The sequence below is a fragment of the Eretmochelys imbricata genome, chromosome 7 (genome assembly GCF_965152235.1).
Source record: "Eretmochelys imbricata isolate rEreImb1 chromosome 7, rEreImb1.hap1, whole genome shotgun sequence".
Lineage (NCBI taxonomy): Eukaryota > Metazoa > Chordata > Testudines > Cheloniidae > Eretmochelys > Eretmochelys imbricata.
The window spans coordinates 31,662,117-31,732,520 of record NC_135578.1 but is presented as its reverse complement, the minus strand read 5'-3'; the positions used below and the strand labels follow the sequence as shown (position 1 = coordinate 31,732,520).

The 70,404-nt window shown below is 46.1% G+C and overlaps 3 protein-coding genes across 3 annotated transcripts; all 3 read right to left on the bottom strand.

Annotated features, from left to right (window-relative positions):
- Nucleotides 1-11,876: 11,876 nt before the first annotated feature.
- On the bottom strand, nt 11,877-30,817 carry LOC144267482 (solute carrier family 22 member 6-A-like). Its single transcript, XM_077821489.1, has 10 exons — nt 30,416-30,817; nt 27,584-27,687; nt 26,594-26,748; nt 22,335-22,503; nt 21,685-21,808; nt 17,634-17,749; nt 17,147-17,361; nt 16,136-16,244; nt 12,580-12,783; nt 11,877-11,980 (listed from the first exon to the last, which is right to left on the bottom strand). Exons 1-10 carry the CDS (start codon nt 30,815-30,817, stop codon nt 11,893-11,895), a joined length of 1,686 nt encoding a protein of 561 aa, XP_077677615.1. The 3' UTR covers nt 11,877-11,892.
- A 5,250-nt stretch (nt 30,818-36,067) lies between these two features.
- Nucleotides 36,068-47,962, bottom strand: LOC144267485 (solute carrier family 22 member 6-B-like). The gene is made up of 10 exons (XM_077821492.1): nt 47,561-47,962; nt 47,123-47,226; nt 46,579-46,733; nt 45,111-45,279; nt 43,866-43,989; nt 42,536-42,651; nt 41,913-42,127; nt 40,207-40,315; nt 39,630-39,833; nt 36,068-36,158 (listed from the first exon to the last, which is right to left on the bottom strand). Exons 1-10 carry the CDS (start codon nt 47,960-47,962, stop codon nt 36,068-36,070), a joined length of 1,689 nt encoding a protein of 562 aa, XP_077677618.1.
- A 6,227-nt stretch (nt 47,963-54,189) lies between these two features.
- On the bottom strand, nt 54,190-67,503 carry LOC144267477 (solute carrier family 22 member 6-A-like). Its single transcript, XM_077821483.1, has 10 exons — nt 67,102-67,503; nt 65,782-65,885; nt 65,128-65,282; nt 64,344-64,512; nt 63,788-63,911; nt 60,451-60,566; nt 58,060-58,274; nt 55,894-56,002; nt 54,898-55,101; nt 54,190-54,247 (listed from the first exon to the last, which is right to left on the bottom strand). The coding sequence occupies exons 1-10, from the start codon at nt 67,501-67,503 to the stop codon at nt 54,190-54,192; spliced, it is 1,656 nt and encodes a 551-aa protein (XP_077677609.1).
- Nucleotides 67,504-70,404: the final 2,901 nt, after the last annotated feature.

Sequence of the window (70,404 nt, the reverse complement as noted above, 5' to 3'; positions counted from 1 at the left end):
ACCAGTCAGCTGGGTGATGTTTTAAATGTAATGAGCTGGGGCATGTAAAGGCCAACTGCCCCAAGAACCCCAACAGACTGCAGTTCATTATACCAGAATCACACCAAAGGTTTCCAGGCCCAGATACCTCCCAGATACCCTCAGAGCGAAGGGAAACTGTGAGTGTAGGCGGGAAGAAGGTTATCGCGTGGAGGGACACTGGAGCACAGGTGTCAGCTATCCACCAATCCTTAGTGGACCCCAAATTCATCAACCCAGAGGCCCAAGTGACGATTCAACCCTTCATGTCTAACTCTTTAAACTTGCCTACAGCCAAATTGCCTGTCCAGTACAAGGGCTGGTCAGGAATGTGGACTTTTGCAGTCTGTGATGATTATCCCATTCCCATGCTGCTGGGGGAAGACTTGGCCAACCAGGTGAAGCTAGCCCAGAGGGTGGGAATGGTCACCCGCAACCAGGCTAAGCGAGCTGTCACACCTGTCCCTGTTCCTGGGCCTTCCACCAGGGCCCCGTCTGTGTTACCAGAGACCCAAACTGAGGTGGTAGAACCGGATCCCCTGTCAACGACTGCAACAGCCGTAGTGGATCCAGTCCCAGAGACCCAACCAGAACCAGTCCCAGAACCGGAATGGGCAGAGCAGCCAGCACTGAGTCCAGTGCTTGCAACCCCGTCTACAATTCCAACGCCAAAAGGCACCACCAAGCCTGTCCTGGCAGCAGCAGATAAACCGACACAAGAGGCTCAGCCGAAGCCTGAAATACCCCATAGTGCACCAGCAAAGAGCGGTTCACAGTCAACAGAACCAGCCCCATCACCTGCATCGCTTCCCGAGGGACCAAGCCCAGGTCCACAAACCCATGAGGAACTGATGTCTCCAGCATCAAGGGAACAGTTCCAGGCTGAGCAGGAAGCAGATGAAAGCCTCCAGGGAGCTTGGATGGCGGCATGGAGCAACCCACCGCCTCTCAGCTATTCTAATCGATCCTGGTTTGTTGTAGAGAGAGGACTTTTATACAAGGAAACTCTTTCTGGTGGGCACCAGGAAGACTGGTATCCTCAGAGACAGTTCGTAGTTCCAACTAAGTACCCGGTAAAGCTCTTGAGCTTAGCCCACGATCATCCTAGTGGCCATGCTGGGGAAGACCATTTGGGGAAGTCCTTCCACTGGGAGGGAACGGGCAAGGACATTCCTACTTACGTCCGGTGTTGTGAGGTGTGCAAAACAGTGGGAAAACCCCAAGACCAGGTCAAAGCCCCTCTCCAGCCTTCCCATCATTGGGGTTCCATTTCAGCGAGTAGCTGCGGATATTCTGGGTCCTTTCCTGAAAAAGACACCCAGAGGAAAGCAGTACATACTGACTTTCATGGATTTTGCCACCCGATGGCCGGAAGCAGTAGCTCTAAGCAACACCAGGGCTAAAAGTGTGTGCCAGACATTAACAGACATTTTTGCCAGAGTAGGTTGGCTCTCTGACATCTTTACGGATTCAGGAACTAATTTCTTGGCAGAGACCATGAAAAGCCTTTGGGAAGCTCATGGGGTGAACCACTTGGTGCAATCCCTTATCACCATCAAACAAATGGCCTGGTGGAGAAGTTTAATGGGACTTTGGGGGCCATGATATGTAAATTTGTAAATGAGCACTCCAATGATTGGGGCCTAGTGTTACAGCAGTTGCTCTTTGATTACAGGGCTGTACCACCTCCCAGTTTAGGGTTTTCACCATTTGAACTTGTGTGTGGCTGCGAGGTTAAGGGGCCATTACAGTTGGTGAAGCAGAAATAGGAGGGGCTTACACCTTCTCCAGGAACTAACATTCTGGACTTTGTAAACAACCTGCAAAACACCCTCTGAGACTTTTTAGCCCTAGCTAGTGAAAACCTAAAAGATGCTCAGGAAGAGCAAAAGGCCTGGTATGATAAACATGCCAGAGAGCGTTCCTTCAAAGTAGGGGACCAGGTCATGGTCTTGAAGGCGCTCCAGGTCCATAAGATGGAAGCGTCATGGGACGGGCCATTTACAGTTCAAGAGCACCTGGGAGCTGTTAACTACCTCATAGCATCCCCCACCTCAAACCTAAAGCCTAAAGTGTACCATGTTAATTCTCTAAAGCCCTTTTATTCCAGAGAATTAAAGATTTGTCAGTTTACAGCCCAGGGAGGAGATGACACTTAGTGCCCTGAAGGTGTCTACTACGAAGAAAAAAGTGACAGTGACGTGGAAGAGGTGAACCTCTCAATGATCCTTGGACGTATGCAGCGCCAGCAGATCAAGGAGCTGTGCACTGGCTTTGCGCTGATGTTCTCAGCCACCCGAGGATGGACCGAATGGGCATACCATCCATTGACACAGATAATGCTCACCCAATTAGAGCCCAACCGTACCAGGTGTCTCCTCAAGCCAAAACTACTATAGAATGGGAGATCCAGGGCATGATACAGAGGGAGGTAATCCACCCCTCTAACAGTGCGTGGGCATCTCCAGTGGTTCTGCTTCCCAAACCAGATGGGGAAATATGCTTTTGCGTGGACTACCGTAAGCTAGATGCTGTAACTTGCCCAGACAACTATCCAATGCCACACACAGATGAACTATTGGAGAAACTGGGATGTGCCCAGTTCATCTCTACCTTAGACTTAACCAAGGGGTACTGGCAAGTACTGCTAGATGAATCCACCAAGGAAAGGTCAGCCTTCACCACCCATGTCGGGCTGTAGGAATGTAATGTGCTCTCTTTCAGGCTGCAAAATGCACCCGCCACCTTCCAGAAACTTGTAGATAGTCTCCTTGTGGGATTGGGTGAATCTGCAGTCGCCTACTTTGACGATGTGGCCATATGTTCTGATTCTTGGGCAGAACACCTGGAGCATCTACAAAAAGTCTTCGAGCGCATAAGGGAGGCAGGACTAACTGTTAAGGCTAAAAAGTGTCAAATAGGCCTAAAGAGAGTGACTTACCTCGGACATCAGGTGGGTCAAGGAACTATCAACACCCTACAGGCCAAAGTGAATGCTATCCAAAAGTGGCCTGTTCCAAAGTCAAAGAAACAGGTCCAATCCTTAGCCTTGGCCGGATATTACAGGAGATTTGTACTGCACTACAGCCAAATCGCTGCCCCACTGACAGACCTAACCAAAAAGAAACAGCCAACTGCAGTTCAGTGGACTGAAGAGTGTCAGAAGGCCTTTAACCAGCTTAAAGCAACACTCATGTCTGACCCTGTGCTAAGGGCCCCAGACTTTGACAAACCTTTCCTAGTAACCACAGATGCGTCCGAGCATGGTGTGGGAGCAGTTTTACTGCAGGAAGGACTGGATCAAGAATTCCATCCTGTCATGTTTCTCAGCAAAAAACTGTCTGAGAGGGAAAGCCACTGGTCAATCACCAAAAAGGAATGTTATGCCATTGTGTATGCTCTGGAAAAGCTACGCCCATTCGTTTGGGGATGGAGTTTCCACCTGCAAACCGACCATGCTGCGCTGAAGTGGCTTCATACCGTCAAGAACAATAATAAAAAACTTCTTTGGTGGAGTTTAGCTCTACAAGATTTTGATTTTGAAATACAACACATTTCAGGAGCTTCTAACAAAGTGGCTGATGCACTCTCCCGTGAAAATTTCCCAGAATCAACTGGTTAAAATCGTCCTTGAAATGTGGGAAATATTGTTAGTTTTTATATAATCAGCAGTATCTCTAACGGTGCATGTGTCTTATTAACGCTGTTTTATCCTAGAGCTCCAGGAAGAAATCACAGCCAGTGTGGAGCAGGCTGTCCAGCACCATCTGTGATTTGGGGGGCATGTCATAACCGTACAGCTAAGGGTAGCATAAAATCCCTCCTTTACCTCTAAGGGGTTAAGAAGCTCAAATAACCTGGTTGGCACCTGACCAAAAGGACCAATAAGCGAAGAAGATACTTTCAAATCTGTGGGGGAAGGTTTTGTTTATGCTCTCTTTGTTGTGCTTGCTTGGGACAGAGAGAGGGACCAGGCAGGAAAAAAACCTCTCCTAAAACCCTACCTGAAATAAGCATCTAAGATTATAAAACTTGTAAGTAAAGCAAGGAAATGCGTTAGATTATCTTTTGTTTTAGCTTGTGAATTTTCCCTATGCTAAGAGGGAGGCTTATTCCTGTTTTTTGTAACTTTGAAGTTTTGCCTAGAGGGGAATCCTCTGTGTTAAATCTTATTACCCTGTAAAATTACCTTCCATCCTGACTTTACAGAGGTGCTTCTTTTACTTTTTTCTTTATAATAAAATTCTTTTTTTAAGAACCTAATTGGTTTTTAGTGTCCTAAAAACTCAAGGGTCTAGTCTGTGCTCACCTTGTTTACCTATTTGGTTGGTATATTATTCTCAAGTCTCCCCAAGAAAGGGGGTGAAGGGACTTGGGGGGATATTTTGGGGAAACAGGAACTCCAAGTGGTCCTTTTCCTGAATCTTTGTTAACTCACTTGGTGGTGGCAGCAATACCGTCCAAGGACAAGGAAGAATTTGTGCTTTGGGGAAGTTTTTAACCTAAGCTGGTAGAAATAAGCTTAGGGGGATCTTTCATGCGGGTCCCCACATCTGTACCCCAGAGTTCAGAGTGGGGAGGGAACCCTGACATAGTAATCCCAGCCTTGTTCAGAAAAGTACTTATATCCCATTGAACTCTCTGGGACTTTACTGCTTTGCTCAAGAGAGAGAAGGTAAAACAAGTGTTGTGCCCAATCAGGGCCCAGTTTAAATTTTGCTGGCCCCACACTCGCACAGGAAACCTAACCCGGGGGTTGCTGTGCATGTGGCCTTTGGCTTCTCTGGGCATCCAGTTTTGCAGGGTGGGGAGAAAACCCCATTTTATCCCCTTTGCCCAATGGGCAGCTGGCTGGAAAGACTGCAAATTGTCCTAATCCCTGAACAGGGAATGATTTAGCCCTATATTAGTACGTGCTGGGGACAATAAAAGCCAATAAAAATGAATGGAGGATTCTAGGGTCAGTAATAGGAAAGAGAGTCTCAACACTACATCTGGCTGGCTGTCCATCCCCATACCTGCTCGTCTGTCTCTCCGTCCACATACACACTCATTTATCTTTGTCTCCATACACATCCCTCTGTCTGTCTTTCTGTTCCCACAGACCCCCTTATCTGTCTATCCATCCCCCTATTTCTCCTTTGTCTATCTATCATGCTCTTAGATAGGTGCCCTCAAGCCCCAAATCCTTCCTTTGTTTTTTCTTTTCCCACCTCCCAATGCTGCGAATTTGATCCTTTCATAAACTGTTATGAAAAGTGGCAGCTTTCTCTCCTATCCCTCCACCCCCCTGCCCCAGCCGTCGTATCCTGCTGTTTCACAGCAGTGGATTATATACAGCTGTTTTCAGACCGTTTTCCATTAGTAATATTTGTAACACTGGATTTGTCTGGCTAAGTGCCTTAAAAGATTATTCGTCAAGAGCTTGCAATTTTAGGGCTTTCAAAGCAAACATTTCCATAAGTGAAAAAGATTTGCAAGCAACAGGTTAATACATCAAAAGGGACGACTTTACAGCACCTTAATATATCCCAGTCTCTTGGGATTTATCTGCTTGTCCTTTACAGGCAAATTATTTTCTATAGTCTTTCTTGACCTGGAAGTATTAGGAGTAGGTTTTTGAGTAGATAGTATTGTTTTTTTAAATATAATGTATTAATCTGTATATTAAAGACCCACCCCACCCAACTGAGAGCAGGTGGAGGGGGGGAGGCCCATTGTGTTGAGCACTGCACAAGCACAATAAAAGATGGTGTCATACTCGAAGAGTGAACTCTGAAGAGATAAGACAGACAAAGGAAGGATGTCAATAATAACGGACGTTCACTGTCGAGCATTGTAGATTTGACCTAACTGAACTTTAGAATAAAGCCTTTAAATATGTTTAGCATTTAAAAAGCATTAACGTACTTCGTTCTCCCCCGCCCTGTCTCATTGGGGTTAATTTATTAGCTCTTGTAAGATCTATTAGAATCATCTTCTGTTTTTTCTTTCATATGATTTAGGTTCATTATATGCTACAATTATTTTACCTCTCTCTGCCTTTGTGGCTGGTTTGCTATTGCTTTTTTCTTGTGCTAAGTAACTAGCCATAGGCTCTATTTTTCAGAAGTTGTTTCTGATAGAATGTGAAAGAGCCAGAGCCAAATTTTGCTCTTCCTTACCCCAACTAACTCCCAGGGCTTCAGTAACGTTATTCTAGGTGTTGAGAAAAATTTTGCCAGACCAGTCAAGAAATGGAGGCAGTGTAGTCTAGTGGATAGGGCACTGGACTGGGTATCAGAGGAGCTGGGTTTTAATCCTAGCTCTGTTGCTAAGCTGCTGCGTGACTTTAGGCAAGCCCCTTCTGCTCTCTCTGCCTCCGTTTCCCCTTCCACCCTTTGACTATCTTTCTTTATGAGATGGTAAGATCTTTAGGGCAGAGATGGACTCTTACTGTATGTTATCCCCTGTGTCTGGCACAGGGGGCCCCTGATATCGGTTGGGGTCTGTGTAGTGCCTAGCACAATTGGGGACCCTGATTTCAGTCAGGGTCTGTGCAGCGCCTGGCACAACTGGAGTCCGATCTTGGTTGGAGTCCATGCAGGATTTGGCAGAGTGGGGAATCTCAGCTGAGGACTCTATAAATTACAGTAATTATAAATAACAACATTTTATGAAACACAAGTTACACTCACTCATATATTTAAAAAACAAGCCGAGGGAAAGAGAAAAATGAGTGTGGGTGTAACTGATGACAGGTGGTTAATGTTACTGCCTGAGAGAAATGGGGAAAACAGACTCTTGCAATTAGCTGTAAAGTTTGCTCTTTAAACTCTACTTGGGCACTGGGTTCTATGTATTTGTCATCTGCAAACATTGGAAGAAAGATGTAAGCCACTTGCAATGAATTCACCTAGATCTACTCCTAGGTGAAGAGCTTTAAAATAGACTAAAGATTTTGGTTTATTTCTTCAACTGTAAAACTTTTAACAAGCTTTATAATGCCTTGTCACAGTACATGAATGTAATGCCTATGTAACTGGGAGGAGAACCCAGAAGTCCCGAGCCCCCGCTCTAATCTAGACTCCCCTCCCCTCTCAGAACTGGGAAAGGAACCCAGAAGTCCTGATTCCCAGTCTGTTGCTGTGACCACTAGAATATATTTCCTCACACCATCCAGAGTTGAAACCAGAAGTCCTGATACCTCACTCTGATCACCTGGACCATGCTCCCTTCCAAACCTAGGACAGAATTAAGGAGGCCTGACTCCTAGCTCGCCCCTCCCCCAGCTCTGACCACTACCCACCCAGAGTTGGGAATTGAATCCAGGAGTCCTGACTCCCAGCCCCCTCCTCTAACCATTAGATCTGACTCAACTCCCAGAACCAGGAGCTCCAACACCTATCTGTCTATTCAGATGACACTTCTCTGCACAGCAATAATAATTAATGATGTTATCATATACAGATCCAGGTGCTAGTAACATGCATTTTGTCTCACACATGCCGTTCCCTGCTCATTTACTGCTATGTGTTAGAAAGAGGCTTAGACTTTAAATGCGAGATGTCGCATAAATTTCTCATCCAGTCTTAAGCACATTTTTGCCTTGCGATCAAACCGCTGCCTGATGAATTGCGTTCTTATTCCCTGCATCTTTCACTGAAGAAAGCAAGGGCTAGGTCCTCAGCTCTGGTACAAATAGGCTTAACTCCATCAAAATTAATGGAGCGATGCTGATTTCCACCATCAGAGGATCTGACCCTAAAGTCAGAACGTAACCACAGCACTGACAGGGCAAGAATCAGCTGCTGAACCATCCCATGGCAGGCTGCTTTTCTCCAGATATTGCTTGTCCTGGAAAGTTATCCACAAAAATAAAATTGCCCCATCTTTTCTGCCTCCAAGACCTCCCACATGAGCTAATTTTTCTCCCGCACTCAAGCATCAGCACGCCCTGGTCCTCCATCTCTCTGAGTGGCTTCATTTGCAAGATTGCCTTTTACAGCCCTTTCCTCCTGCACTCAGTAAGTCAAAAGAGGAATGAAAATGTAGTATCTTCCCAATGATTTAAATGCAATAGAGGCTCACTTACGTGGGTTGCGTCCTAACTCGATTCAACTCTTCTGAGAAGCACCAGAACTGGGAACTTAGATCTACCTCTGTGTTTCTGGGCTCTTGTCCTGAGCACTTGCTTTGAACTGGCAAATCTCTCCCAGTGCTTGGTGATTATGGCGTAGTTTGCGAGGGTTAAATTCACGATCTCTTAATAAAGGCATCTCCACCACTCCCTCTGCTGGATATGATGCTCAGAGTTGCCGGCTGTCTTAGAATGTGCCTGGCTGTTTAGAGTTGACAGTTGGTTTATGTATGTAGTTGCCAGTATGAGTGTGATTAGTCATACAGCATAGACTGCATTGGCCTCACTAGTATCTTTGCAAGTGATTGTGGTTGAAGGGACCATGTGATGAACAGTTATCTGTTTGTGCAGCAGTGTAGGCTGGAGGGTAGAGCACAAGTCAGGAGGACCTGGGTTCTATTCCTGCATCTGCTGACTGACACTGATCTGCTGTGCGGCCTTGTGTAAGTCATTTGCCTCTGGTTCCCCTTTTGTCTTCTCTATTCAGACTGTAAACTGATTGGGGCAGGAAATGGCTGCACAGCACCCAGTACAATGGTCTCGTGTGGGGCCTCTCAATACTACTGTAGTACCACTACTAATTCACACACCATAATGCGGCCCTGCTCTAGTGCACGGCCCTCTACATCCTACCATAGTACTACTAATAATGCACACACTATAATGGGCCATGATCTCAGTTAGGGCTTTTGGATACTACCCTAATGCTAATAATAATGCACACACCATAATGAGGGCCTCATCTGGGCTGGGCTCTCTAAGCACTACAGTAATACTACTAATAATGCACACACCATAATCAGACCCCAATCTTGACTGAGGCCTATAGACGCTACCGTAATGCTCATAATAATGCACATTCACCATAATAGCCCCCGGATCTCAGTTAGGGCTTCTGGGCACTACTGTAGGGTTAATAATGCACACATCATGAGGCTCTGATCTAGGCGCTACTGTAACACAAATAACCTATAGACCAGATCTCAGAGCACTCTAGTTGTGGCCCAGGTAAATTATGTGTTTATTTTTTTCAAATACCTGGTTCATATACTTACAAGGGGTCTGTTCTAGAGGTAAAAAAATAGCATTAGTGTAATAATTTGTAGCACTTTTATAATAATCCCTTTTTTGTAAGGCTTTCAAAGCTCTGTTTTATAGGGGGAGAATTTTAGGCCCAGAGAAGGCAAGTGAAACACTAACCAAACTGGGAACAGAACTCCAGAGCTCCCAGGGCGTTACTAGACCACATTGGCCTCTGGCAGTAGAACACAGGAGTCTGATTCCTAGTTGCAGTCCCCTGCTTGATTATTTAGACCACATTCCTTCCCAGAGCAGGAAACAGAACCCAGGCGTCTTGATTCCCCGGCCCAGGCTTTCCTGCCATAAACACTAAGACCACACTCTCCCTCCTAGAGCTTGGGGTAGAACCCCAAAATCCAGACTTTCAGCCCCCCAGTCCAACTACTAGATCCTACTCCCTTTCCAAAGTTGGAAGAAGACCCCAGAAATCCTGACTCCCAGCTCTGCCTACTCTAACCATTAGGTGACAGTCCCTCCCTGAATAACTCTGCAATCCAAACAGAAAGGCCTTTGGAATGTTTATTTGAAGCACTGAAATTTGAAATAATATTCCAATGAAAATGCTTCATGAAATAACAGGGGATAGGTGAGTTTGGCCAGGTTAGGAATCCTCCTTCCTCTCAGTGTTGTTTTAATATAGAACTGCCTGGTGCTTAAAATGGAATGATCTCAGCTCATTTCATTCCATAGCACAGGGAACCATCTATATACAGAATGATATAGGATAAGACATGGTCATCCAGCCCAGAGAGCAGAGTGGATGAACTGTCCCCTGAGTGCTTTATAATTTATTGAACTTGGGCCCCAAATGCATCTTCTCTCTTTTTTCCCATTAAACCAAGAGCTATGGATCCAGGTTTGATACAATGCAGAACAACAGAGTTATTTTGCCAGGCCAGGCTCAATATCATACACTGATACTGTCCCAAGGAGTGGAGCAAATGGCCTTTGTTCTACCCACTTAGACTACACCAAAAGAAAAGGAGTACTTGTGGCACCTTAGAGACTAACAAATTTATTAAATTATTTATTAATTTAAGCTTTCGTGAGCTACAGCTCAAATTTATTTGAGCATAAGCTTCCGTGAGCTACAGCTCAAAATGAGCTGTAGCTCACGAAAGCTTATGCTCAAATAAATTTGTTAGTCTCTAAGGTGCCACAAGTACTCCTTTTCTTTTTGCGGATACAGACTAACACGGCTGCTACTCTGAAACCTTAGACTACACAGAGGCCAGAGCTAGAGTCAGGAATAGACCTAGAAGTCCTGATTCCTTGCCCCATCTGCTGTAACCACTAGACCCCCGTATCCCAGAGTTGACAATAGAATCCAGGAATCCTGACTCCTAGAACTCCCCTGTCTAATCCATTAGATCCCACTCCCTTCCCATAACCAGAAATAGTACCCAGGAGTCTTGATTCCCATTCTCAACTGTGCTCTAATCTATTTGCTTCTCAGAGCTGGGAATATGTCCTAGAAGTTCTGACTTCCACTCCCACACTCTGCTAATCATTCAACCTCACTGAGTCAGGACTAGACCTGTAGCTCCATTGGAGTCAATGGGGCCACATCCCCAGCTGATGTAAATCAGCCATAGCTCCACTGGAATCAATGGAGGATATCCTCAGTTGGTGTAAATCAGTGTCACTCCATTGGCAACAGTAGGGCCAGATTCCCAGCTGGTGTAAATTAGGCAAAGCTTCTTTGGAGTAAAGGGCCAGCTGCCCAGCTGGTATAAAGGGAAGTCATGGAGCTGGTATGAAGTCAGTGGAGCTATGCCCATTTACACCAGCCAAGGATATGGTCCAAACTTTCTGTCCCATCCGGGATGGGATCTGTATTGAAGATCATTTTAGGGCTAAAAGAATGAACCCTGCAGCAGATACAGAGCCATGATGGGAGTCCTCCATTGGAGAGGTGGGGATACAGTGGGTAGGAGATGAATGGGTCATCCCAGACCACCTCCTTAACAGGAGTCGGCATTTATTAGGCAGCATGAGTGTTCTGTTTACGCCCCATGGAAACAGACGTGATGGTAATTGAAGTTGTTTTAAACATTTCCTCTGACCCAAGGGCTCCGGTATTCAGGTATGTGGAAAACGGCCATGGGCCTCTCTACAATGGGAGCTGAATGAAACACATTCCATCCACAGCCATTAGATTTTATAGGGTGAGTTTTCCATAAAATACAGCTGTTTATGAGATTTGGGTTGGGAACCAATTTATTGTCCGATGGCAGGAGGTCGAGTGTTAACCAGCTGTGGTGGAAAGGGAGGGAGCCTTCTAACAGTGCTGACCTGTGTGTTTGTTGCGAGTGTGTGTGAACGGGAGTGTGTGAGAACTTCTGTCTGAGTGAATGAGTGTGTATGTGTGAGCATGTGTGTGAGGGTGTGAATGGGACTGGGTGTATGCATGAGTGTGAACATGCACGAGTCAGTGTGTGTGTATATATGAATTCGAGTATCCGACTGTGTACGCAGCTGGGTGTGTGTGACAGAGATACTTCAAAGATTGAGGAATCTGCCATTTATTTGTTGTGACTCCCCTGAAATTTCTCTCTGCTCTGTAGCACTGCATGGACCCAGGCCCTGTGAGTGTACTGCTGTGTACAGAAACATGGGTGACACTTTGAGCAGAGGACTACCTAACTCAAGGGGCCCCCTCTTGTATCACACCATCAGGCTTCCTGCAGCATTGCTGGCCCCATTGTCTGCAGAAGAATCTTCTCCTTTTGATCTTCATTCTTTAGGTCTCCAGCCCTTGTCCTTTAAAAAAAAAAAAAAAAAGAGAGAGAGAGAGACAAATAAATATTGAGCCAGATCCTCAGCTGTTGTGATTGCCCTAGGGCTATTGACTTCAATGGAGCTATGTCCGATTTTCACCAGCTGGGGATCTGGCCCATTGAGTCCAACTGAGCAACACCTATTTACACCACCTGGGTATCTGGCCCCGTTCACTTCAGTGACACTACAGCCAATTTACACCGGCTGGGGATATGGAAGTGTTGACTCCAGTTGAGCTCTGGCTTATTTACCCACCCTAACTGAGACCAAGACTCCATTGGGCCAGACAAGCAATAGGAGACAGTCCCTGCCCTAAAGATCTTATGATCTAAAAAGGCAGAATAGACAAAGAGTGGGAGGGGAAATAGAAGCACAGAGTGACGGGAGTGAAACCCAGTCTCCTGACTCCCAGTCCAGCGCTAGCCCATGCTGCTGCTACGGTGGGAGGTGTCAGTTCTTTTCTTGCTATAGTGTAGTTATATTGAATCCAAGGCAGTTTCTTCCCATTTATACGAGAGAGAAGGCTCAGACGAACTACTGTAGGAGAAGACGCAATCAAAATGAAGTGAAAGCAGACTAACCCTCTCTCCACTTCTTCTATGGTGTCGGGCAATGGCACATTGAGGGTCTCTGGCAGGAATATAGCAGCGATGCCTGAGATTATAGGAGCTGTCCCATATATAATTGGTGGGAGGTATGGGAAATATTCCCCTGTCACCCTTACCACCGGAGCTACTATGCCGCCCACGCGAGCCATGGTGCTTCCGAGCCCCATGCCGGTCTGTCTGCAAGTGTAGAAAACAACCTTTAAAAAAAATCATAAAATCATGATAATATTGGACTGATTCTGCAAAAGACCAGATTCAATCTGCCCATGGACTTTTTTCTCCCCTTGGTCTGCTCAGAAATGGCCTTTGATCAGAACCGTCTTTCCTTATTTCTACAGCCAGTTAGGAACTTCCCCTCAACAGGAAATGCAGTTTCTGCAAAAACGAATTTTTCTGTGGGAAAAAGGTCACATTTTTGCCAATTTTTTTTTAAATTTCTCTCAGGGTCGGGAGGGATCAAAACTAAATGTTTTGGGTTGACTCTAATCTTTGAGGCTTCCCCAAACTGAGGTCAGGACTCACTGTGACAGGAAGGCTGGTGCTGTACTATAGGATTATAGTCTGTAAATACCTAGGTGGGCAGAAGTTATCTCCTAGTAGAGATGCATCCTTTAAGGCAGAGGTGGGCAAACTACGGCCCGCGGGCCTCATCCAGCCCACGGGACCATCCTGCCTGGCCCCTGAGCTCCCGGCCGGGGAGGCTAGCCCCCGGCCCCTCCCCTGCAGGTACGCCGCGGCTCGGGCTTGCGCTCACCCACCTCCCAGGCTTGCCAATAAGCTTGTCCTGCCACTCTGAGCAGCGTGGTAAGAGGGTGGGGGGGGGTTGGATAAGGGGCAGGGAGTTCCGGGGGGCAGTCAGGGGACAGGGGGCAGTTGGATGGGGTGGAGGCGGTCAGGAGACAGGGAGCAGGAGAGGTTGGATAGGGGGTGGGGGGGGCAGTTAGGGACGGGGGTCCTGGGGAGGGGGCAGTCAGGGAACAAGGATGGGGGGGTTGGATGGGTCGGGGGTCCCGGGGAGCCTGTTAGGGGGCGGGGGTGTGGATAGGGGTTGGGGCAGTCAGAGGACAGGGAGCAGGGGGGTTTGATAGGGGGTGGGGTCTTGGGGGGTGATTAGGGGCCGGGGGTCCCGAGAGGGGTCGGTCAGGGGACAAGGAGCAGGGGGGGTTAGATGGGTCGGGGGTTCTGAGGGGGGCGGGAAGTGGGAGGGGGCCAGGCTGTTTGGGGAGGCACAGCCTTCCCTACCCGGCCCTCCATACTGTTCCGCAACCCCGATGTGGCCCTCGGGCCAAAAAGTTTGCCCACCCCTGCTTTGAGGCATCAGAAAAAGGGCAAATGAGAGTTGCAAGGGCTAGGAGTTGGAGCTAGACCAATTCAAACTGGAAACAAGGTGCACATTTTTAACAGGGAGAAAGTTTTGAAAATGGGACTTAGGTAATTCAGAAAATGTTATTTTAGGCCTAAGAATAGAACTGAGGGGAAATTTTCCACTGGAACAGTCTTCTGTAGGAAAATGCTGATTCAACAAAATTGAAATATTTCCTGGGAACATAATGATTTTGTCAAAATTTTCAATGAGAAATGATTTAAACATTTCATTTCAGTGAGGTCAAAGGGCTTTGTTGTTTTTCTTTTTGTTCTGGTGGAGCCTTGGGAGCCCAAGGATGGGAACAGGAGAAGACTTACATTGGGGGTGGGGGATGGCGAAGGTCGATGGTTCACCTATTTCCATCCCCCAGCCAATGGAAGGAAAGAAACCTCGTACCCCCCAGGTGCGTTCTTTACTTAATCAGATATACGGAAAGTGAGGGCTCGGAAATATTGAACGGACTTTATCAAAATGGTTCAATAGGGACCTACTGAAATGATAACTGATTTATCATTTGGACTATTATATTAATCAATAAGATGAAATTCAATAAAGACAAGTACAAAGTACTAGTGTCATGGGACATGCCTGCCTTGTAGCACCCCATGCTGCTTGAGTGTGGTGCTGCAAGCACTCCCTGCCTCAGTTTCCTCCTCCTCTGGCTTTCCTGTCTCTCCTGGGGGTTCACATGGCTCAGCCCTCTGGCTGGCTCACTCAGAGTTCAATTGTCCCTTGGGGTAACAAAAGTTCAAACACAATCAAAAGTTCTTTGTCCCCACTTCAGTTCCCCTTCAGCCCACCCATCAGGCTTAGTTCCCAATCCTTTCTGGGTTACCCTTCAGTCTCTGTCTTTGGCTGTGAGACACAGCCCTGACTGCTTCCCTGGAGCCTTTCACAATCTCCTTCAGACTCTTGCTCAGGGCCTTCCACGGAGTCCTTCCAACATCTGACCAGGACCAGCTAAAGCAGGGGTTAGCTAACCTGGCGCAGGTGTGGCTGAGCTCAATTACCCTTAAAGGGCCAGGCAATCTGTGACAACTGCATGTAAGAAGGGAAAAAAATCAAAAGCACAAATACAAAATGATGAATAGCTGGCTAGGTGGTCGTACTGCTGAGAAGGATCTGAGGGTTATAGTGGATCACACGTTGAATGTGCATCAACAGCAACATGATGTTGTGAAAAAGGCCAATGTAATTCTGGGATGTATTAACAGGACTGTTGTATGTAAGAAACAGGAGGCAATCATTCCACCCTACTCTGCACTGGTGATGCCTCAGCTGGAATCCTGTGTCTTGGAGGGAATCCAGAGGAGAGCAACAAAAACAATCAGCAGTTTAAAAAACCTGACCTATGAGGAAAGGTGGATAGAACTGGGCGTGTTTAGCCTAGAGAAGACTGGAGGCTGGGGACAGGGGAAAACACATAAGTCTTCAAATATGTAAATAGTTGTTGTAAAGAGGATGATCAATTGTTCTCCATGTCCACCAAGGTTAGGACGAGAAGGAATCAGTTTAGTTTGCAGCATGGGAGATTCAGGTTGGGTTTTAGGAGAAAACTTTCAAACTCTAAGGATAGGAACAGGTTACCAAGGGAGGTTGTGGAATCCTCATTCTTAATGCTTTTTTAAGAACAGTTAGACAAATACCTGTCAGGGGTGGTGTAGTTGTACTTAATCCTGCCTCAGCATGGGGGGATAGACTAGATGATCTCTTGAGGTCCCTTTCAGCTCTACATTTCTGTGATTTGATGGTTTATATAATATAATGTTATATAATAATTGAAATGATACATCAGTTACTGTTTTCATAAGTCCTTATTGAAATGTTTCATAGAATTTAAGGCCTGAAGGGACCAGTAGATCTTCTAGTCTGACCTCTGGTTTAACATGAGCTGTTAAATTTCACCCAGTTACCCCTGTGTTTAACCCAATAGCCTGGGTTTCAATAAGGTTGTTCAGATATTTCTGAAATGAAATTTTTTGGAATTTTCATCTTGCAAGAAATTTTGAAATGTTGAAACTTCCTTTGGAATGGAAATTCGGAACTCTGGTTCCAGCTGCGCCTGAGGAGCACTGTCGTTCCGAGCGCCGACCCCCTGACTTGAGTAAAGCATTGGGTAGATTTTCATCTAATGCAGAAATAGATGAGTGCTGCAATAGGTACCTGATGACTGTTGGGTACAGCTCCCCGGTGTAGAGGTACAAACAGTTAAAGGAAGAGGCTAAGCATCCTTTCCCAAGCACTGCCAGGGATGTACGTAAGGCCTTCAGCTCTTGTGGGGGGACATAAAAGGATGAGAGTTAGTGGTCAGTGCTGGTAGCAGTCCCGAGTGGGGTCAGTTGCTGGAACAGTCCTGGCTAAGGCTGGTCACTCAGTGCCTATATACAATATGTATCCGAGATACAGCCAGAGTAACACTATGATCTATAAAAGGAATGTCTACATTAGAGATGGTCAGAAATTTTCCATCAAAACTGTTTTTTTGATGGAACATTGGGGTTTTCAACTAAGTGAAGTTTTCACAGAGTGTGTCAGCCTCCCGCAGACCATGTCAATTTTTTGTGTGTCAAAAAATGAACACCTGAAAGTTGAAATAGTTTTGATGCTATGGTGGTGCCACGTGGGAGTTGCAGTTCAGTTGCCTCTTGTCCCCATTCTCCTTTGTGGGCCTGGCTCCCTCCCTGGACAACACCTCCCATGAAATTCCTGTTCTGCTCCCGAGGAGATCGCTCCCTCTGCCATTTCCAGTGGACGTGGGGCTATAGGTCGGGGTTGGGCTGTGGGGGTCGAGGCCGGGTCATGCAGCGGTGGGTTGTGGAGGGGAGGCATAGCTGGGAGGAGGCAAGGCCATCGGGTAAGTTTTGTCTGTGGGGGCAATGGACAAGGCCATGGAGAGGGCTTTGGCTGTGGGGGTGGGGTTCAGCCAAAGATGCAGGGCCACGGGGTGGATTGTGGGGATGGGGTCATGAGTCAGGAGAGGCCCCTGGGACGGGGTATTGGGTCAGGGGAGGTCCCTGGGGGTGTGGCCATAGGGGTAGACTTGGGCTATGAGGGCTGTGGCCCAGGGGAGATCATCTTGGGAGTAGGCTGTCCCATGTCATGGTATGACTAGAGTCCCAGGTCATCTTAATTCATCCCCGTACCTCCCCTGGCTGTTGCACCCTGAATGCCCACCTCGTGGCACAAATATGTTCGCCAGGATTGCCAGCCCTGCCAGGATGACGGAAGCTGCCTGGGTGAATCGCCGGCCGATGAAACTCATCCCGATGGCAGCGCCCAGCTTGGCCGGGATGTCAATGGAGCCAAAAGCCACCTGGATGAGATAAATGTTGAAGCCGAAGTGCTGCAGGTCCATGGCCAAGCCATAGAAGGCAAAGCTGGTGGCAAACCTGTGAATGGTCATTGGAGGGGGGATGTCAATATAAAGTGGGGCCAGATTTATCCCTGGTGTAACTAACTCTGATGGGAAAAGGGACAGGGGGATCTTGACTGGCCACATGTTTTTACCTTCAATAAATCATGGTGCGGTATTGGGGTCTGCACTGACTCTGAGGAGAGGGTGCCCTCTACTGAGCCCCCCCACCCCTCTCCCTGTAGCACAGCACCCCCTAGTGCTGCACTGGGGCCTCACAGTTAGAAAGAAAGAATAGAGCACACCTACCAGACACTAGATATGCAGCAGGATATCCTGCGTACATTGGGTGTGCGGACCAAACTATACAACGTGTAGGAAGATTGTGCCAAGGCCATTTCCTTCTTCATGTTGGATTTCAAGACCTAGGGAGAAGAGAGAGTAGGAAAAATAATTCTGGTGTATTATCCTGCTGCATCCTCCTCATTGTGCTCAGCACATCTGATACGCTCCATTGGAGAAAATGGGGCCAGATCCCCAGCTGGTATAAACCAGCTGTTGCACCACTGAAGTCAGTTGACAATGAAGCTGAGGATCTGGCCCATAGCAGGTAGCAGAAATATGTGGTGAGGGGAGGCAAAGATGTGCGATGCGAATGATTAAAGCTCTGGAGAGACTCCCATGAGGCTGAAAGGATTGGGAATGTTTAGCACAGCAAGAGGGGACCTGATAAAGGGCCACAAAATAATGGATAGGATAAAGAGTAGTCTGCCAGGTTTGAGATAGGATGAGAACCCAAAAGTACTGAATCCCAGTTCCTAGCTCTAACCAGTAGGCATCACTCCCCTCCCAAAGTTGGGAATGGAACCCAGGAATTCTGCTTCCCAGCCTCCTCCAGCTCTAACCACTAGGCCCTGCTCTTCTCCCAGAGCCTGGAATGGGACTCCATGCTAGCTACTATCAGAGACAGGATACTGGGTTACACAGATCACTGGTCTAATCCAGTCAGGCAATTCCTGTGACCATCACTCCCCAAGGCCCAGGAGCTGTTTTAAAATGTTTGCACCATTCCATTTAGAGGAAACAAAAGCAGACCAGGAATGTGGGTAAGCTCAGCACAGAAGAAAACATACAACCAATCCTGCATCCCCCTCTAGTGACCATCCGAGGGCTATCGCTCAGCTACAGGGCTGGCACAACACTGAAGGGATCCGAACATGGACTCAAGAGAAATGCAGAACACAGAGACTTTCCAGATTTTTTTAAATATGTTCATCCAGTTATATATGAACATAGATAGATACAGACAGAGGGGTATGTATGCAGATAGATCGGATCACTTCATCCACCACTGAAATGCTCTGGGTTGGAAAGCAGAAGCTGTTTAACAGCTCATAATAATGCGACTCAACCTTAGGACAGAAGATGAAGATAATTTGACTTCGGCAGGTTTTCCTGGGGTATTAGTCCTCTGATAGTTTGGACCGAAATGTTAAAGGTGAAATTCTCCCTTGTGCTCTAGCCTAGACACCACCGAAGTCCCTCTTTTTACCCTTACACAATAGTGAGGGCAGCTTTATCCCCGGGGTAACTAACCCCATTGGGAAAAGGGCCCTGGGACCTTAACTGACCACATATTTCCACCTCCAGTGAATCATGGGTGGGTCATTGGGGTCAGCACTGACTGTGAGGGGACAGCACCTCCTGCTGGGCCCCCCCATCCTACTCCCTGTAACACAGTGTTCCCTAGCATTGCACTGGGGCATCAGGGCTAGCATGGATTCCAAGGAGAGAGTGCCCCCTACTCAGTCCCCAACCTCGTAAGCCATTGTCTTAACGTAGTAGAACTGTTAGTATTGAAACACTCTGCAATCTGTTGTGACATACAAGTAGCATAGTTTGTACCCAAAGGCATTTGTGTCCCTGAGTTAACCATTGTCTTAGAATGCCACAGAATCATGCAGGGATTCTGTTTATCTTTGAGAAACAAGCAGTTGAGATCATGAAAGGGCAGGAATTATTAATCTTAGTTCAGTCCATTGGCATGAGGATCGGAATTCTTATTAGTGCTAAGACCTTACAGTCATATCTTTCTGCACAGCTTAATAGGTTTACTTTTGCAAATGAAACTGCTTCTTTCTGTAGGTCAGAATCATGGGACTTTACAGGGCGTATTAATGACAATGATTTTCAGGTTGGAAAAACAACAGCCACTTGTACTTTGGAATGAATTAGAAATCAGAATTCAGGCACAAAAGGCGAACAAATTTGTAATCTGATTTTGATCCCTGGACTAGGGCCAGAATTTAAGCATCATTGGAAGCATGCTAGATTTATATCATCCATATATTAAATTAATGTCAGCAAACATACCAGATCAGTAAGTGTGGTTATTCAGATGACATTGAGAGCTTGTATTTGAATGTGGCTAGAGGGGCTCAATGTCTAGCTAGATGATCTGGTGGTCTCTTGTTTTGGCCTTAAAATCTATGAATGATGATTTGAGGGCTGGAAAGAATGCCTTAGAGTGAACGACTGACGGAGCTCAATCTGTTTATTTTATCAGAAGGAAGATCAAGAGGTGACTTGATTACAGTGTATAAGTACCTTCCTGGGAAGAAAATATCAAGTATTAAAGGACTCTCAAGAAAGTGAAAGGCAGACCAAGAACCAATGGCTGGAAGCTGAAGCCAGACAAATTCAAATTAGAAATAAAGCACAAATTTTTAACAGGGAAGGTGACTAATCATTGAAACAAACTCTCAAGAGAAGTGGTGCATTCCCTATTTCTTGATGTCATTAAATCCAGATTGGCTGCCTTCCTTGAAGATGCTTTAGTCAAACACAAGTTACTGGGCTCAATACAGTAATAACTGGGTGAAATTCTATGGCCTGTGTTATGCAGGAGGTCAAACTAATGGTCTAATGACCTTAAAATCTATGCGTCCATGGACCAGCTCCTCAGCTGATATAAATTGACATAGATCCATTAACTATACTGATTTACACTAGCTGAGGATCTGGCTGCCAAAGCCTAAATGGATTGGATGACAAAGTTTGAGGGGTGTATTCTGCTCTCAGTTGCACCAGTGTAAATTTGGAATAACTCCTTTGACTCTGGATTTACAGCAGGTAAACAAAAACATCATCTGGGCCACAGTGTATTGCAGAATCTCCAACACTCCTCCCAAGGTGAAATTTGTTCCTGGGCAGCACAAAACCTATGTACCAGTAGTTACATTTAAGTCCTTAAAAACATAGTTTAGATGGGATTTAAGTGCTGCACAGATCTTGTGCTAACTCAGGGGTGAATTTCACTTTAATATAATCTGTGCATAGCCGTCAAATGTTGTGCAACTCCACACTGAAATTTTATACATGTTATTTAAATGCCAGGGTGACGTTTATCCCCATGGACTTCTGGAGCCCAGCCCCATGCACCTCCTCTTGGGACAAATTTCAAGACGGATAGTCTTGTTCACTCTCTCACTCTCACAAGATTTCACCTGAGCCAATGGCGTGCATGAGAAAGCTGCCAAAGAGCTGGGTTGGAAACAGTTTTCCCATCCCAGGAAAATTTTGGAGATCTCAAATTTTTCTGATCCCAAATCAATATGAGAAGACAGCCTCGAAAATTTGCACAAATTAACAGTATGAAAAAAATTTCAGTTTGAGTCAATTGAAACATTGTTTTGACATTTTCAAAATGTTTTATTTCAATTTTGACATTTTTTTCTATTTAAATTTTTAAACTATAATTAGCAAAAATTTTGAAACTGAAAATATTGATTTTTTCTTTTAAAAAATGTTTGAAATGGGAATTTTGAAACTTTTTTCCAAAAACTTTTCAAAATGAGAAATTTGTTGATTTTCCAACAAAAATAAGTTTAGTTGAAAAATTGCTGACCAGTTCTATTGCTAAATGCACGAGTATCATGCAATAATGCATGAATAGATCTGGACAGAAAATGTGGGAGTTTTTTCCGATGGAAAATTTCAAATTTTCAGTGAAAATTCAAATACTGAAACCAACTAGAAATGGAAATATTTCTGTTTGGGAATGCTGCCATGGTGCCTCATGGGAGTTGTAATTCAGGTGTCTCATCTCCCATTCTCCTCCACAGGCCAGGATCCCTGGTTAGACTATATATCCCACGATGCACCATCTTGGAGAGATGAGGTGGTGTATCCTGGGCACTTCTGACCCTAGTGCATCATGCAGTTCAGAGGGCCAGCTGAAAGCCTACACATCACTTAAGTGTTCCTTCTACACGTCCTCAGGGGTTCCATCCTTATTGCACATAAGATATGATTATCTGTGGTTTCCTTTGATGGTCAAGAATTCCATTCATCTCTTTACCTCGGTATTGAGCTTGTCTCCTTCTTCTTTTTTTCTATTTATCTGAGCAACTTTCTTAAGCACCTGCACGGCTCGGTCCGGTTTTCCTGATAGAACCAGCCAGCGAGCGGACTCTGCAAACCACCTGCAAAATGAGCAGCAATGCCAAGAAACAATGGAGTGCTTTCTTCTTTCCAGTTGGGTTCTCTTTGTAGGAATTTGTGGCTCATGGGAATTAGGGACACTCAAACCTGGGTAGAGCTAAGAGCTTGTAGGGCAGATTCTGAGGAGAAGTTATACATTGCAAACACAGAGGAACTCCACCAAGTTGTTGTTGTTTCCATTACAGTTGGACCTAAAGCTCCCAGATGAGTTTGAGCCTCTACAGTACTAGCCCTTGAACATATGCATTTTCTGCACTGACAGGTACAAATGACTGCCTTGGATCCAAAGACAGTCACAGACCTTGGTAATGGGGGCACTAGGCTGTGTAACAGATCACAGTTAAATCAGATGGGAATACAGACTGAAGTGGAGCTTATTTCAGCTCAGCCCAATGAGTATCGGACTGTCAGTGTATGCTTCCTGCAGCCCCATGCTTGAGCCCTGTGTCTAAGAGTGAGATCAGAATCTAGCCCTGTGAACCTATCAACAAGCAGCGATGCACTTACCAGGAATAGAGAAAAAAGATGAAGAAGGGCATTGATGCAGTGAATTGTAACCAGCGCCAGTCCGGGAGGGCATATGCCAAGCCTGCAAGAACAATCTGCCCGATGGTGGCGCAGTATCCCACCACTGTGCCGGCTATGGTCCGTACATTGGTTGGCACCCACTCAACAACTGGAAAGGAAGGCACCCACGCCAGAGGGGTTAATAGAGCTGGGCGAAATGTTTTGGACACATAGTTTATTTGCTGAAAAATGCAGGTTCAGGTTGACTATTTGCAAATTCAGTTTGAGTTCAGCAAATAGCTTTGCGCCCTGCCCCGCCCTGCCAAATATATTTTTTTCTGAAAAGGTCAAAATGTTTTAAAGCCTAACGGATTTATTTGGGCATAAGCTTTCGTGGGTAAAACCCCATTTCTTCAGATGCATGGAGTGAAAATTACAGATGCAAGCATTATATAATGACACATGAAGGGAAGGGAGTTACCTCACAAGTAGAGAACCAGTGTTGGCAGGGCCAATTCGATTAGGATGGAAGTAGTCCACTCCCAATAATAGATAAGGAGGTGTCAATTCCAGGAGAGGCAAAGCTGATTTTATACAAGCCAGCCACTCCCAGTCCCTATTCAAGCCTAAATTAATGGTGTTAAATTTGCAAATGAATTGTAGTTTTGCTGTTTCTCTTTGAAGTCTGTTTCTGAAGTTTTTTTGTTCAAGTATAGCTACTTTCAAATCTGTTATAGAATGTCCATGAAGATTGAAGTGTTCTCCCACTGGCTTTTGTATGTTAGCATTCCTGATGTCTGATTTGTGTCCATTTATTCTTTTACATAGGGACTGTCTGGTTTGGCCAATGTACATGGCAAAGGGGCATTGCTGGCACATGATGGCATATATCACATTAGTAGACGTGCAGGTGAATGAGCCTCTGATGGTGTGGCTGATGTGGTTGGGTCCTCTGATGGTGTCGCTAGAGTAGATATGGGGACAGAGTAGGCAACGAGGTTTGCTACAGGGATTGGTTCCTGCGTTAGTGTTTCTGTGGTGTGGTGTGTAGTTGCTGGTGAGTATTCAGGTTGGGGGGCTGTCTGTAAGCGAGGACTGGCCTGCCTCACAAGGTCTGGGAGAGGGAGGGATCATTTTCCAGGATAGGTTGTAGATCGTTGATAATGTGCTGGAGAGGTTTTAGCTGGGGGCTGTACGTGATGGCCCGTGGTGTTCTGTCATTTTCCTTGATGGGCCTGTCCTGTAGTAGGTAATTTCTGGGTACCCGTCTCACTCTGTCAGTCTGTTTCCTCACTTCCCCAGGTGGGTACTGTAGTTTTAAGAATGCCTGATAAAGATCTTGTAGGTGTTTGTCTCTCTCTGAGGGATTGTACTCCACGAAAGCTTGTGCTCAAATAAATCTGTTAGTCTTTAAGGTGCTACCAGACTCCTTGTTGTTTTTGTGTATACAGACTAACACAGCTACCCCCGATACTCAAAATGTTTTGTTTCAACTCTTTGTTTTAAAACAATGTTTTGTTTAGAAATTTAGCTAGATTTATTTTTAAAAAGCCACAACGTGTGTAATAAAAATCCAGAAATGCAGAAAATGAAAAACAAAAGAGCTCCCACCTCCCAAAAAGATTTGTTTTCGGTTGAACACAGCATTTCATTTGATCCAAAATGAATTTTTGTTTTTCATTTTGGTGAGAAAAACAGAAAAATTTCTATTTTGTATCACCCTGAAACAATGTAAACACATTTTTTTGGTTCAGCCACTGAACCAAACAATCAATTATTCCTACATCTCTAGTTAATATGCTGCACAAGTGAACAGGTTTTGGAGGCATGTGGGAATGTTTCTGTGGGCATGGATTAAGATCTCAGTGGTGCCACCTAATCGGTGAGGGGCTTTGCTGTCCTTCAGGGTTAAAATGATGCTGAGCTATGAATGTGAGGCAGGGGTGGCCAGTGGTTAAGGTACTAGACGGGTATTTAAGGCACTGGTGTTCCATTCCTGGATCTGCCACAGAATTTCTCCATGAACTTGGGCAAGACACTTTCTGTTTCCTCTATTCCTTATTTGTATTTTAGTAGTGCTTAGGTTATGTCTACACTACACAGCTTTAAGCGACATGGCTGTGTCACCACAGCCATGCTGCTAAAAGTTGCCCAGTGTAGCTGCTGTTTGTCAGCTCTCTTGCCGATAAAAAACTTCTATCCCCAAAGAGTGGCGTTTGTGTTGTCGTCAGGAGAGTGTTCCTGCCAACAATGTGCTGTTCACACTGATGCTTGTTGCGGCAAAACTTGTCTTTCCGGGGGGAAGAGGGGGTAACACCTCTGAAAGACAAAAGTTTTGTCGTTCAGTTGCCAGTGTAAACATAGCCTTAGGAATCATGCACCAGAACCCCATTGTGCTAGGCGCTGTATACATCCAGAACAAAGAGATGAGTTTAAAATATAAGACACGAGGCAACAGAAGGATGCAGAAAAACAGATGGGGGGAACACCAAGAAACAATGAGACTGGTCACCACAGTAGGCAGTGATCTCAGTTCACCACCCTTTGTCTCCCACTCCACCTTCTCACCCTTTGTGTATTTTAAAGCTCTTCAAGACAGGAACTGTTGCTCACTATGTGAATGGACTGGGCCCAGCACAATGGATGCCCTGATCTTGACTGGGGTCTGTGCAGCACCAGGCACAATGCAGGCCCCAATCTCAGTCAGGATCTGTCAGCACCCAGCACAATGGGGGCCCTGATCTTGGGGTCTGTTTAGTGCCTGGCAGAATGGAGGCCCCAGTTTCAGTCAGAACTTCGAGGTGCTACTGTAACAATTACTGTTTTAGCACCGTTAATATTAGAAAGGACTGTCTCAAACCCTCACCCACAATTCCAAAACAAACTTTTTTTTAACATGTCCTTAATTGCAAAGTATTATTATTGTAATCCAGTGATGCTACCATGCTGGGCTCCCTCTGAGACACCCTCCTGACTCAGGCTGCATATAAGCAGAAGTGATGCGTGCAAACACAGGGATAAATATTTGTATACCGGGGCCAGATCAAAACTAACAAGAGCAGGAAAACAGCATCCAAAAACGAAAAGCAGACATTGGAGGGAAGGGATGGCTGCAAAGCAATGCTGGGAGTCCTGTCTAACAATGGACCATTAGCCTGCGTAACTCACTGTCATAAGACTACCTTGAGGCTGAGACCTTAGCAGCGTTCAAAAGAGGAATCTGGGCATTTGTCTGGAAAACAAGGACACTGAGAATCCCAAATGAAAAAAAGTAGGTTACTTAGGAGCCATCTATTGTTCTGTGTTTGTGCAGCCTCTACTCTGCATGGCCACTGATAGCTCGGGCGCTAAACGAAAAGTGGGGGATTGTTAGATCATTCACACTGCATACCAGGGACCTGTGTCTTGTCTTCTGGCTGGGCTGGGCCATGAAAAGTGGGACAGCAGCTTCACAGCTCTCCCAGTTAATGAGGGCTGCCGGGGCTTGAGAGGTAGGTTGGCCTCTCAGGGGGACTCAAGTGAGCTGGGTTCAGTTCCTGGCTCTGGCATATGCTCCCTGTGTGATGGTGGGAAAATCAAACCCTGCTGAGCCTCAGTCCATAAAATGGGGACAATAATTCTTCCTTTGTCTATTATAAGCTCTTTGGGGCCAGGACAGTCTCACTGTGTGCACGTCACCTAGAGCTGTGTGCATGGGTCTCTATAGGCTGAGCTAAAGAACTCATTCGCTTGGAGGTTCTCTGGGTCAGTTCCCAGCCCCAAGTCACTAAGATGGTGGCTGTTTGTTAAGCAGGGCTCTGTGGCTGGAGCAGTTATATCCTCTGCACAGCAGACACCAAGAGGGAGGTAGACATCCAGTGCCTCACGCAATGGGGACCAGATCTCAGGGCTTCTAGATGCTTCTGTAATATTAATACTGCACACACTGTAATGAACCCCTGATTTTACTTAGTGCCTCTGGGTGCTACTGTAATACTACTAATAACCTGTCCAATGTAAAGTGGCCCTGATCTCCGTAAGGGCCTGCAGGTGCTACTGTAATATTACTAATATGCACACTATACTGGGTCATCAAGGTGCTACTGTAATACTGTTAATTATGCACACACCAGAATGGGGCTTCTAGGTGCTACTGTAATACCAGCAATAATGTGCATGCTGTGTTGGGGTCTCCTAGGAGCAACTGTAAGGCAGGTAGTTATAACAAGGGCTAATTTTCCCAGGTTAAAACCAAGGAGCAGTGGAAGAAGGTCCCTTACCCAGTGACATACAGTTGAGAATGATCCCAGAAAGGGCCATCCCGACAAGGAAGCGGAAGATGCAGTATGCGGTGAAATTGGGCGAGAAGGCGGTACAGGTGCCCGAGACAGCCATCTGCAGGTAAGACCAGCTCAGGAGAGCCTTCCGCCCGAATCTGTGGCAGAAGACGGCATGTTCATAGCTGTGCTAGATCTGGTGACTGATAGAATCCTGTATATGCAGAGCCACAGAGCCCTGAGGATAGGTGGGGACAGCACTGATGTGACCGCACCTGGCAATCTGCATTCAGTCCTGGGCACATGGACGTGGATGATCTATTTTATCTAATCTAATCTCTCAGTGTTCTGACATAGCCTGTAAGGTGTTCAGGGGAGAGCAAGCACAAATGACCAGGGCTCTGGAGGGACTGACCCACAAGGCAAGGCTGTAAATGAGTTAAATGCAGCTGAGCAATGACTACAAGGGGACGTGGATCAGCATCTCAAGTGTAAGGGAAAGGGTAAACCTCAAGCACTGAGAGGAGTTACTTTCCAAGGGCTACTGCAGCATTGAAATCAATGGGAGTCATGCCTTTGACTTCAATGGGCGCATGATCAGGCAAGGAGAGGGAATGCAGCTGGAAGGAAGAGGATGAACATAAGCAAAGGAAAATGTAGCAACTGCCAGGCCATGGGTCAGATCCTCAGCTGGTATAAATGGGCCTCATCCAATGGTTGTTGAATACAATAGAAAAATGCTTATTGGCACCAATGAATGGTGCTGATTTACACCAGCTATGCATCTGGACATACTAGGCTATTAGACTCTGGGATTATTCTACCCCAACCTCCACATCCCTCATCTCTGAAGTCAAAATTTAAACATTCAGTTCATTGCCTGAACTTTTGCCCCTAGCCCCAGCAGATACCATTCACCCCATGGCTGCTGCTTTCTGTGCCCCTGCAGCTGCTCTCAGAGCGGGGAGAAGGAAGAGCCTTGCAAAGACCCACCTGTCCGCTAAGCTTCCAAACAGAAGCGCTCCCACCAGCACCCCAGCCATGTAGATTGACTGAGCCATCTGTCCGAGTGTCCGCAGGTTACACACCAGATCCCACTGCAGGCGGAGGAGGAAAGGTGGTCAAGACATTGTCATAACAAGCTGCTCATACCCACGCAAGGAGAAAACAGCCAATGCTATGGATGGGGGGAGTATTTAATTTAGCAGACAAAGGTATAATGGAGAGCTGGGGTGGCTGATCACTAGGGGCTCAGGGGAATTATCCCCAGCAGTTATGTAATGACTGTATTAGGCAGTCGATGGACTTCAGGGTGCAGTACTGCTTGCTACCAGTGGGAGGTGGACTGTCTCAGGCTGCAGGACTGCAGGTGGCAAAGGGAGGAGGTATAGAGCCAGGGGCTATGAGAGCTGTTGCCTGTGCTCCGGCAGCCCCACCAATAGCTTTGAGCACCAGAAACCCTTGAAGCAGAGGAAAGGTGGCCTAGTGATAATGTGCTGGTCTGGGACTCAGGAGAGCTGGGTTCGGGTGTGGGCTCTCCTGCTGTGTGATCTTGAGTAAGTTGTTTCCCCTCCCACCCATTGTCTTTTAGATTGTTGGCTCTTCAGGGCAGGGACTGTTTCTCTCTGTGTGTCTGTGCATTGCCTGGCACAATGGGGGCTCCCATCTCAGTCAGGGTCTGTGCAGTACCTGGCACAAGGGGGCCCTGAACTCAGTCATGGTCTGTGAAGCGCCTGGCACAATAGGGGCCCTGATCTTAGTTGGGGTCTCTAGGCACTACAGATATTTTAATAAAAATAATGATTTTATTGGCACCAGGATTTGGCCATTTGCATTTGGTAAATAAGGTTACATTTCAAATAAAATTAATCCCTGCTTTGTATTTATATTTTTTTTTAAATTGCAAGTAAATATTTAACTAACCAACAATCTGAGAATTGTTAAGGGCAGGGAACTTTCTCTGTGTGCAGTCCTGCAGCTCAGCATTGGTTAAACAAGCAAACAGTACTTTGCTGTGTCAGTGGATTTGTTAAGGGGGTGGCTCACAACTTGTATGAGGTCACATGTGTGAGTGATATAACTACTGGTGGATATTTGAATAAATCACCATCTCAGTATTGGGTATTTACTATTTTGCAGCTGCATGGTGTGGCCTAGTGGTTAGTGCAGAGCACTGAGGGTCATAATTCCAAGATGTGGAATTATGTGTATTGGTTAAAGCAGGGACTGGGCATAAGGACTCCTGGGTTTTAGTCCCAGCTCTTGTGGAGGAGTGGGGTCTAGTAGGATAGAGCAGAGGGCTGGGAGTCAGGATTGCTGGGTTCTATCCATAGCTGTGGGAGGGGAATGGGGTCTAGTGGTTAAAACAGAGAATGGGCATCAGGTTTTCTGGGTTCTGCTCCTGGCGCTTGGAAGGAGAGTGTTCTAGGGCTTGGAGCACTAAGACTGGGATTCCTGGGTTCTATGACAGCTTGTGTGATTCTAGGGATTACAGGAGCAGGACTGTAAGCCTAGGACTCCTGGGTTCTGTAGCCAGCTCTATGGTTGACACAACTGTGACATTGGGCAAGTCACTTCACCTCCCTGTGCCTCAGTTTCCCCATCTGTAAAATTGAGATAATGGTACTACTACACACTTAGCTCATAGCAAGTTTGTAAAGCTCTTTGAATCATGGGAAGGGCTGAGTTTTATTATATCCAGCTACAGCCATCTCTTACCATCTGGCAAACAGTTACCAGAATCCCCTTTTACAATCTGAATGTTCCTTCCCAGGACAAATTGTCAGTAAATAATAGGAGCAGAGACAGCATGGAGACCTACAGTGTCTCATCATATATGACATCATTATTTTCTGTTCTAGCAGCAGGTAGAAGCTCCAGCAACATGCAAACGCAGTAAAAGATACCCCCCACCCTTAAGGGTTTACATTCCAAATAGACATAGGTGGGAGAAAGGAAGAATTATCCATGTTTTACTTATATGGGAATGTGAGGGACAGAGAGATGACGAGATTGCTGGGTGCAGACCTAGTCACCCCATCTCACAAAGGATATTGCAGAACTAAAAGGGCAACAAGAATGACCAAGAGCCTGAGAAACTCTCTTGTGGAGAGAGATTGAAAGGACTGGGATCATTTACCTTGCAAAGGAGATGAACTAGAGGGGACAGGATAAAAGTCTATAAAACAACAAGTGGGAGAGAGGCAGCAGATCAGGAGCATCTGTTCTTCCTGTCTCATAACAAGGGGATGTTCAATGCAATTAAAAGATGGGAGTTCAAAACCGATGAGAGGAAATACACTTTTTCACATGATGTGGGATTAGCCTGTGGAACTCACTGCCACATGAAGTCATTGAGGGGAAGAAGTTAACAAAATTGAAAGGGGGATATCAAAACCATCCAGAGTAATCATAACAGCAACAACAAGGCTTCTGGGAGGGATATTAAACCTGGTACTTTAGGCTTGAGCCAATCTCCAACTACTAAAGATCAGGATGAGGCCTATGTATGGGACAGGGTATCTCACATGGGTTACTGCAGGGTTCTTAAACCTGTCTCTGAAGCATCTGGTGCTGGCCATTGTCCAAGACTGGAGACTGGGCTGAATGGGCCTTGGGAATGATCCAGCTGGGCAAATCCCATAATTTGCATAAGGTCACAGAGTAGGAATGGTTCAGAGACAGGAACTGAACCCAAGTCACAGTTCACTGGCTGGACCACACTTCCTCCTGCTCCTGTGCAGTCAGATGTAAATATTGATCAATAACACCCAAGCAATGCAAGGTTTCTCTGAGCAACGGTGAGTGCTTTAGGCCCTTCCTTACCTCCATAATGATGGTGTTGGTGAAGATGCTCTTGTCGTAGGTCCACCCATCCGTGCATGGCTCTGTTTCCATCTCTGTCCCATTTGCAAGGGTGGCATTGGGATTTAGGAGCTGCCACTGGGCGGTGACGAACCGGCGACACTTCTCCGGCTCCCATTCCCCATCCATCGGGATGGAGACCCTCAAGAGATCTTTGGTGCTCAGTCTTTGAGTCATGTTTGTACCACCCGTACTGTTGGCAGCTACACGAATCTGGCAGTGGTGTCCTGGAACAGCAGCAGAAAAATTCTGCAGGAGGTTATGAGAGGCTGTCATTAAAACAGGGATAACAAGTAAAGCGACATGGATGATTTGAAAACGGCCCATGCCGCCAATGCTGTCTAGGAGTTCGGCAAAAGTCATGCCGAACAGATCCACCGTTAACTCGCTTCCTGAGGACTTAAATGAATTTCACAAACAGAGCTGCATTTGGAAAGAGTACCTCCTACAAAAGTTCCTGTTCTCTTAGAGATCTGTCAAAGCACGACAGCTACAGCCAGGCGCTTCCTACAGGAGAAAAGCAAAACTTGGACGGCTGCATGGGAAAGTTTAGTCTCATTGTCTCAGAAGAAAGTTCCCTTTAAATTTTTGCCTACAACTTTGAAACCGCTATCAATCTGGCATCCACCCAAAGAGTGGGGGTCTCAGCAGGGATACCAGTCTGTTGGAAGAAAATCTGAGCAACCTGTGGTGTGAACTTGGATCACCTCAGTTGGACTGTTTGATTCTGGGATGCTGGAAACTGTGCGTGTGTAGTGGTGGTAATGGGGGCAGGGGGATGGGGGGAGTAATATATATATATATTTAGCCTTAGGAAACTGATTGGGTTAAATGGGTGCGTGTGTGGGTTATGTAAACCGTAATCATCTTACTTGGGTTAAAATTCTACCCTCGGTTTGAAGGATTAGCTTGAAGGGAAAGGGAGACAAAATCTACTGATCCAGTAAATGTGGGACAAAGGGCCGTGTTAGGAAGGCATTAGGCCTCCAGTACACAAGGGCACCGAGCCTGCTTTGCACTGGTTGATTATTATTGGCATTACTATTAGAGGCTCCAACTAAGACTATTGTTCCATTATATCAGGCACTGCACAGCCCCCGACTGAGATCAGGGCCCCCATTGTGCTGCGGGCTGCACAGACCCCAATTTAGATCTAGGTCCCCGTGTGCTGGGTGCTGCAAAGACACTGATCTAGATAAGGGTGCAATGTGCTAGATGCTGTACAGATCCCGAATAAGTGCAGGGGCCTATTGTGCTGGGTGCTGAAAAGATGACTCATGGGACCAAATCCTGAGCTGCAGTAAATCAACTTGGTTCCACTGAAGACAATTGAGTTACGCCAGTTTACATCAGCTGAGGCTCTAACTCCATATGCACTTCATCGAAGCTGGCTGGTGATGGAGGAGTGCTGGGGTCCATGTGGAGGCAAATTGCTGGATAAAGACAGGGCAGAAACAGAGCATAAATCCATGGGAGAGAGGAGAGGACAAAGAGAATGGCTGGGGGGAAAGGTTAAGGAAGTGCCTGGAGCACTGGCTTAGGGAAAGCAGACCTGGCTTCTATCCCTGGTTCTGCTGCTGGGCAATTCACTTCTTTTCATTGTCTATTTAAACTGGGACAGGGTTCCCTCATTGTTTGTCTGCTCTTAGATTGGAAGCTCTTTGGAGCAGGAACCACCTCTTTGTTCTGTGTTTGTCTAATGCAATGGTTTTCAAACTTTTTTTCTGGCGACCCAGTTGAAGAAAATTGTTGATACTCGCGATCCAACAGAGTTGGGGATCAGGGGTTTGGGGTGTGGGAGGGGCTCAGGGCTGGGGCAGAGGGTTGGGGTGTGGGGGTGAAGGCTGTGGGTGGGGCTGGGAATGAGGGGTTCAGGGTGTGGGAGGGGGCTCTGGGCTGGGGTAGGGGGTTGGGGTGCAGGAGGGGGTCAGGGTTCTGGGCTGGGGCCAGGGATGAGGGGTTTGGGATGCAGGAAGGGGCTCCGGGTTTGGGGGGGCTCAGGGCTGGGGCAGGAGATTGGGGCGCAGGGTTACCTTGGGCGGCTCCTGGTCAGCGGTTCAGTGGGGGTGCTAAGGCAGGCTTCCTGCCTGTCCTGGCACCGCGGAATGCACTGCGCCCCGGAAGTGGCCAGCAGCAGGTCCAGCTTCTAGGCAGAGGTGCGCAAGCAGCTCCGCATGGCTCTCGCCCACAGGCACCATCGCCCCAGCTCCCATTGGCCGGTTTTTGGCCAATGAGAGTGTGGAGCCCGTGCTTGGGGAGGGGGCAGCGCGCGGAGTCCTGTGGCCGCCCCGCCGCCTAGGAGCCGGACCTGCTGCTGGCTGCTTCCGGAACACAGTGCAGTGTCAGAACAGATAGCCGGGCAGTACTGCTGACGGGACTTTTAATTGCCCAGTCGGCGGTGCTGACCAGAGCCGCTGTGATCCGCTGCTTTACGTTCCGCGACCCAGTACTGGGTCATGACCTACAGTTTGAAAACCACTGGTCTAATGCATAACACAATAGGCTCCTGGTCCTTTGCTGGTGCTCCTTGGCCCTACCACAATAGAAATAAATACAAATAATAAATAATGTTGCAATCCTGATCTTGGTTGTGTCTTCTAGGTACTACTGTAATACACACAGTACTTGAGAGTAATAGCAATAGTTCTGGGTAACAGCATCAGGTGAGTGTAAAAGGCAGTCCAGCAAGTAGATGTCCTTTGATGTAGTCAGTTATTCACAAGAGATGTTAGTATCTGGGACAAAATTCACCCTGAGCCATTGGAGCAATTGCTAGGGAATTGGTGTGCTGTGAATGCAGTGTTTTTTCCTAAGCGTGATTGTCTTACTCTTACCTTCTCCTTGTGTACTTATGATTTGTAGTACAGCAGTGCCTAAAGACCCCATTGTGCCAGGTGCTACACAGACCCTGACCAAGAGTGGGTCCCTCGCAGGTGCTGGGCACTGCACAAACCTGACAGATATTGCACTCCATTGTACTAGACTCTGACCGAGATTGGGGCCCCATTGTGCCGTGTGCTGCACTGACCCTGACCAAGATCAAAGCCTTGTTATGCCAGATGCTGCCAGAAACCAGCTGATACTATCTGAGATGCAGGCCCTGTCATGCTGGGTGCTGCACAGACCCTGACTGAGATCAGGGTCCCATTGTGCCGGGCACACTTAGTAAGAGACAGCCCTTGGTCTGAAGAGCTCGCGATGCAAATAGTCAAAGGAAGGTTTATTAGCACTCTTTTACAGATGGAGAAACTAGGGAATGAAAGCCCAGAGTCTTAAAGGTATCTCAGAGTTGCTCCACTCAGCATTTCAAGTGACTTAAATCATTTAGTCTCATTTTCAAAAGGGAGTTAGGCACTCAAGAGCTCAAGTTTCTATGAAAGTCACGTGGACTCAGGTTCCTAAGTCTTTGAGTCACTTCTGAAAACGGGACTTCCTTCCTATGCAAGTTACGAGCTTTTGCTACTCTCTGTGACTTGTCTGAGGTCACACACGGCGTCTCCGGGGAGGCGGGAATTGACTCCCCAAAAGGTCCCAATCCAGAGCTGTAACTGAAACATCCACCATTTTTCCTGCCCTGTAGCCCGTTCCTTGGGGGAAGCAGTTGTTGTTTCTTGTCCTGTGCTAAGACTGTGAGTTCTTTGTAGCAAGGAATGTCCTCATTTATTCCACATCTCTACTGCAGTGGGGCCCTGATCTCTGACTGGGGCCTCACGTTGTTATGATACTAATAGTGCAGTGGGACAAGCGTTTGGGATACAGTTGACATGTGAGTAAAGTGATTGTGATGTTCCCCTGGTCAGGCCATAAACCAGGGGTTTGGGAGTTGTGGGTTCGAATCCCCGCTTTTCCGCCAAATGTCAAAATTTCCCTCTGGAACCACCCCCATTTCTGACCCACTCTAGCAATGATGCCAGCACTGGGCATTTTTTAGAAGCAACATGGTCTTGTGAATACGACACTCACCTGGGTTGTAGTCCCAGCTCTGCCATTGGCCTGGTGAGTGACCTTGGGTGAATCACTTCCTCTTTTTGTATCTTTGTTTCCTCTCCCACCCTTTGTCTGTTCAGATGGTGAGCTCTCTGGGGCAAAGGCTGGCCCTAGCTACGTGTATGTGCAGTGCCTAACCAATGGGGCCCTTCTTCTTGTTAGGGCCTTTGAGCTCTCCTGTAACATGAATAACTTTGTCTCACGTATGACCCTAATACAACATCGCCATACAAAAGCCCTGGCTGGAGGTATTGAAAACATGGTCACCTTGACTTTGAGTGACATGTGTATCTCAAGAGGGTGGGGCTTATTTGTGGGTGTGGCTTGATTGTGGACTGGGTTAAACACTTCCTTTTTGGACCCGCATTTGTTCTTCCCCTATGGGTCTGATGCAAATTGTCAGCCTGGGAAGCTAGAGTCTGGGAGATACATGAACTACTGAGTGATAAACTCTCTCATTGCATGGCAGCACGGCCCTGGACTGTAACCATGTTTCTACCATACTCAGAACCCCTTTGTGCGGAACCTCCTCTAAACATGTATGTTTTTATGCATATTTCAGGAGCAATAAGAAGTCACGATCCCACTATGTAGGGTGCTGTCCCTGCCCTGAAAATCTTGTAATCTAAATAGACCAGGTGTGGGAGGGGAAACTGAGGCATGGAGTGGGGAAGTGACTTGCAGAGTGTAGTACAGGAATACGGCAGAATTAACTAGTCTGTGGTCCCTCTAAAGGCTTTTGCTGTGTTCTGTGTTTTCAAAGCCACTCAGAGCAATGGTGTCTATGTAGCTAGGCTTCGAATGGCTACATGTACTAAATAGAAGAGCTGGGTTAGAATTTTCTGTGGGAAGTTGCCAATTGGTCAAAACCGAAACTTTTTGGTTTCGACCAAAGTTTTGTCGGGAGGGTTTCTCAGGTCCAGGATGGAATTTCTGATCAAAATGATAGCGTGAGCGAGGCCCACCCCTGAAAAGCCTGGTGGCCAGAGTACTCACCTGTGATGAAGAATCAGGTTCAAGTCCCTGCAGAGAGTGAGAAGGGCTGACTTGCTATCCTGGTTGTTAGGGAACTTGGTTGGGGTGCAGAAGAACAAGGTTTAGGTTGCTACTTTGCCTGAGCTATTGGCTCTTCTGGGATGGAGCTCTCCGTTTTCATGAAACGTTTTGAAAGGTCTTGGTTTTGTTCTGATATGAAACCTCTGAAATTATTGTGCTAAACAGAATTCCTGTTTTCTGGCTAGCCCTATTAAATAGACACAGTTATTTGGGACCCAACTGGATCAGTGCAGTTTGTTCACGCTGGTTTTGCTGTGGGAAGAGCAATAGACATAAGTCCAGTGTCAATGGTTGAGCCAGGATCAGAATCCAGGTTGTCTGTCTCCCCGCCCAACGCTGTGTCCAGTCTCACACCTCCGCCTCATGTTGACAACCATGGCTTGTACCTTTAGAGGCACAGTTGACTTTATTAGCTTCTCTGAAAGTGGATACAAAAGGCTGACATAATATCTCATGAATACCCCTTGCACAGAAGCAATCTCTGATCCTGAGCCAGTAAAACATGCGGGCGTGTTTGATTTTAATCTGACTAATTGGTATCAAGACCTAGAGTCTGTTTAGTTTCTCCTCTCAAATGATTTCCTTGAGTGGTTCCAATCTGGAAGCTTTCAGCAGAACCTTGTCTTCCCGTCCTACATCTGTAATCACTCTGGACCTTCTCCTATAAGGGAATAAGAAGAGACCACATGATTATATAACAATTCTGCATTTCTTTTAATCTTTTCATCACAACAAGTCATGACTCTGTAAATAGGGATTAGCTAAGCCTCCCAATAGCTCTGTGAATTACATTATCCCTCTTTTATCCCCCCCAACCCGCATAATGCAGCATGGACTCAGTCTAGAGGTCCTGCAGTTGTGGTCCCCAGGAGAGCAAAGAACAGGCGTCAAAGGGTCAAGATCACCTTCTCCTTCCCATGTAGGAGTCAGGCTCTTGGCTCGGGCAGGAGCAGGGCGAATGATTGTCATGTCCTATGAATATTTTTGAGTTTTGAAAAATGTTCCTGTCCCCAATTGGGATGAAAAGTCAAAACCTCAAAAATTGTCATAAATCAAAAAACTGAAAAAAAATCATTTTGAATCAATTAAAATGTTTCATTTCAATAATTTTGAAACATTTTGTTTTGATTTTGACCAAATTACTTATTTAATTTGTTTTTCTTACCGTTAGCTTAAATTTCTGAGAGGAAAGTCATTTCAAACCAGAAAACCACTTTATTTTTGTTTTGAAAATGTCGACAAATTTATTTTAAAGAATGTTTTTCAATTCACCAACACTGACATTTTCCCATAAACAGTTTTGGTTTTGACGAATTGGCATTTTCCAACCAAAAAAATTTGGAAAATTCACAACCAGCTCCAGTCCTGGCTAGATGCCAGCTGCAGGGTCCTGATATAGAAACCATTGAGAAGCGCTGATCTAAAGAACAGGATGAGGGAGTGAGAACTGATGGCAATCCCAGCCCTGCCACTAACTCACGGGGTGACTTTGGGCATGTCATTTTCCTTCCCTATGGCCCACACTTTGCATTATGGTAGCACCTTGAAGACACCAACCAAGACCAGGGCCCCACAGTGCTATACAGATCCCGACTGAGATCAGGGCCCCACTATGCCAACTGCTTCATAGACCCCGACTGAGATCAGGGCCCTATTGTGTCAGGAGCTGCACAGTCCCCAACTGAGATCAGGGCCCCATTGCGCCAGGCACTGCACAGACCCTGGCTGAGATTGGGGCCCCCTGTGCAGGGTGTTATGCATGTAATCCTTGTGGTCTGAAGCCCTAGGGAGGTGGGAGCTGATTGTTGTGAACAGTTTGTGAACAGGAAGAAGAGTAGTCCAGAGCTGCTTAAGAACTCCAGATGGACAGGGCACCATGGGATGGGAGGTCTCTGCCAGCATCTGTCGATGAGGAAAGAGAAATGTCCAAATGGAGCAGGCTTCATTTCAGACAGCCGCCCAACCTGAAGCAAATACTCACCAGCAACCACACACCACACAACAAAAACACTAACCCAGGAACCTATCCTTGCAACAAAGCCCGTTGCCAACTGTGTCCACATATCTATTCAGGGGCCTAATCATAGGGCCTAATCATAGGGCCTAATCACATCAGCCACACGATCAGAGGCTCGTTCACCTGCACATCTACCAATGTGATATATGCCATCATGTGCCAGCAATGCCCCTCTGCCATGTACATTGGCCAAACTTGACAGTCTCTACGTAAAAAAATAAATGGACATAAATCAGATGTCAAGAATTATAACATTCAAAAACCAGTCAGAGAACACTTCAGTCTCCTTGGTCACTCGATTCCAGACCTAAAAGTGGCAATTCTTCAACAAAAAAACTTCAAAAACAGACTCCGAGAGACTGCTGAATTGGAATTAATTTGCAAACTGGATACAATTAACTTAGGCTTGAATAAAGACTGGGAGTGGATGGGTCATTACACAAAGTAAAACTATTTCCCCATGTTCATTCCCCCCCCCTCCCCTGCGCCCCTCCCCACTGTTCCTCACACGTTCTTGTCAACTGCTGGAAATGGCCCACCTTAATTATCACTACAAAAGGTTCCTCCCCACTCCCCCGCTCTCCTGCTGGTAATAGTTTACCTTACCTGATCATTCTTGTTACAGTGTGTATGGTAACACCCATTGTTTCATGTTCTCTGTGTATATAAAATCTCCCCACTGTATTTTCCACTGAATGCATCCGATGAAGTGAGCTGTAGCTCACGAAAGCTTATGCTCAAATAAATTTGTTAGTCTCTAAGGTGCCACAAGTACTCCTTTTCTTTGTGCTAATTTGGGGCATTTTGGTTAAAATATAGTTAAGTTTTGAGTTCGGGGGCAATAAAATGCTATTGACCCTGCTAGGAAATGAAAGGACAAGTGAACAGCACCAGACATGCTGGGTGAGGGGGTCACCCTAACTGACACCACAGTCGGGCACCGTTGGGTAAGGGAGCCTCATGAGAAAAGAAAGAGAAGGGCTCCTGCTAGCTGTGGGTTGAACTAAACTGGCTTTGAGATGGTGTACGGTGCAGTGGTGGGGAGTAGAGCTGAGGTGCCTTTGAGGCAGAGACCAGGGCTGAGCTGAGGCAGTGTGTTGGTGCGGACAGGGCTTGGGCTGAAGCTCTACAGAGCAGCAGACATGTATTGGAGGGACTCTGCTGCAGACCTTTCTGCCTAGCAAGCAAAGCTGAAATCAGGCCACTGGAGCAGCCCAGGCAGTATGGCCAGACTCCACCAGCCCCGGGCAGCAAACCGTGATGATGCTGAGAAGGGAAGTGGCTGGAATGTCTGAGCTGCTCACAACTGTGAAAGGTTTCAGAGTAGCAGCCATGTTAGTCTGTATTCGCAAAAAGAAAAGGAGTACTTGTGGCACCTTAGAGACTAACCAATTTATTTGAGCATAAGCTTTTACATCCAATGAAGTGAGCTGTAGCTCACGAAAGCTTAAGCTCAAATAAATTTGTTAGTTTCTAAGGTGCCACAAGTCCTCCTTTTCTTTTTACAACTGTGAAAGGAGGCCTGAGGCTGGGATTACTGCCAAAATACCAGGGGGAGGGGGAGAGTCTTACCTAACAGTGTGGATTAATTAATTGCTGGCTTTCTCAAGTTAGTTCTGTTGCCCCCTTCCCCCATCCTCATAAAGCTTTTTTTATTAACCCCTACACTCAGTGCTTGCAAGTGGGAAAGTATTACCTATCAAGGGTGCCAAGGGTGGTGTATACAGTTTTCCAGGTTTCTGGGTTGGGGCTTAAGCTGGTGTTTACATTTTTTGAAGGACCCGATTGAAAACTGAATCCCACCGCTGACAACACCTAATTACACACATGTTCGCTGAGATCAGGGCCTCATTGTGCTGGGTGCTGCACAGACCCCGGTGAGGTCAGGGCCACATTGTGCCAGGCGCTGCACAGACTCACACTAAGAGACAGACCCTGAAGAGCTTAAAATCTAAATAGACAAAGGGTGGGAGGGGAAACACAGGCATAGAGAGGGGAAGGGGCTTGCCTAAGATCAGGCTGGTGGAGATAGAAATAGAACCCAGGTCTCTGAGCCCCAGCCCATTGCCCTAGCCTCTCCACTAGCTGTCCGTAATAGTCACAGAAATTACTCACTGCCTCTCGATGTCTTCTATGGTGTCTGGCAACGGCATGTTACGGGTCTCAGGTAGGAAGCAGGTGGCGATGCCGGATACAACAGGGGCAGCTCCATAGATGATCAGCGGCAGGGAGGGTAAGTACTCACTGGTCATTTGCACAAGCGGGGCCACTATGCCGCCCACCCGAGCCAGGGTGTTCACAAACCCCATTCCGGTCTGTCTGCCATGGAGAGAGAACAGTCAGGGACTGGGAACCAGCCCTCAGCTGGGTTTGCCTTTTCTGAGCTACAAATCTCCATGTTGTTTATTCACAACTTGCATACCTAATCTACTCTCTAACCTGCCTGCCTGCAATGTCCTGTCAGAAAGCAGTAGAACAAGGTATGCTGATTCATTCAGTCTGCCTTATCCAATAGATTCGTTTGGATTTGCATCTCCTAACAGCTGTAGGAAACCCAGTGGCTCAGCTGACCAGAGCTCTTGCTGTCATTCTGTCATTGCCATCTCCTTGAGGTTAATCATGCAGGGTGAAAACTGCAACACAGCCCAGCAGCCCAGGTAGGACTCCTTAATGGGCGTTTGCATCTACATACCTAATCACGGTGGGGTAGAGCTCTCCTGTATAGAGGAAGGCACAGTTGAATGAGGCAGCCAGGCAGCCTTTTCCAAACACAGCCAAAAGAGTGCGCAGGGTCTGCAGATCTAGGGAGAGGGAAAGGATGACATCAGCAGGTGCTGCTGGGACTTAGCTCTTTGCACAGTGTGGGCATGCAAACACAGTCCTTAATCTCCCTGTCCTCGAGTTCCCCCCCAACTCTGTAAAAAGAGTCAGTAATTACAAGAGGTTGAATTTTTTTTTGGTCAAAAAGTAATTTCCAAGAAAAATGTCTTTATACTGCAAATTAATTGTTGTCTTGTTTTTTAATGGTCAGATTATATTTCCAGGATGCACTGTGGCCTCCCCATATTATTTATTATTTGTATTATCATAGTGCCTAGGAGCCCCAATCATGGGCCAGGAAAGAGAGAGTCCCTGTCCCAAAGAGCTGGCAATCTATGTATAAGACAAATGATGACATGGATACAGACAGATAAATACATAAGAATGGCCATACTGGGTCAGGCCAATGGTCCATCTAGCCCAGTATCCTGTCTTCCGACAGTGGCCAACACCTGATGTTTCAGAGGGAGTGAACAGGGCAATTACTGAGTGATCCCTTCCCTGTCATCCACTCCCAACTTCTGGCAGTTAGAGGCTTAGGACACCCAGAACATGGGATTGTGTCCCTGAGCATCTTGGCTAATAGCCATTGATGGACCTGTCCTCCATGAACTTACCCAGTTCTTTTTCAAACTCAGTTATAGTTTTGGCCTTCACAACATCCCCTGGCAATGAGTTCCACTGGTTGACTGTGTGTTATGTGAAGAAGTCCTGCCTTGTGTTTATTTTAAATCTGCTGCCTATTGATTTCATTGGGTGACCCTTGGTTCATCATGGGGCAGCACAAGGAAACAATGAGACACTATTGGCAAGCACGGTAGGGTGTGGTTTCAGCACACCAGCAACCTAACCACTGTCAAGTTTTTTGTAGGCTTCAGAGCAGAGGGAGTTTTAAGCAGGGTTTTGAAGGAGGATATGATGTTAATTTTGCTGATGCTTACAGGGAACTTTTCCCAAGCATGAGGGGCAGCATGGGGGAAAGCACAAAGGTGCTTGTTTGAAAATGTAACAAGTGGGTGATAGAAGCTGATATCATGGACTGATTGGAGTCGATCTTTTAATATTGAATGAGAGCTGTTAGGGCAGGTGGGGATAGGTTATGAAGAATCTTGAGAGTGAAGACAAGTAGCTTATATTTGATATGATAAGAAGGAACCAGTAAAGGGAAGCAAAGAGATGGGAAGTGATGAGTCATGGCAGCTGCATGGCATTATGGGAGACATAGTCTGGCTAGGGACCCCAGCATTTCAGAATTAAAATTTGGGTGGGGGGAAGAAGTGCCATGGGTGTTCATTTTTTTACTGAAAAATTGAAATTTTCTGTGTGAAGCTGATGACTTTCACATAAAACTTAATTTAGCCAATCCCCCAATTTTCTGTTGAAAAACAGTTTGAATGAAAACATTTTCAACCACCTTTAATATACAGACGTTGCTTTTATAGACTATTCTTGTAACATTACTCTTGCTGTATCTTGCGTATATGCTAATTAAATTATATGTATGCTAAATGTATATACATGCTAATACATGCTGATTAAAATCAGAGCATGCAGATCGATAGTGCACCAGGACCTCACCTTGTGGCACAAATATGTTGGCCAGGATTGCAAGCCCTGCTAGGATGAGAGCAGAAGCCTGGGTGACTCTCCGGCCAATGAAACTGATCATGAAGAAACCAATCAGCTTTGCAGGGATGTCGACAGCTCCATATACCACCTGGATGAGGTAAATGCTGACCCCAAAATTCTGCAGGTCCATGGCCAGCCCATAATAGGCAAAACTGGTGGAGAACCTGTCGTTGATGGCACAAAAATGCATGGTACAATGGAAAGTCTGCAGAGCGCAGTACCTCCTGTTGCCACTGGGAGTGCTGTAAAATGCTCTCTGGCCTGGGACTTGGGGGACCGCAGTTCAATTCCCCTGTGTCACAGACTCCCTTGTCTGACCTTCAGCAAGTCACTTAGTTTCTCTGTGCTTCAGTTCCCCTTCTATAAAAATGGAGGCAATAATCCTACCTCTGGTCTACTTAGATTGTAAACTCCTGAAAGTAGGGCCTGGCCCTGTCTCGTCCTACTGTACAGCACTAAGCACAACAGCATTTGGATCTCAGCCGGTCGTACCATCATAACAAAAGCCCCTGGTTTATTTTCTGCCCTTCCACCCTCTTTGCCTCCCTCTGCAGCTGAATGAACCCACCTACCATACGAAGCACAGGCACCAGGATACCCGGCGTACAGACGGTGTACGCACCAGATCGGCAGCTGTGTGGGTGGACTTGGCTGCGGACATTTCTTTTTGCAGGCTGGCTCTCAAGTCCTGTGGGGAAGAGACACCGGAGAGTTTATATCTTCCCCAAATCCTTGGTTATTTAAATCCTTATCGTTATGACTTGGGGTATTCTCGCTATCCATGTAAACACCCGGGGTCTGGAGCTGCTGCAATACTGGTCACCGGCCGAGCCAGTCTTCAGGCTGCAGTACCCCTGGCTACCACTGGGAGATGCAGGTAGCCGAGGGAAGCGGCAAAGAGCAGGAAGGGCAACCTCCAGTGGGGCTATTTCAACTCATAGCACAGGGCTCCTTGTTTAGGGCACTGTGCAAAGTACTGAATGCCTCCTACGGATTGGAAGGGTGCATCCTATGAGGTCTCCCATTCTAACATCCCCTTAGCAAGCTACGTTTCCAGACAGCAATTCATGTGCTAGATTTCTATGGGGATCACCCTGTCAGTACGCCTGGCTGTCTCTTTTACTGGAGTTGTTAAGGCCTGGATATGATTTTTTTGGATTCTTTATTGCTATTGTTTCACAACAGCTATAGCTGGACTCTACGACTTGATTTCTGGGCTTGGGAGAGTGTATATTTATTACCCTCTTGGCACCAAGTGTTCATGTGTCCCTGTCTAGAACTGGACAAAATGTTTTGGCTGAAACTTTTTTCAGTGAAAAATGCAGATTTGGCGACATCAAAACAAATTGCAAATTTTTGTCAATTTCACCAAATTGTTTTGGAAAATTAAAAACAAACAACCAGCCACCAAATTGAAGTGTTTTATTTTTACATTTTTGAAATGAAATGTTTTGATTTTTTTATTTGAAGCAAATTTTTGTTTTGAAATTTTCTTTAATTTTATATAAATATTTTTTGTAAATGTTAAAAAATGCTCAAATTAAAAAAGCATCATTTCATGGTGAATGAAAATTTGGCCTGAACTGAATATTTTCCCTTTCGATTTGCCAAAAACTTTGAAAAAAATTGTTTTCAGTTTGACCTGAAACAATTTTTTTCCACAAGTTTTTGGAATTGCCAGTAACCAAAAAAATCCATTATTTGCCCAGCACTTTCCCTCTTTGTGTGTGTGCGTGTGTGTGTGTGTGTGTGTGTGTTTTCCCACTCTGGAGAAGGGGTGTATGAGTTTGCTCTATGGTGTGTTCGTGTGTGTCAGTCCTCTCTCTGGCAATCACAGGGTGAGAGGCACGCAGATAAGATCCATGTATTACAGCCTCCCTTTTAGCCTATTCAGTTCCTCACCTCTACGCTGAGTTTGTCCCCTTCTTCCTTTCGCCCATTTATTTGTGCCACTTTCTGCAGCTCCTTTAATGCCTGGTTCAGTTTGCCGGCTGTTGCAAGCCAGCGGGCCGACTCTGTGAACCACCTGTTTGGAACCAAAAGGCCACATGGTAGCCAGCTTCCCTGCCATCTGCCTTGGTGCAGGGCAGGGCTGATGATGACCCCATGTGGTGACACCAGGAAGTGCAGGGTGGAAAACCCAGGGGAACCCCAGGGCTGTGTTTGTCCAGCAGTTTAATAAAGAATTGCCTGTATGTTCATTACAACAGGATACTTTTCACCATGAGAAACACCAAGACTCAGGACACCTGGGGCTCCCAACCTATGTATGGTACAGAAAGAGTCTGTTGCAGTTCAGGTAGGGTGACCAAATGTCCCGATATTGTGTTATATACACAACTATAGTACTCCCCCCCGCCAAAAAAAGTGTCCCAATTTTTCACACTTGCTATTTTGTCACCCCAAGTTCGGAAACATTTCAAAACTCCTCTGTCTCTATGTGCTTAGAATAGATGCAGTGTTCAGGCTAAAGAAGCAAGTTGAGAAGCAGTGTGGTCTAATGGATAGGGTACAGCATTAGGAGGCAGGGCAGCTGGGTTCTCTTCTTGGCTGTAGAACTGCCTGTCTTGTGACCTTTGGCAAATCACTTCCCAGCTGGTTCTCTGCCCAAAGATCATCTGTTGCATCTGTAAGCATGTCTGGGCAGGAACAGTGTCTGTACAGCTCCTAGCCCTGGTCTGTAGGGGCTACCATAATAATAATGGTCTTGTGAGTAGGACACTAGCTTTGGAAACCTAGGTTCATTTTCCTGCTCTACCACAGATGCCCCATGTGACTTTGGGCAAGTCACGCCATATTTCTGCGCATCAGCCCCGCAGTCTGTAAAATGTGAATAATTACCCTTCCCTTTTCTATTTAGACTGTGAGCTCTTTAGGACAGGGCCTCTCTTTCAATGTGTGTCTATGTCGCACCCAGCACAATGGGACCCTGAACTCAGATGAGCCTCTAGATGCTACTACCATAATATGAAAAATCAAAATCAGTGCAACCCCACTGTGCCAAGTGCTGGACAGACATACAGTGAGAGACACGCCCAGTGTCTGAGAGTTTGCAGTCTGAACATCTTCCAGAACCCCTTGGTCCCCGCAAGGGATAACAGGGAGGTCCCCATGCTGGCAAGGTTTACAAGTGGGAATGACACCTACCAGCCATAGAAGAAGAAGATGAAATAGGGCACCGAAACAGCCAGCTGCAGCCAGCGCCAATCTGGGATGACATAGGCTAGCCCAGCCAGAATGAACTGCCCAATGCTGTAACTATATCCTGTCACCATGCCAATTGCTGCCCGGACTTTAGTGGGGGCCCACTCCACAGCTGCGTGAGGAGATAAAAGGGGGAAGAGCGTCAAAGTCCAGAGAACACCAATCCCAGCTTTCAAAGCCACCTGCACACCTAAATCCACCCCCAAACAAGTCAGTGGAATTTCAGCAGAGTAGGGAGAATAATGGATTTTTCATTTTGGTGGCAACTTCAAAAAGAAAAAGGAAAAAAAAACAGAAAAAAATTCATTTTGGGCCAATCAGAATTTTTTTTTTTTTTTTTTTTAATTTTTGGGCAAATCAGAGAGTTGAAAAAGGTTTCATTTTGGGTTAAATTAGCTGTTTTGTTTTGCCTGTCAAGAGGTTTTGTCATGTTTTGGAATTTAAAAAAAATATAAAATTCAAGGAAATTTTTAAATGAAAAGTCATTTTGAACCAAAAAAATGAAAACGTTTCAACTTTTTCTGATTTGTTTTTGACGTGAACAATGTGGCTGAACCAACATGAATTCACGAAACGTTTTATGGAAAAAAGTTTCAGCTCAAAAATATCACCCAGCTCTAGACTGCAGCTCTTTGCAGGGGGGGACTGTCTTTTAGTTCTGTGTTTAAAGGGACTCTAGCACAATGGGATCCTGACCCATGACTGGGGCTCTGAGGTGTGGCCACCTTTCTGGTCAGACTATAAGTTGTTTGAAGGGTGAATAACGCCTCACCTAGCGTCTCTGTCACATGCATTATATTGTAATGCTCGTTCTCCTCAACATCCTCTTTATCTTAATGTAGGAAGATACTGTTATGCTGGGGGGTTGGAGCTGGTGGGCATAACTGCCACTTTTCATTCAGGATAAAAGTAAGAAACAATCAAGCTCCTTTATGGACCCAGATATCTGAAACAATAGGATCCACCACCCAAAACATAGGCACATAGCAAGGCTTGAGCAGATGCTGAGTCATGTGGCCCATGGGGGTTCCTTGGACAGTGATATAGCACACAGGGCCTGGAGCATGGACTGGTGCAGTTGTGTGTGTCTTTGTGTGTGAGAAAAGCAGCAATAATAGGACAAGTACAAAGAAGCCTGTGACACAGCCAGAGAAGTCCTGGCAGTGTGACCCTGAGAAAACACTAGGAAGGAGAACTTTTTGGGCAGAGTGTTGGCTGGAAAAGGGTTGGTACAGTGAGCAAAGAAACTGCCTCCTGCTGTTTGTTTCCTGCTGTGAACAGGGAAACAAGACATTGTAAATAACCAGGAACGCACCAAAGAAATACCTGGCTTCATCATCAACTTCTCCTCTTAATGGAAACATCCTGTAAGACCCCAAAGGACTTGCTGCTTGCTTGGGTCGGTACTTACAGAGGGACACGCAGTTGAGGTTGATCCCCGACAGAGCCATCCCAGTCAGGAAGCGGAAAACGCAGTACATGGCAAAGTTCGATGAGAAAGCAGCACAAGAGCCGGTGATGGCCATTTGCAGACAGGACCAGATCAAGAGTGACTTCCGTCCAAACCTGTGGCAGAGAAAACCAAGGCTAGCTGCTAACAGGCAGGATAGGCTTGTGGCTAGAGTGCTGAGTCATCACTCTGGGGGAAACAGTATGACCCCCATCACTGTGGTAGGGCAGTGCTACAATCCCCATTGTACAGATGGGGAACTCAGACCCAAAGAGAGTAAGGGACTTGCACAAGGTCACAGAGGAAGTCTGTGGCAGAACAGGGGCTTGAACCCAGGTTTTCCCAAGTTCTAGGTGAGTGCCCTAACCACTGGGCCATTTTTCCTCTCTGATTGTAAGTGCTGGTAAAGACAGCTGGAAACTGTTAGAACTGGGCCACTACCCGCCCCCACCCTGCATTCATCTCCTGCACCCTACCTAAGTGAAGTGACAGACAGGCATCTTACTTGTCAGAGAGACTTCCAAACACAATCGCTCCCACCAGGACTCCCGCCATATAGATCGACTGAGCCATCTGTTTCAACGTCCGTGAGCCACACACCAGATCCCACTGCAAGTGGGAGAGAAAACACCATCCCAGTGAGAAAGCATGAGGGAGACAAGTCCAGCGAACTTGGTCATAGTGAGAATGGGGGCCCCAAACTCTGATAAGGTTTGTGAAGAACCTAGCAAAATGTGGCCCTGATCTTGGTCAGGATCTGTGCAGCACCCAACATGGTGGGGTGCGAGGTGTCCAGATACTACCACAATACTAGTCCAGATCCTTATCTGGCAGATATCAAAGTAGCTCTGTTGGTTTCAATGAAACTATGCTGGTGGTCACCAGATAGCAATCTGATTCAGCATAGTCACTAGCCACCCATTGCCAGGAGACTCTTTCTTACCTCGGTGATGATGGTGGAGGTGAAAACACTCTTGTCATATATCCATCCATCTATACAGGGCTCGGTGTCCATCTCGGTCCCATTGGTTGTTGTGGCATTTGGGTCTAGGAGCTGCCACTGGGCGGAGATGAAGCGGAGACACTTCTCCGGCTGCTGGTTCCCATCCACAGGGATGGAGACCTTGAGGAGCTCCTGGCAATACAGGAGGTCAGTAAAGTTGTCATCACAAGTGTAGTTAGCAACAATGGCAATATGGCAGTGGTGCCCAGGGGTAGCAGCGGTAAAGTTCTGCAGGATGTTGTGGCTGGCCATCAGTAATATTGGCAGGACCAATAATGTAACATGGATACTTTGGAAACGGCCCATACTGCCGACCTGCTCTAAAAGTTCTGCAAAAGTCATGTTGCCCCAGACCAGAAGACTCTGACACCTTGAATGTGCTTGTTTTGTGAAATAGATGCACACCCAAAACAATGTGCAGATGTAAATAGAGGAATGCCACTGCTGTTTACTCACAGATGCGCACAGCTTTGTGTTTGCTTAGACATCCACTCCCAGTCTTGTCAGATGCTGCAGTCTACTCTGGAAAGACAGAAAGAGTTGCAATGGGTCTAGCAATAGCTCAAAGTGAATTCCTACAACCGAGCGGCCGATTTGGCTGCATTAAGGATCTGCTGATTAAATAAGCAGCTAATCAGAATATCCATGCAATTAAACCAGATGCAAAAATTCTAGGTCATTCCGTGCACAACTAATCCACAGTCTCTTTTGGCTACTAGACAATTCCAAGTTGATTGTGAATCCCAGAAGCCCGATGGAGCAGTTCGGTTGGGAATGCTGTGCCTAGTTGAGCTCCAGGTCAAGAAGTAGATTGTTCAGGGTTCTGCTGCACTTTTAGTTAATCTTTTGTTGGGTTTCATTTGTTTAGTTAGGCAAAGTTCCCCTTGGTTTGGAAGGCTTAATGCAAAAAGAAAACTATTTTAAGAGGAATTTTGGAGAAAGGATGTCAAGGGAGAGCCAGGTAGAATATGCCCTTAAATCTGAGTTTTCCAACCCTGATGTACTTTGCACTGTGGAGCAAATCTTATTGTGTAGATGGTCAACATTTTGGAATTTCACATAGCTCAGCGGGAGTTTCCATGTATCTATAGTGCAGAGGGGCAAGGTATAGAATTGAACTCAGCTGTCAATGAAAGACATAGGGCTATGCTGATTTACACCACCTGGCCTAGCTACACAAGCGTAAATCTGGAGTCACTCCCCTTCAAGCCCCTATTCAACAAAACCAGGGAGAGTCAATGAGCCAGATCCTCCGCTGGTGTAAACAGGCACAGATCTACAATGGAGCTGAGAATCTGGCCCCATACAATTAAAATATAAACCTTGGTAAAATAGACTTACCTGCTTCCTATGTTGCTACCAAGCAATGTCTTTAATAGGCTACAGCTGCTTTTCTCTGTGGGTCAATGGATCATACTCTCACCAAGTAAATTGTCCAGAAATCTTACTGGATCAGTGGAGATCAGGCTATGACAGCAACACATGAGGACAAAGGAGGTGGGACTTGCTCAACTTCTCTCATTAGAACTTGCAACCTCTTTGCCCTTGGCCCAATAACGGCATCAAAAGCCCAGCAGGCAAACCTTGAGTGCCCCTTTAATGACCCAGTTAGGAGAACCCCCACTTAGCAAATTAATAGACAAGAGCTAACATGATCCCACCATGCAGCCGGGACCTGGAGCAGAACATTATGACTGGGGAATGTAAATATGATGCCTTTCCTGCAGTTCCTGGTATGAGGATGCTTGCCGGTAGAACAAAAATGATGCCAGAGAAACAGATGTGGGATGAACGTTCGAGAGCCAGGGGCTTGTTTCAGAACAAGAAGAAATTTGAAACCTTCTAACAAGGCAAAACAGGTTTCCTGCAAGCTAACAGTCTTATCAGAACACTGTAATAATGCTGGGGATGTGCTCAGCTGGATAGAGCACTGCTCAGGGATTCAGGAGAGCTGGGTTCTGCTTCCAGCTCTGACGTATTGGGTAGCTTTGGGCAAGTCATTTAATCTTGCTGTGCCTCAGTTTCCCCATTTGCAAAAAGGGCACAATTATATTGATCTTCCTGTTAGACCTTAAAAATTTTCCATGTGACAACTTCTCTTCCTCATGCACAATGGCTTTTTAACAAAATGGAATTTTTCACTAAACTTTTTCATTTTTTAAAGGAAAAAAAATCTATGTATCTATGGAAAAGCTATGGAGAGAGAAATAGATGTACATGAAATAATGTTGCAGTGTTAATGGGTTTGAAAGCAAGCTTAGTACATTCACCCTTTCCCAGTGCAAACTGAAAAGAATTAATGTAAATGTTGCTGGCCAGAAAACAGAAGAGGTTTTCACACCGGAGCAGGCAATTCTGGCCTGCTGACATGAAAATAATGAGGGGACAGGCCATGCCAGCAGTCTTTGTAGCACTGCCAGCATGTGGGGGTCCTGCAGTGATCCGCTCAGCTCATGCTAGTCATTGAGGCATCAGCTGGCTGTAGAAGCTGGTTGCTTGCATAAACTGAACATCCCAGTGAAGAGCCAGATCCTCAGCTGCTGTAATTTGGAATCACTCCCTTGAAGATGAGGAAACTATGCCAGTTTATACCAGCTGGGGATCTGGCCCCATTGACTCCACTGGAGGTTCAGCCAATTTACACCAGCTGGGGATCTGGGTCCATTGACTCCAGTGGAATTACACTGATTTGCACCAGCTGGGAATCTGGCCAACTGTAGCTTGTATGTCCCTAGCTACTTTGTCCCATTTCATCCTCCTTTTCTCTTCTCTTTTTCCCATTGGGCTATATTCAGAGGTGCTGTAAGTTACAAAACAGTCTCTTTCCTAATAGTGCAGAAGTTGCATCCAATGTATGTGGCAGGGGATAATGCATTGTCTGTTCTACTGGTTAGAGCAGGGGGCTGGGAGGAAGGACTCCTGAATTCTGTTCCAGGCCTTCGTTGGAGTGGTGGAGTCTAGCGATTGGAGCAGAGTGGTCATGTGGGCTGGGATTTAGGACTCCTGAGTTCTATTCTCAGCTCTAGATGGGAAAGTGGAGTCTAGTGGTTAGTGCAAGAGACAAGCAACTAGAACCCTTAGGTTATTTTCCCATCTCTGTCAAGGATTCACCCTGAGATCTTTCAGTAAATAACTTTTTGCCTCATCCATGAAAATACGGGGATGATAATTCAGATCAGTTTGTGAAGTGCTTTGTGATCCTTTGGCAAGGTGAGCTGTATCTTTGCAAGTTGTTATTTTAATAGGAGTTTTTCCTTTACTCTTGTCTCTTGCAGTCCAAGTTGCAAGGACCAAAACCAAGATCTCTTTTCAAAATACAAGACTGGGCTTCTGAAATTGTACAGCATTTTTCACTGCAAGAAAATATATTAAACTGCAACATAAACTCCTTTATTTAGCTCAGGATTTTGCAATAATATTCCTTTGTTACAATAGATAGGTCCTTTCCCATATTTTTAACCTTTTGTTAAAAATTTTCACTTTTCACATACAATCCTTTTCCCTCCATTTTTTGTTAAGCATATAAATTTATTTATGGGTAGGGTTAAACCTAGCTGAAGCTGGTGAGTGTAATAACTGTCTTTCACTCAGGATAAGTGTAAAAAGCAATGGAGCTCCTTTATGGAACCAGGCAGCTGAAACAATAGAAGCCACCACCCAAAACACAGATATATGGTAAGGCTCAAATAGAAACTGAATCATGTGGCCCTAGAAGTTTCCCTAGGGATTGATACAGCAAACACAGGGACTTGGGCATTATTTGGGGAACTGTGTCTGCATGGGAGAGAGAAGCAGCAGAAAACCAAAGACACACCCACAGAAAAACTAGTAGCATCTCTTTGAGAAAAAGCTAAGAGAGTGAGAGCTTTTGGGCTAAGTGCTGGTTGGAAAGAGGCTTGGAACTTGTGACATTTCCCTCTGGTGTTATCCGGACCAGTGATCTGCTAGGTCACTCCAATCCTTGACTCTGGGAGCTAGCCTTACCCTGCTCTGCTGTGAGAACCCCTATTCCCACGATGTTCATGCACAGCCTCTGGCGTGTAAGCTGCTCTTAGCTACTTGCAACTGAATGACACTAGCTAATATCTCCAGTCCCAGACACAACCCTAGGAGCCTCTGACACTTCAAACAAAACACACTGATTCAGGTAGAATAAACAAACAAATTTATTAACTATAAAGATAGATTTTAAGTGATTATAAGTCAAAGCATAACAAGTCAGATTTGGTCAAATGAAATAAAAGCAAAACGCATTCTAAGTTGATCTTAACACTTTCAGTGTCCCAACAAACTTAGATGCTTCTCACCACAGGCTGGCTGGTTGCTCTTCAGCCAGGGTCTCCCTTTTGATCAGCGCTTCGGTCGCTTGGTGGTGGTGGTGTCTGTAGATGTAGATGGAAGAGGGTAGGGAGAGAGAGAGAGAGCGTGGCAAATGTCTCTCCCTTTTATCATGTCCTTTCTTCCTTCTTGGCTTTGCCCCCCCCTTCAGAATCAGATGAGCATTACCTCATCACAGTTCCAAACTGACCAAAGGAAGGACAGGGTGACTCCCTCAAGAGTCTAACAGATTCTTTTGTTGCTGCCTAGGCCAGTGTCCTTTGTTCCTGTGAGGCTGGGCTGGGTTTGTCCCATATCTGCCCTGATGAGGTGTGAACTGCCTCTCTGTTCTTGGAGAGTTTTTGCCTGGGCTTGCTTTAAGCCATGAGGATACATTTTCAGCCTCATAACTATATACATGAAATTGTAACCTATAGCATTACTGTAATGTTATTGTAATCATTACTATAACGACCATGCTCAGTGCATCATGAGCCTTCCAAAGATACCCAACATGACAAACGTTGCATTGGATACCACACAATCATTTTATAAAGATGAACATGGGGGTCTTGGGCGTTCCCCCGAGGTACAGAGAGTCACAGAACTGTGAGCAAGAAACTGCCTCCTGTTGTTTGATTCCTACTGTGTTCTGGGAAACAGGACTTACTGCATACTTCTTACATAAGCAGGATTGCATAAAAGAAATACCTGACTCCATCAGTTGCTCTCCTAATGGAAACAACTTGCAGGACCCCAAAAATTGCTTAACTGCTCAGGTCACAAAAGGATAACAGTTTCATTATTAACAAGCAGCACAAAGTCCTGTAGAAAAGCAAAGTTATGTTCACGGAATCCTACATGGGCCAGATCCTCAGCTGGAGTAAATCAGTGCATCTCCATTGGCTTCAACAGAGCTATGTTGATTGGCACCAGCTAAAGATCTGGACCACAGATGTTAGAGCTGGAACACACCTCACCCAGCTCTCTGCTGGTGCAAGGTGTGGTGTATTTGCCAATTATTATTTGTATTATGGCAGCACCTGTTGAACAACTGAGACTGGAACTTCTTTGTGCTACGCAAACACATAGAAAGAGGCAGTAACTTGATTTCTCTGTGCCTAAGTTTCCCTATCTGTAAAATGGAGATAATAATAATTCCTTTTTCTATTTAGATTGCAAGGTCTTTGGGGCACAGACTGTCTCTCGCTAGCTGTTTGTGCAGCACCTGTCACAATGGGGCCCCGATCGCAGTGGGGGGCTCCTTGACACAACTGAAATACAAATAGTGATAGCAAAGCAAGGGTGCCTTATGAAATAGAAGAAGGTAGTTACAATTGTGCAAAGTTGGAGAAATGAACGCTGAACAGGATATAGTGAGATACAACCATTTAATGAGAATCTCACCAGTAAATCACTATGCGGGAATATCTGTCCTGGGAAGTTTGAGATGTGCCCGTTTTTTCCTCATGTGCTTCTATTCTGTTTTCTCCTCCTATCATGAGGCAAAAAGTTTGCTGTTCCTAGGTGCAGAGTATTGTCTAGTGAGTTAGAGCTGATGGCCAGGACTCCTGAGTTGTCCTCTGGAAGGAGAATGGGGTCCAATGGCAAAAGGAGGGAGGACTCGGATTTTGCTGGCTCTGGGAGGGGAATAGGGTCTAGTGGTTGGAGCTGGGGTACGGTGTAGCAGTAGGACTCCTGGGTTCTCTTCCTAACTATGCCACAAGCTTTGCTGTGTGAGGTTCAGCAGGTTCCTTTACCTGTTTGTGCTTCAGGTTATAAGTCTTCATCCCTACCCTATTTTATGAAATAATGGGCTTGATCCTCAACTGGTGTAAATCAGCAGAGCTCCACTGACTCCAGCTGGGGCCTGGCCTTTAATGGAGCCTTTTCAAAGCAGTGCTGTGTAACAAAACCTCTTAATGTACGTACTGCACTCAGACTACTCTATACTATGAACATTAGACCACATCACTAGCCCCTTCCCATATACACTCAATTCAATGGACAGTGTGGTTACACAGGCAATGATAGACCATGACCCATATTGGCAGCGTGTGTTGGATTCTTGCAGTGAGCTATGTGGGGTGTTGAACTAGAGGGAGATGCTGTGCAGAGCAGTTGGGACATTGTTCCCCTTTTGCTTTCTAGCCAGTCACACTGTATAAATACTTCCAGCAGGAATAGAATAATAAAGCTAAAAAACATTCTTCATTTTTCTCTCCTTAGCTCACTTGTTTGGCTGGATCTGGCTATGTGGAATGTAGGAGGACATTCATTTGTAGTTCATCCTTGATTGTATGTTTTGATCTTAATAAAAAAAAAGAAGAAAATAAATATCAGTGTTTGCAGAATCACCAAGAGAAGTGATTAATTTAAAACAGATGCTCAAAGCTAATGCAAATTTTTGTTGTTTTTTTTTTTTAAAAAGTTCCAGGGTGTTTGATTTTTTTATTTATTTTTACAAAACCCAAAACGAAAAAGTTTATTTCCCCCCCAAAAAAATTTTAAGGGTTTTATTTTTGACAAATCCTGAATATGAAAAATGTTCATTTTTCTTGAAATTTTCCACTTTTCTTTTAGGAACCAAAATCAAAATATTTTAATTTCTTTCTGAAAATTTCTCTTTATTTTTGATAAACCCCAAAGCTGAAAGAAATTCATTTTAATTATTTTTTTAACAAAACCAAATAACGATTTTTAAAAAATTTCCTGGGATTTTTGATGAAGCTGAAACCAATTTCCCCCCCTTTCCTCCCACTTTCAGTGGCAAGAGAGAAACGGGGAGACAAAATGACTAAATTGGAGGTGGAAAAATGAAATATTTCTATACAAATAGTGAAAAAATGTTGAGAACAGTGAAATATCTGTTCCTGTTTGGAACACACAGATCGAAAACAACTTCCAGGTTTCCGAGCAATGTCTTTTTTATTCTGGTTAATTACACAAATGCCACTTACTGTCTTTCCACTTCGTCTATGGTCTCGGGCAATGGCACGTTGTGTGTCTCTGGCAGTAGGCTGGTTGCGATGCCGGAGAGGATAGGGGCAGATCCATAGATAATCAGGGGCAGGGATGGGAAGAATTCACCAGTCAGCAGAACAAGTGGAGCCATGATGCTGCCAACACGAGCCATGGTGCTGCCTAGTCCCAGCCCAGTCTGCCTGCAACAGCCATAAAGAGTACCCGTCTGAGCTTGGGATATTGGGCCAGAGCCCCAGCTGGTGTAAATGGGCCATAGTTCTGAAGTCAATGGAGTGACACACGAGCTTTGGATTTGAACCATTGACTCCAAAGAAACTATGGCCAATTTACACCAGCTGGGCAACTGATCCCATTGATTCCAATGGAACAACGCTGAGTTACACCAGCTCTGGATTTGAATCATTGACTCCAGTGGAGCTAGGGTCAATTTACACCAGCTGGGCATCTGGCCTCGTCGATTCCACTGGAGCAATGCTCATCTACACCTGCTGGGGATTTGGCTTCATTGACGCCAATGGAGCGATACCAATTTACACCAGCTGGGGATCTGGCCCTTTAAATGTGTATTTCAGAGGGGATTCCCCCATAAAAAGAAGATGTGGTCTGAGCATAGGACGCAGGGATGACTGAAATGGAGGCTACAATGAAAATTGTGATTCACTTCTCTCACTTAAACTGGTGTAACTCTACTGATAGAGCTAGATAAGAGTACAGACAACGAGAGAGAGAAAAGAGTATTTATGGGACCGATAGCTAGAACTCTATCTCTGAGGCCTCAAGTGGCATGGAGGGCTTGTACGGGCCCTGTGCAGGGGTACATTTCACTCTGAGAGCACAAGTCAGCTCTGTGATGTCTGAATTCCCAACACTTTGCAAGTCATCAAACAAGTTCCATAGAGCGCAGCCAAGGTCACAGTTTGCTGATAGGGCTTCCTAGGCAGCAGTGGGGTCTGGTGCTGGCTTCTAGATACCTGATCACCGTTGGGAACAGCTCTCCAGAAAATATGTAGGCACAGTTAAATGATGCAGCCAGGGATCCTTTTCCGATCACAGCGAAGACCATGCGCAGGGTCTGCAGTTCTGGGGAGAGGGAAAAATAGGGCATTTCAGCCTAAGTCAGGAGTGACTTAGGAATTATTACATGCAGTGTTGGTGTAGCCGTGTCAGTCCCAGGATATTAGAGAGACAAGGTAGGTGAGGTAATAGCTTTTATTGGACCAGTTTCTGCTTGTCTCTCTTGCCAACAGAAGTTGGTCCAGTGAAAGATATTACCTCACCCACCTTGTCTCTCAGTTATTACAGGAATTCTGACTATAGACCAGTGATTCTCGTGATCAGCAGTAAAGAAGTGAGATGACCTCTGTGTATGGGGTTGGTGGGGCCACCCTAAACAAGGTTGGGTGATCCAATGGGCGTGGAGGCAGGATACCTGGGTTCTGTTCTCAGCTCTGCTGTGTGATCTTAGGCAAGTCACTTCACCTCTCTGTTTCTGTTTGCCCTTCCAAACTTTGTCTCACCTGGCTATTTACATTGTAAGCTCTTTGCAAGTGATGGTCCATGCCCTAGTGTGTCTGTACAGCCCCTAGCAAAATAGGGCCCTGATCTCATTTGAGGTCTTTAGGTATTAATGCAATAAAAATAATTATAATAACACCACCAGCCCGGATCCTCAGCTGCTGAAGACCACGGAGCTAGGCTGCTTGATGCCAGCTGAAAATCTGCTTCACTGTGTCCAGTTCTAGTCCACACTTTAAAAAGGAAGTTGAAAAATTGGAGAGGGTGCAGAGAAGAGATTTGAGGTCTGGAAAACCTGTCTTACAGTGAGAGATTTCAGGAGCTCCATCTATTTAGCTTATCCATTGGATGGTTCTGGGATGGCTTGATCATAGTCTATAAATATCTACACAGCAAGGTGATTTCTAATGCAGAGGGCTCTTCAATCTACCAGACAAAGGCAGAATGAAATCGAGTGGCTGAAAATTGATGCTAGACAGATTTCAACTAGAAATAAGGCTCACATTTAAATCTTTAAATTCAATGAACATATTTCTAAAAAATACTAGCTCAACCATCAGATATGGGCTTGATGCAAGAATTACTAGTGAGATTCTCTGGCCCGTGTTATACAGGAGGTCAGATTAGATGATGATGCTTAACTCTTATTTAATGCTTTGCATTGGTAAATCTCAAAGCTCTTTATAAAGCAGGTCAGTGTCATTACCCCCATTTTAATTATGGGGAAACTGAGGCACATAGAGGCGAAGTGACTTGCTCAAGGTCACCCTGCAGGCCAGTGGTAGAGCAATGAATAGAACCTAAGTCTTCAGAGTCGCAGTCTAGTGGTTTGTTCACCAGACCACACTGCCTTCCCCTTCTGGCCTTCAGTCTATGGGTCAGATCCTCAGCTGCTATAAGCTGGGAAGATGACTAGATACATAAACTCCTATGTATGGTCCAGACAACTAGAATGGGATAGAGAACCACATTGTGTTAGTGTGGGATATACTGCAGTTGAACTATGCCGATTTATATCAGCTAAGGATCCAGCCCACTGTTCCATGGTTAAGCAAATGCTCTCCTGCTCGGACATTTTCATAGTTTCATAAAGTTTAAAGCCAGAAGGGACCATTTGATCATTTGGTCTGACCTCCTGCATGTCACAGGCCATTAAATTTCATCCCATTACCATCCTATGTTAAACCAAAGCATTTTAGTTTTGAGAGAATGGAACTGTTGTGTGCCCCAGGCCAAGGACATGAGAGACTGAGGGGCTACCGATGTCTTTGCAGGCTATTGGTTAGGCTGAAAAAGGCCCAGATGATCCCAGTAGGTAGGTGACCGCCCCCCCCCCCCACCCGCTGCAAAGAAAGAGGAAAAACCCCTAAGCTCCCTGCTATTGTGATCTGGGGGGAAATTCTTTCCTGACCCAAAATCTGGATTTTAATTGGACCCCCAAGCATGTGATCAAGACACACCAACTGGGCACCTAAGACAGAATTTTCATACTACCGCACAGCACTGGTCCACCTTGTCTATCCCCCATCTCTAGCTGTGGGAGATTTATACAAGGGTCCCTTGAGCTACTGAACCCTTGAAAATCCTTTATGCCATCCCATAATGAGCAAATCCTCTCTCACCTTGTGACACAAAAATATTAGCTAGGATGCACAGTCCGGCAAGGACCAAGGAAAAGGCCTGGGAGAAACGGCGTCCAATGAAAATGATGGTGAGGACTGAGATGAACTTGGCTGGAAAATCAACTGCTCCAAAGATCAGCTGGGTCAAGTAGATATTGACATTGAAGTTCTGCAGGTCCATGGCCAAGCCGTAATAGGAAAAGCTGGTGGAGAACCTGAGATGGATGGATGATACGACCATGGATTAGAGCTGGTCAGAAAATTGGGAGGGGTAGCCACAATTTTTTTTGATGAAGATTAAAAGAACAATGTTATCTATATTTTCCACTGAAAATTTGTGGTGAAGATTTGAATACCAAAATATTTTGGCCAAAACATAAATATTTCTGTTCAGAAATGCTGCTATGATGCCTCATGGGGACTGTAGTTTGGGTGCCTGATGCTCCCATTCTCTTCTATGGGCTAGACTCTCAGGTTGGACTACATCTCCTATGATGCACCATCATCCTCCCTCTTGAAAAGGGGAGGCAGTGCATCATGGAAGTCCCTGGCTGAGATGTATCTTGGGAGATGTAGTCCAGCCAGGGAGCCGGTCCCATAGAGCAGAGGTCTCCAAACTTTTTGAATCATGCACCCCCAGGGCCAGCTGTGGGGAAGCAAAAAAAAAAAAAAAGAAAAAGAAGAGCTGCCACCGGCGTGCTGCCGAAGATGGAGCGGGGAGAGCCGAGCTGCCGCCGGCGTGCCGCCGAAGAATCAAAGGTCCAGGAGCGCTGTTGCCGCCGTGCTGGCAGTGCTTCTTCGGCGGCTCTCCTCCTGCCACGCACCCCCAGGGATGGTCTTGTGGACCCCCTGGGGTGCATGCACCCCCACTTTGGAGACAACTGCCATAGAGTACAACAGAGGCGTGAAGCACCCAAACTACAACCCCCATGAGGCACTGCAGTAACATGTCAGAATTTAAATATTGAAATATTTTGCAGTTTGAGTGTTTAGTTTTTTCCTATGAAAAATGGAATTTTTTTGCAGGGAGCCGACACTTTTTGCAAAAAACATTTGTTTAAGCAAAACTCCAATTTTCTGCTGAAAAACAGTTTTGACAGAAAAATGCTGACCAGGCCTAATGTTAATACATATCTAGGTCCCCACCAAATTCAAGGTCCATTTTGGTCAATTTCACGATCATAGGATTTTAAAAATCATAAATTTCATGATTTCAGCTATTTAAATCTGAAATTTCATGGTGTTGTAAGTGTAGGGCTCCTGACCCAGAAAGGAGTTGTGGGGGGGTCGCAAGGTTATTGTAGGGGGCGTTGTGGTACTGCTACTTTTACTTCTGTGCTGCTGCTGACGGCAGCGCTGCCTTCAGAGCTGGGCAGCTGGAGAGTGGTGGCTGCTGGCCGGGAGCCCAGCTCTGAAGGCAGAGCTGTCGCCAGCAGCAGCACAGAAGTAAGGATGGCCTGGCATGGTATTGCCACCCGTACTTCTGTATTGCTGCCTGCAGAGCTGGGCCCTCAGTCAGCAGCTGCCACTCTCCAGCCACCCAGCTCTGAAGGCAGCAGCGCAGAAGTAAGGGTGGCATGGCATGGTATCGCCACCCTTACTTCTGGACTGCTGCTGGTGGGGCTCTGTCTTCAGAGCTGGGCGCCCAGCCAAAAGCCGCCCCTCTCCAGCCACCCGCTCTGAAGGCAGTGTAGAAGTAAGGGTGGCAATACCATAATACCCCCTAAAATAACCTTGCAACCCCCCTGAAACTCCCTTTTGGGTCAGGACCCCCAATTTGAAAAACAAATCTATATAGTATAGGGTAAAAGCACACAAAAGACCAGATTTCATGGGGCGGGGGGGACACACACCAGATTTCACGGTCCATGATGCGTTTTTCATGGCCACGAATTTGGTAGGTCCCTATACATATAGGTAAACCTTGACTCCTTGTATTTGCGCTGTAGTACATAGCACTTAGACAACTGCATTTCATCTATAGACCTTGTTATCTTCATTGTCCAGGTGGGGTTCAGAAGTGGTTTGTCTAAAGATGCAGAAGGAGTGTGGTTTAGAGCAGCAGACTGGAGGTCAGGACATCTTGGTACCATTCCCAGATCTGCCACTGACCAGCTGTGTTAACTGCGATAAGTCTCTTCCTCACTTTCATTCTCCTCTCACCCCTTTGTCTATTTAAACTGTCAGCTCTTCAGGGCAGGAAGTGTCTCTCACTAAGTCTGTGCAGCGCCTGGCACACTGTGGACCCTGAAGTTAGTCGGGGTCTGTGTAGCGCCCAACGTTGGGGGGCCCCCAATGTTGGCTGGGTGCTGTGCTCATTTACACCAGTAGAAGAGCAGGCTCCTCATGCTTCAGTATCTTTGCCTCAGCAAAATGAAAGAGCCCACTTGCCATATGCAGGAGACTCCGCAGGAGATTTTGCGCATGGTGGTTGTGCGTACCAGGTCCATAATGGTATGGCTAGATTTGGCTATGGACAGTTCCTTCTGCATGTTGGATTTCAAGACCTAGATGGAGAAGAGAGTTTACTGCAAATGGTACCCGTGAGAACGAAGCAATGAATAGCAGGGACAAGTGCTAGTTAATACAGTTGTGTATGAAGTTCACAGCACTGCTCAAATAAGGCTGACCCAGCCTGAAGGTTTGGATTCCTCTACCTACAGGGCCAGATCCTCAGCTGGTGTAATTGGCATAGAATCATTGCCTTGATGGAGCTATGCCCATTTACACCAGCTGGCTATCTGGCCCCATTGACTCTAATGGAGCAACAGTCAGTTTACACCATCTGGAGATCTGACCCCAGTGACTCCCTAGGAGCAATGGTCAATTTACATCAGCTGGGGATCTGGCCCCTTTGAGTCCAGTGGAGTGATGGCAGATTTACAACAGTTGGGAATCTGGCCTAATAATTTCAGGCACACTTCCCAGCTGACAATTCAGCTGTCCACTGATAGCTTAGGGCAGGGGTCAGCAACTATTGGCCCGCAGCCCATCAGGGTAATATGCTGGCGGGCCACGAGACATTTTGTTTACATTGACTGTCCGCAGGCACAGCCCCCCACAGCTCCCAGTGGCCGCAGGGACGTGCTGGCTGCCACTTCCTGCATCTCCCATTGGCCAGGAACGGTGAACCGCAGCCACTGGTAGCTGCGGAGGGCCATGCCTGTGGACGGTCAACATAAACAAATGTCTCGCGGCCCACCAGCAGATTACCCTGATGGGCCGCGGGCCAACAGTTGCCGACCCCTGGCTTAGAGACACAGGTATCCCCTGACTGGGTCAGACCAGTGGGTTCTTCCAGCATCTGACAAGAAACCTTTTAGTTATGTTGTAACCTGTCCCCATGGACAAGGGCCTCCTAACCCTCACTAATTAGAGATCAGCACAAGCCCTACAGCATTCAGATTGATAGGAAGGATGGTCTAGTGGTTTGGGCACTCGCCTAGAATTTAGATGATGGGTTTAATTTCCTGCTGTACCACAGATTTCCTGTATGACCCTGGGCTAGTCACTTAGCCTCTCCGTGACTCAGTTCCCCACGTCTACAATGGGGAAAATAGTGCTCCCTTGCTTCATGGGCGAGCTGTGAGGGTAAATACATTCAAGAGTGTGAGGTGCTCATGAGGTGATAGGGCCATATAGGGAGTTTAAATGAATAGTTTACATCCCTTCCAAAACACTTGCTTATTTTTTATTAAATCCTTCCTTTGGATTTTCTCCTTATCCATATAAATGTCTGATCCTTTCCTGAATCCTGCTATGTTTATATCTTGTAGCAGTGAATTCCAAAGGAAGTTATTTGTGGGAAAGTATTTACTCTTATCAGTTTTAAATGTGCAGTCTTTACATTTCAGCAATTAGTCTCATCAACCCCAAATCTTCAAAAATCATGGTTTACCCTCTCCTCAAAAATCCTGAGATTGTCTTAAAAACCACAAGATTTTAAATATATAATAAATGTTGGGTTATTTTTATTTGCTTTCTGTTTTTGGAACTTTAAAAGACACTTCGGTCACGTTTTCAAGCTTTTCTCAACAACTATGAGTACTAGAAAGTTACTTTTTTTTAAAATGAAAACAGAGATTGTCACAGAATGACCTCTCTCCAGGAGTCCAGGGCATCAGATATCACAAGACTCACAATAAAATTACAAGCGTTGATGGCATTGCATCGCCTTAGTGTTCCATTCTGGGAACAAATGTTCCCAGTCTCCATCCCAGTCATTGTTCTGCATCTAGCTGTCTGACTGTCTATCATGTTCCTTCTTATTTTCCTCCTCTCCACACTAAATAATCCCACTTAGAGCTGGTTGAAACTCTGAACGTCCATTCTGTGTGAAGTTCCAACATTTTGAAATTTCCTTTCATCTCAAATTAGAACAAAAAGTCAAAATTGCCACTGGCACAGAATTAAAAAAAAAATTAATTTGATAAATATAAAAACAAGCTCATCAGAACAAAACATTTGGGTAAGGTATTTTGTCTTCACCATTTTGACTTTTATATGTATAATATAATAATATATAATATTTTCCAAAAATATTCAGTCTGAGGCAGACACCCAGCATGGAAAATTTTAGCTTGAACAGTTATTGTTTGGGAAAGTTATAGGCAACTGAAAACACGGTTTTATAATGGGAAGTGTCAGGCAACCTTAATAATAAATGGTGTTAGCAGGCCTGCCTATATTATATTTTATTTATATTTATTTATATTATAGACCAGTGGTTCCCAAACTCGTTCTGCCGTTTGTGCAGGGAAAGCCCCTGGTGGGCCGGGCCAGTTTGTTTACCTGCCATGTCTGCAGGTTTGGCTGATTGCGGCTCCTAGTGGCCGCGGTTCGCTGCTCCAGGCCAATGGGAGCTGCTGGAAGTGGCGTGGGCCGAGGGACGTGCTGGCCGCCGCTTCCAGCGGCTCCCATTGGCCTGGAGCAGTGAACCGCAGCCACTGGGAGCCGCAATCGGCCGAACCTGCGGACGCGGCAGGTAAACAAACCGGCCCAGCCCGCCAGGGGCTTTCCCTGTACAAGCAGCGGAACAAGTTTGGGAACCACTGATCTAGACAAAATGTAGTACTTTTGACCTTAAAAAAAATTTTGATAATTTTTTATGAAAATTTTGACTCCATCAATAAGTTCCCATGAAATGTTTCCATTTAATCAAATCAGCATTGTCTGATGGATTACTGTTCTGTTGGAACATTGTCCACCAGCCATGGTCCCAATTTATTGCTATGAGTCTGGCCAGGCTCTGATTCCATCTCAAATTACTGCCACATCACAGATTACTGCCACATCACTTTATGAGAGGGTGACCAGAACAGAATACATTAGCCCCAAACTTCATGCCATAACTTTGTAGAAGCCTGTCACCATGCGCTGGACCCAGGGTCTGGATCAGTCCAGTCTGTGGTGGTACATCGTAGGAACACCCCTCCCATGCTGCTTTCCTGTTCTCCACAAACTTTGCATTAGTTCTTTTCTTTTCAAGTAAGTTTCAGCTGTTGTGTTTGCAAAGAAGATCTTGAAAGCATGACCTGGGTGCAAATGCCTGCCTGAGTTTGTAGAGAGCCTGAAACAATAGCTTGGAGAGATGTGAACAATCATTTTAAGGACTTATAGGCAGAGCTTATTTTGTGGAAAGGGCATGGACTTCCCACCTGTATTTTAACCCCAGTTTGGACCACTTGATTTGTCTATGGGACCATAAAGGCCTCTATGGATTCTTTACCTCAGTGCTGAGTTTTTCTCCTTCTTCCATTTTCCCATTGATCCTGGCAACCTTTCTCAGCCCTTTCACTGCCCGTTCTGGTTTTCCTGATATCACCAGCCAGCGGGCAGATTCTACAAACAACCTGCCAACAAGACGAAGCCAAGTCAATAGCTTTGATTCTCAGTTCTCTCTTAGAGCTGGGAATAGAATCCAGGAGTCCTGACTCCCAGCCCCTACCCCTGCTCTAGCCACTAGACTGAACACCTTTGGCTCTTGAAGGGAAGTTGTGTCTAGCAGTTAGAAGAGAGAAGAGAAAGTGGGTGTCAGGACTCCTGGTTTCTATTCCCGGGTCTGGGAGGAGAGTGGGGGACTGTCTGGTTAGAATGATGGGATTCAGGACTCCTGGGTTCTTTGGGAGGGAAGTGGTGTCTAGGGTTAGAGCAGGGAAGTGTCTGGGAGTTAGCAAGGCTAAAGAAGGACTTAAATGGTCTTCTACCCAAGAGGTGCATTACACATCTAGAAATGGGGGAAAGAGCTGGCGGAAATAATTCAAGCTATTGATCAACATACGTACCAGGAGTAAAGAAAGAAGACAAAGAAAGGCAAGGAGACGGTGAGCTGTAGCCAGCGCCAATCTGGGATAGCATAGGCCACCCCAGCCAGAATGAATTGCCCAGTAGTGTAGGAGTATCCATTGATGGTACCCACAATGGCCCGAAAATTGGTAGGGATCCACTCTATGCCTGAGTAGAAAAAACATGTGACCCACTGGGTCAGTATGCAGTGCAGGTCCCCTCCCCACTCTGTGCCCGCGTTGCAGAGGATATGAGTCTAGGACGAGCTAAGGACGGAGCGTTAGCTCAAGCTGTAGCAGTTTGTAAGTTTTAGCTCTGGAGGTCACTGGTTCTGACTCCAGAGTCCTCTCTCTCTCTCTCTCTCTCTCACACACACACACACACGTACGTACGTACGTTATCTGGGATTAAGCGTCAGGACTCCTGGGTTCCATTCCCAGCTCTGGGTGGAGGAATAGGGTCTAGTGGGTTAGAACAGGAGCAGGGCCGGGAGTCAGGACTCCAGGGTTCCATCACTGGCTCTGTTAGCGGCGTGTGTTGTGTGGGTTAGAGCAGGTGAAGAGGGCTGAGTGTCAGGACTCCCAGCTCTGGGCAGGCTGACATGGTGCCTACGCTTGTGCTGGGCCCACTACCCTGGGTGAATTTTGTTCTGTCCTGGTTCTCCCAGGAGCAGACACCAGGTGTCCGGTGCTATCAGGGGCACCGTTATAGGATTGCCGGGAGAGTAACTTGCCTCTGCTCCTCAGTCTGCTGGGATCATTCAGACCTGAAGCGCCTACTTACACAGCGAGACAGAGTTGACTGAGATCCCAGAAATGGCCATGCCGGTGAGGAAGCGGAAGATGCAGTAGATGGTGAAGTTGGGGGAGAAAGCAGCACAGATGCCTGTGACCCCCATTTGCAGGTAGCACCAGATCAGGAGGGCTCTCCGGCCAAACCTGCAGCATGGAGAACGGAGTTAATGCGGGGGAGGGGAGATCAGGAAGCTGGTCCGGGGCAGGGAATTTGGAGGCGGGCATGATTGCACCATATGCCATAGTCCTGCTCTGGTGATCTCAGCTGCCTCTAAGCACTGTTTGCAATGGAGAGTGCTTGAACCAAAATTCAGGGTTAGGAATTAATTTGAATGTGTGACATTAGCCCAGTGCACTTCTGCCGATGCCCCTCAAGCCCTCCTGCTGTTCCAGCCCTGGCCTCCCCTCCCCCAGCTCTGTGATGCCCCCCAATCTTAACCCTATTCTCTCTGCCAATTCGTATCAGTTGTGACCTGCAGCAGTCCCAGCAATCCCTCCCCAGGCCCACTACACAGTCCTGACCTGCAGGCAGTAGGTACATAATCATTGTGACACGTTTTTGGAGCTAGGGTTGATGTGGCTCCAGCTCATATTAGCAACATGAAAGCGTGTGGAGTTAGGAGTCACAGCCTCACCATCTCACCTGTCCGCAAGGCCTCCAAACACAGCTGACCCCACCAGCACACCAGCCATGTAGAGCGACTGAGCCATTTGCTGGAGTGTCCTGGACTCACACACCAAATCCCACTGCAGGGGGTGGGGGGGAGAAAACAGAGACCAGTGAGACCAGGAAGTTTTCAGGGCACACATTGCCTGAGCTGGAATTTTTTGGACGTGCCTATGGGTGGCAGGGAGGGAAGGTTGGACATGCTGTAGTCTGGTCTGTAGAGAGGAAACTTTGATCCCCGAGTCTCGATATTTCACTCCAGGCAGACACAGAGATGGGAAGAGGTGGCTTTAACCCACACTTGTGCTCCCCATTTCTGGACCCTACTTAACCCCTGGGGTATGTGTAGAGTGGCCTCGGAGCTGCTCCGACTTCCACTCTTCCTCCTGATGCCCTTAGGAAGCAGAGCTCAATGCAGTCAGGCAACACCCCCAATGCTGGGGAGCTGGGAGTGGAGCATTTTTATTGGCCTTCTCACAGGGATGGGTTATCAAGGGGCTATTCACACCCCGACCCTGAAAATCTGAGCCCTAGAAATCAGGCTCTGAAGTGGACACCCACCAGTAAAATTGGTGTACAGAGAACCCATAGAGTCAAGTGTGTGTATGGGGGGATGGGGAAATCCATACTGGTCAGTCAGCAAACCTGTTACAGTACGAACAGTGGGTGTGGTTCCCCTTGCCCTGTACCTTGTAGCGTTGCCACCCATCAGGGTATTCCCGGGTCATCCCTTTTTTGAGATAGCTGCCCTGGGAAATCTGTCAGGGTATTCAGTGCACCCTGCCGGTTTTATGGGCTCAGGATCATCTTGGACCTCCCATTTTATTGTACCTCAGAGGTGGCAATGCTACTACCTTGTGCGGTCAGTTATACCTGTGTCAAGGGGGAAAAACAGTCTGCCAGATCACAACAGTAAGAGATTTGGTGGAGGGACTGTCTCTCACTGTGTGTGTATTTAGAGAGCGTAGTGCAACGTAACAGTCTACAAGCTACTGTGTTGTATTAGCATAGCACTTATAGATCCCAAAGGAGATTGTGCCAAGTGCTGCCCAGACCCTGACCAAGATCATGGCCCCAGTGTGCTATACCCACATATTTAGAGAGGCTTACATTCTAAATAGACAAAGGATGGGAGAGGAAACAGAGAGGATGCGATTTGCTCACAGTAGATCAGTAGCAGAGCTGGGAATAAAATCTGGGTCTCCTCCTCTCTCAGCCCAGTGCCCTAGGCACTGATCCACACTGCCTCCCTATGACAGCACTGCCTAGGCTATAGCAGAGTCAGGTCTCTCTCACCTCAGTTATAATGGTGTAGGTGAACAGGCTTTTGTCATAGGTCCACCCATCTACACACGGCTCAGTATCCAGCTCTATGGTGTTGGTGCTTGTGGCATTTGGGTTTAGGAGCTGCCACTGGGGGGTTACAAACCGCCTGCACTTCTCCAGCTTCTGGCTCTTGTCCATGGGAATGGAGACCCGGAGCAGATCTTCAGCATGTAGGCTGGTTGTGAGATTGACACGATGGGTGTAGTTGGTCATGACATGCACTTGACAGTGGTGCTCTGGGATCCCAGCAGTGAAGTTCTGCAGGAGGTTATGGCTGGCCAGCATTAAGAGCGGGATGGCCAGGAATGCCACATGCATGACTTGGAAGCGTCCCATGCCGCCAATGCGGTCCAGAAGTTCTGGAAAACTCATGGTTCTCAGGTGGCGCTGGGTCGATCAAAAAAAAAAAATTACCAGTGATGGGTGAGAAGAATACACGCTTCCCCTGTGTTAGCAAAATATCTCCGTGGTTTGGCCAAAAAATAACTGCTGAGTGGTGCTGATTCACACCATAAAATGGAAGTATGGCCACTTGGGATGCTTATGCTGAACTTCTTGTAAGGCATGTGCTTCCCAGCAAATAGTCCCTTAATACCACAGGTTAAAATTGCAGAAGGTGACGAGTTGGCTTAATAACTTTGCAGGTTGCCACCTGCATTAAGTGTCTGTTGTTTTTCCTGTTGCTGCAGAAATCCCAGGTTAATTGGTCCCAGTTTGCAGTGGCAAACCGTTCAGTCCCAAATCAGTGAAAAGACACCAGTTCCAGGAATGCTAGATGGATTTTCTGCCTGGATTGAGTCCCTGAAGATCCCCAGGTTTTACCCTCTTGCAAACGGACTCATTGTTATATAAAGGCTTGATATGCTCAGCCAGTTAAAGTTTTACTTTGCTTATTTGGTGGATTAAGTCCGATAGGAAAATGCTTTACATGATATGGCGCAAAGGGCAGTGCTGGCAAAGGAACAAGTCTGCAGAGCAGAATGGTGACTTTGGTTAGTATATTAGCGTTATAGAAAGGGTGTAGCATGGACTGAAATCTGGGCTGGATTCTGTATCATTTACTGCTGATGTAAAGCTAGACTATTTGCTAGAGGGAGATTTTCAAAAGCTCTTTAAGGAAGCACCCGGCTCCTCTTACCTTTTAGTCCTTAGGAGAGGAAATGCCTCTTCCACACAAGAGGTAATTAGACTGTGGAATTCAGTGCCACAAGAGGCATTTGAAAGCTCCACCCTACCTCAAGTTTATGGGCCAGATCCCCAACAGGTGTAAATTGACTTTGGTGGAGCTACACCAGTTTACGCCAGCTGGAGGTCTGATGCATCTAGGGTGACCAGATGTCCCAATTTTATTGGGACAGTCCCGATTTTTGGGTCTTTTTCTTATATAGGCTCCTATTACCCCCGACCCCTGTCTCAATTTTTCACATTTGCTCTCTGGTCACCCTAGATGCATCCGACTCACCCTTGGATCATCCTTAGCTTTGTTTTCCACTGTAACACTTTCATGTTATTCACAGTCACAGGTTTTAAGGCCGGAAGGGCCCACTGTGATCACCTAGTCTGACCTCCTGCATAACAGGCCACAGGACTGGATCAATTCCTGCTTGAACAAAAGTTTATCTTTTAGAAAAACATCTTGATTTTAAAATTGCCAGTGATGGAGAATCCATCACAGCCCTTGGTAAATTGTTCCAATGGTAACTATTCTCACTGTTAAAAAATATGTGCCTTATATGTAAATCAAAGCGCCTTATTTCTAGTCTGAAGTCCATCGTGGATGGAACAGATGCGTTGACTTCTGAGACTGAACTCCAGACTATTTTTGGCCTGTATAGCAGTTCTAGGTGTTCCTCCAAGATGAGATCTCATGTTCGGTTAAACCACATGTGTGTTTGGGGTCCATAATTCATTGACAATAGGCTGTTCCTTTCTCTCGGAAGACAAGACAAATGGCTCCCTAAATGAACTGTCATTGTGAGAACCCAGGAATTGCAGACTGGATCAGACCTGGGGATCAGTTTAATTCAGTATCCTGTCTCTGACAGTGGCCAGCACCAGATGATTCAGAGGAAGGTGTGAGAATGACAGAGTAGTCAGATGTGGGATAATCTTCTGGCCCCATCAAAATCTCATCGTGATTTTGAATAGTTAAAGGTGGAGGTTTAAATAGCTGAAGCAGGAGGTTTAATATCCTTTCCCTTAGCATTAATTATGGAAACTTTAGATACTCTTAATATCCATATAAATATCCAGTCCCTCTTTGCAGGTTGCTAAATCCTTGGCCTTAATGACCTCCTGTGCCAGTGAGTTCTACACTCTAATTGTGCCAGGGCTTGGAATCAGGTAGTACACACCCATCCCTCTCCTGACACGTCTCTGGAGGTACTATCATGTTCTCCATAACCTCAGCTTGGATTTTAAAAATTAGTAAATTTCCAGTAGTGCTGGTTGGGAACCAGAATTTTCATTCCGTGGAAAATACTGACATTTACAAAGAAATCCATTCCGAATTGGAACAAAAAGCCCAAACTTTGAAATTTCCTGCAGAATAACAATTCAGAAACATTTCAGTTTGGAACCATTGGAATGGTTAGTTTCGATAGAAATGTTGGATACAGGACTGGAAGGGATCTCTTAGGTTACTGAGTCCAGCCCCAGCTATTGCAGGCAACCCGGTTATATAGTGCCGATCACAAATTTATCGAGCTCCATATTAAAACTAGTTGGATTGTTTGCCCCCCACTCCTGTTCCAGAACCTCCCTCCTGTGATGTTTAGAAACCTTCTTCTCGTTTCTAGCCTCAGCTTATTCCTGGCCAGTTTATCCATATTTGTTCTTCTGCCAACATTGGCCTTTAGCTTCAATAGCGCTTCTCCTTCCTTGGTGCTTACCCCCAACCCCCAATGTGTATAGAGAGAGAGAGAGAGAGAGCAATTGGATTCCCTCTTAGCTTTCATTTTCCTAGGCTAAACAAGCATGGCTCCTTTAGTCTCTACTCGTAAGATCGACTCTCCACTCCTCTGATCAGCCTAGTAGACTTTCTCTACAGCTGTTTCAGTTTGAAATCATCTTTCTTGAACATTGTTGTTTGATAGTGTTGAAGAGAAATGTTGATTTTACCATTTTGATTCATGTTGTTTCGATATGTATATTCTATTAAGATATTAAATATAATATACTTGATATAGGCCTGATATTAAATATAATATAGAAATCTAATATAAAATATTTTAATATAATGTTAAAAATTTAAATGAAATGAATCAAAACATT

What these genes read in the sequence shown, in the direction of transcription:
- LOC144267482 (XM_077821489.1), bottom strand. Translation starts at nt 30,817, where the DNA reads ATGACTTTTGCCGAACTCCTAGACAGCATTGGCGGCATGGGCCGTTTT. An exon ending in GAACATATTTGTGCCACGAG is followed by an intron (nt 16,245 to 17,146) that starts GTGGGCATTCAG and finishes TCCCCCCACAAG; the next exon opens with AGCTGAAGGCCTTACGTACA. An exon ending in ATAGAAGAAGTGGAGAGAGG is followed by an intron (nt 11,981 to 12,579) that starts GTTAGTCTGCTT and finishes TTTTTTTTAAAG; the next exon opens with GACAAGGGCTGGAGACCTAA.
- LOC144267477 (XM_077821483.1), bottom strand. Translation starts at nt 67,503, where the DNA reads ATGAGTTTTCCAGAACTTCTGGACCGCATTGGCGGCATGGGACGCTTC. An exon ending in GTCTTCTTTCTTTACTCCTG is followed by an intron (nt 63,912 to 64,343) that starts GTACGTATGTTG and finishes TCTTGTTGGCAG; the next exon opens with GTTGTTTGTAGAATCTGCCC. An exon ending in CTGTTCCCAACGGTGATCAG is followed by an intron (nt 55,102 to 55,893) that starts GTATCTAGAAGC and finishes TGGCTGTTGCAG; the next exon opens with GCAGACTGGGCTGGGACTAG.
- LOC144267485 (XM_077821492.1), bottom strand. Translation starts at nt 47,962, where the DNA reads ATGACTTTTGCAGAACTTTTAGAGCAGGTCGGCAGTATGGGCCGTTTC. An exon ending in GGGACAAACTCAGCGTAGAG is followed by an intron (nt 42,652 to 43,865) that starts GTGAGGAACTGA and finishes TCTTCCCCACAG; the next exon opens with GACTTGAGAGCCAGCCTGCA. An exon ending in CAACATATTTGTGCCACAAG is followed by an intron (nt 40,316 to 41,912) that starts GTGAGGTCCTGG and finishes CCCTCTCCCTAG; the next exon opens with ATCTGCAGACCCTGCGCACT.